Below are 72089 nucleotides of genomic sequence, written 5' to 3'. Positions count from 1 at the left end.
AGAATATATATAGAGCATGTTTCATCACTCATATTATTCTGCGTAAGGATGAAAAATGAAGACATGGTGCAAGAGTGGCCAGAGAGTAGATGGTTGCAATAGTGGAGGCGGGAGATCATGAGGGTGTGCACAAACATTTTTGCAGTTTCTTGGAATGTACGGATCCTGGAAATGTTTTTGTTTTTGAGTTGTAGTGGGCAGGAAGAGGCAAGGGCTTGGATATGTATCTTGAAAGAGAGGGCAGAGTTGAGGATCACCCCAAGGCCCCGAACATGCGGAACTATTTGTACCAGTGTGCCGTCCCAGCATTATACAGGTACGTGTCCCACAACATTACCCGTGCCCTCTACAATGCTGTTATTGGGAAAGTCCACCTAACCACAGACACGTGGACAAGTGCTTGTGGTCAGGGATGGTACATCTCACTAACGTCACACTGGGTTAACATAGTGGAAGCTGGGACCCAGTCCGACCTTGGGATGGTACACGTCCTCCTTACCCAGAGTATTGCAGGCTGTTAGGATTTGAACCTGCGACTCTTTGTTTGCTAGTCTGTTCCTTTGCTTGATGAGCTATTTGGAACTTGCTTGACTTCTGCCTGAAACCATATGAACTTCGTCTGGGATAGAGATCATCACCTGCCCTGCTGATTTGTCCCCGCCCTGACTGAGATTGATTGGTCCTGCTATATATACCTGGCCCTGTGCAGCTTCCTGTTGCTGAGTATTTTGTGTGCTCAGTCTAACTGAGTGAAGCAATCTCTGAGCTCCTGGTTGGAAGGTGTCTTGCTGGCATCTCCCTGCTTCTTATTGATATTCTGCTGCTACTACCCTGAACTCCTGCTGCTCATACGGACTTTGTGCACGTGTGTGATCCAGTCCGGCCCTTGGTCGGGCTGGTCCCTGCATCTGCGGATATATTGAACTGCCACTGCCATATATTGCATCTCCAGAGGTCTTTCCATGGTCCGGTCACTTGTATACACCTGCTTCGGCCACTGACTTTCAGTCCTGTATCGCCAGTAACGTGACACAGGCCCTACGTCAAACTGGGTTGCCCCCACAGTCTACAGCTCCTGCACCTCCTCCTCCTTCGCATCCTCTTCAGCCTCCATCTCTGAAAGTAACACATCAATCACAAGCTGGAAGCACTGCAGCACTGCCTCAGCCAAGCATAATAATAATAATAATATTTATTTATATAGCGCCAACATATTCCGCAGCACTTTACAATTAAGCGGGGACATGTACAGACAATAAATTCAGTACAAGTTAAGACAATTTAAACAGTAACATTAGGAGTGAGGTCCCTGCTCACAAGCTTACAATCTACAAGGAAATGGGGGGACACAATAGGTGAAAAGTGCTTGATATTTCAGGTCTGGCAATTATAATAAATAAGGATTTTCACATAAAGCTGCATGATCCGGTCATCAGCCCGTGTGTTTAAGTGCAATAGTCAAGTATCAAGTGCAGTTATGTGCCTGGAGGGTGTGGGGACAGATGAATAGTAGGGTGCAGATTCACATGCAGATAATATTTGGAAGGAGGGAACAGGACAAAGTAAGTTTATTGAGTAGTTGATATGGTAGGCTTGTTTGAAGAGATGGGTTTTTAAAGCGCGCTTGAATAGGTCGGGGCTAGGTATCAGTCTGATCGTCTGGGGAAGTGCATTCCAGAGAGCTGGCGCAGCACGAGAGAAGTCTTGGAGACGGAGGCTTAGGTGACAAACCACACAATGATGAAGAGTTGTGGACAACTCTGAAAGAGCAGGCAAATCTGTGGCTGAAACCGCTGAACCTACAGCCAGCCATGGTCGTGTGTGACAATGGCTGGAACCTGGTGGCTGCTCTTTGTTGAGGCGAGCTCACACACGTGCCATGCCTGGTCTATGTGCTTAACCTCATTGTTCAGCTTTTTCTGAAAAGCGACACGGAGGTGCCAGATCTGCTAGGAAAAGTATGAGTCTCTGCGTACCCATTTTAGAAAGTCAGCTAGAGCTTCATCTGCCCTTGCCGTTCTTCTGCAGCGCTTGCAGCCTCTGGCTCAACGACTGGTGTGCGATGTCCTCCCCATGAATTGGAACTCTACACTGCATATTTTGGACAGGATTTGTGAGCAGAAGAGGGCAGTTGTTGACTACCAGCATCATCAAGGCCGTCGGTATTCAGTTCTGACTTCACACATAAGATCTCAGGAGTGGACAAGAATGTCAGACATATGCACCATCCTCCAAAACTTTGAGGAATTCACCAAGATGGTGAGCGGCAATGACGCCATAATTAACATCTCCATCCTGCTTCTCTGTGTTCTAATAATAATATTTATGGTTATTTATATAGTGTCAACATATTTACAGTTTCAAACACAACAGTCCTAAGTAACAACAATAACAATAATACAATAATTAAACAGAAATAAAACTACTCTGCTCATGACAGCTTACAATCTACACTAAGTAATAACGATAACAATAATTAAACACAAAGAAAAGATCCTGCTTATGACAACTAAGGGTACGTGTCCACATTCAGGATAGCCGGCGGTTTGGACGGAGCGGCAAACCCGCTCTGCCCAAAGCTCTGCCCCTTTTGCAGACGCGATGATGCCGGATGTGTTCATTGCACACATCCGGCATCATCGCACCCCACACATAGGGCCCTGTGTTTTACCTTCCGGCGGCGCAGCGGCGCCGCAAGGTAAACAGACATGCTGCGATCTAAAAAGACGTGCCGCATGTCCGGAATCGCAGGGCCGCCGGATGTGTGTTACCATGCATAGTGGAGATGGGATTTCATAAAATCCCCTCCACTATGCTGTAACATCTGGATGCTGCATGCTTGACGCTGCGGCTCTACGCAGCGTCAAACACGCAGCATTTCCTGAACGTGGAAACATACCCTAACAATCTACAATGAGGTGGGGGAGATAAAAACTAAAGGGGAATATATTTACAAAGATGTATTTACAATTATATTACTGAGATTTGTCGAAAGTCGTGGAGGCCTGAGGACAAGGATTAGGGGGAGACCATGGTCAGTTATCCTCTTGGTGAGCACATGGAAGTAAGTCTTGCACGCATGAATGAGATTATGTTATGCTGCCTTTTCCGTCACCCTTGCGTTCTCAAAATGTTAGATGACAGGTAATACTGATTGTTGACACTTCTAGACCCACTCTGCAAGGAGAACGTTACATCTCTTATTCTAGAGGCAGACAGGTGTACTACAATGTTGGAGGACAACAGGGCCCTTCTTGCTGAATTATTAAAAAAATTCCCATCTGAAAACGCTTGCAGAAGAGGTCAGAGTTCTTTGGCCAAGCAAGGAGTAGAGGTGAGAGAGACACAACTCTAAATCAACAGAGGCAGTGGAACACTGGCAAAGTTCGGGGAGAGTTTTCTCAGACCCTCCCATCGCCCTGGCCCTGAGGAGTGGGGGACTCTCACAATGAGTGCAAAGTTTGGGAAAATGCTGAGGGAGTACATTGCTGACTGTACCAACATCCTTTGTCATTCCTCTGTGCCCTTTAACTATTGTTTAGCAAAACTGAACACTGCGCATGAACGGGCTGTCTCTACTGCGCACGTGCGCTGTACTCATGGTCATGGAGCGCATGGTGCCTCGCTCTCTGGCGGTCACTGAGCACATGGCTCTTCGCTTTCTGGCAGTACTGCTTTTGTTGGGGGGAGCAAATGGGAACAGTCCTTTGCGGCGTCAGTGCTTTAAGGATGGCACACACTGCTCAGCCTCCTATGCGCTGCTTGTCCACGCCAAAAATCTTTGCTGTCGTGCCCGCTTTCTTTTAAGCTGGCCCCCTGTCACTAGGTCACCGCGTCTGTCTGTTGCAGTTGGTCGCATCGCCGGCGCTTCAGGTGCATACTGCACTGCCCCGCTTGCTGCTCACATGCTGACATAACAGACTGTATAAATTTTTGGGGGAGTTTTGGAGAATTTTTTTTTAAAAAAAAGTGGAACAAGGCTAACAGACAGAACTATGAAAATTATGTCTGTGAAGCTCCCATTTTTCCACCACAGTTACACAAGGCCTCAGCCTGACAGAACAGACTGTAAAAATTTATTTTTTGGGGGGTGAATTTTTGAAAAAAAGGAGAAAAAGGCGAGCACACAGAACTTTGATAAGTATGCCTGTGAAACTATGATTTTCCCATCACCGATACACCAGGCCGCAGCACAGATAACAGACTGTATAATTTTTTTTCCTCTTGTATGTCAAATTTGGCAAAAAATAAAAAATGAGTACAACAAGGCTAGCAGACAGAACTATGCAACTTATGCCTGCGAAGCTATGAGTTTTCCACCACATATACAGCAGGCCTCAGCTTGACATAACAGACTATATACATTTTTTTTTAGTTTTTAATTTTTTTTTTAAACAAAGTGGAACAAGGCTAGCAGACAGAACTATGCAACTTATGCCTGCGAAGCTACAATTTTTCAAACACAGATACACCAGGCCTCAGCCTGACATAGCAGACTGTATAAAATATTTTTTTGGGGGGTGAATTTTTGAAAAAAAAGAAGAACAAGGCCAGCACACAGAACTATGATACATATGCCTGCGAAACTACGATTTTTCCACCACCGATACACCAGCCGTCAGCCTCAGATAACAGACTGATCCAAATGTGTCCTTGATTTTTGGGGTCACAAGTAAATTGTGTCAACAAGTTGGCTATGACACACAAAAAAAGATTTTTTTGGCGCACTCACATCTGGTGTCTGGGACAAAACAAAAAAAGGTAGATTTGCACGTTCTTAGATTTCAATAACATGGTTGTAGTAGGCAGCGTGAACAAGCAAATAAATGTTAAAATAAGGGGGCTATGGATTGCTTTTGAATAAAAGGAACAAGTATCAGGTGAAGAAAAAAAACACATAAAACTGCAGCTGGATACATATTAAATAAGCAGCAGCAGACAGTAATGGACCTTTTGGAGGTATGCAGTGAGAGCTATGTACTCGTATACAGTGCCTGCAGGCCTTGCACTGATGTGGATATGTGCACATAGACTCCCATGCCTACCTAGCGCTGCAATCTCGGGCCCCCCAAATTAGCCCAAAAAAGGACTGTTGGTTTCTCAGGAGTTGTGGACTGAACAGTTGCAGACCTATACTTACTATTAACAGGACGATTCTGACCTTATCTCAACAGCAGCTATCCCTACACTCGCTAAGTCCAGAGCAGAATGCGGCAAGCAGGGCGGTGCCAGGTCTCTTATACACCTGATGACGCTGTGCGGCCAGCCTATCACTGTAATACCACAACAAAGATGGCTTCAGCATTACAGTGCATGACTGACAATCCCTGCACTGTCATTGGCGCTCTAAAGAGCGCTAGAATTGCAGAGCGGAGACCCGAGCTTCCGCCGAAAAATCCCGGAAATACCCGCTGCTCGCCGAGTACACCGAGCATAGTGATACTCGGGTGAGTAATGAGTAATGGCGAGCACGTTCGCTCATCACTAGTAACAATGTTAACAATAATACAATAATTCGAGCACAATGATATGACCCTGCTCAAGAGAGTTTACAGTCCACAATGAGGTGGGAGGATAACAAAAGACAGGTGCGTATTTACAATGACAGTAATAAGTGATGAGCGAGCATGCTCGGTTATGCTCAGTGCTCGCAAAGCATTTCTGGGTTTGCTTGGTGGGTCCTTGGGTCACTGTAATGGTCGGCACCACGTGACCGCTCATACAGGAGAAGCTGTGGCGTGGAGAGGACGCTTCGAGGGAGCCAGGTGAGTATTTTCTTTCCAGCGGTCGGGCGCACAGGGGGTGGGAGGGGGGTGGAGACAAAGAGCTTTATTTCTACCACAAAAAAAAACAAAATACAATGATTTTTTCATTTCTTCTCTCCAGCGAACGCTGCTGGAGAGAAGAAATGAATGGCGGCTTCAGCGCCACGCTGGGGGGACAGCGCTTACTGTAGCGCTGTCTCCTGCATGGCACACGGACTGCACACGGACAGCATCCGTGTGCGGTACGTGTTTTACACGAACCCATTGACTTTAATGGGTCCGTGTGATCCGTGCGCTCCCACGAACACTGACCTGTCTCCGTGTTTTTTAAACGGACACACGGTCCGTGAAAACACACTGACATGTGCAGAGACACATTGATTTTAATGTGTCTACATGTGTCAGTGTCTCTGGTACGTGAGAAAACTGACACCTCACGTACCGAAATCTCACTAACATGTGAAACCGGCCTAAAACGGTCCTACTAGTTAACCCCTTTAGTGAACACCATAAAAAAAACAAGGCAAAAAAACAATGCATTATCATGATACCGCCAAACAAAAAGTGGAATAACATGTAATCAAAAGGACAGATATGAGTAATCCTGGTACCACCGAAAACATCATCTTATCCTGCAAAAAACAAGTAATAGTTGTTAGAGTAAAGGGATGCAAAAATAATTATTTTTATATAAAACAGTTTTTGTTGTATAAAAGCGCCAAAACATGAAAAAAAAATATAAATGAGGTATTGCTGTAATGTTACTAACCCAAAGAATAAAGCTGCCTTATCAATTTTACCACACATGGAACGGTATAAACGCCCCTCCCCAAATAAATTTATGAATTGCTGGTGTTTGTTCATTCTGCCTGCCAAAAATCAGAATAGAAAGCGATCAAAAAATGTCATGTGTCTGAAAATGGTAGCAATAAAAACATCAACTTGTCCCGCAAAAAACGAGACCTCATATGACTCTGCGGCCGAAATATGCTAAAATTATAGCTCTCAAAATATGGCGATGCAAAAACAATTTTTTGCAATAAAAAATGTATTTTAGTGTGTGACCGCAGCCAAACATAAAAACCCGCTATAAGGTCTCTTTCACACATCATGATATTTCCAGTACTGGAGATGTCAGTGTCCGTGTGTAATGTTGGTGGCACATGCGTGGCATGCGTGTGCAGCACTCCAGAGTCCTGGTCATTGCAGTACTGACGCTCCACCGCTAAGGGGAGTGATGGTACATCTGATGGCACTTAAGGAGTTCACCTGACCAGGTATCACAGTCACACTTTACACTTCACATTCTGGCCACCAGGGTGAGAAAAGGGTTCTATGTATTAGGCCACTCCTCACAATCTGGTACAACTGGGGGCTGGATAGGAAGTTAGTCAGAAGCTGACTGGATTGGAACCAGGCAACATCCTGTGGCAGAGGATGTTGCAGGGGAAGATTCAGGGGGGTCTCTGTCAGGGGTGGGATCCTGACAGTGGCCTAGCAAACAGAACAGAACGTTATAGAGCCGCACCTGCACTCGAATGCGGTGGCATCCTAAGAAAGGAAAAGAAGCGAGGTTTATTGTGGAGAAGTGAGAAACAAGATTGCAGCAAAAAGGAGATAAAGCCAGTAGGAGTCGTACCGTAAGATCAAGGCAACATCCTACTGAGGCGCGTAGCCAGTGGCCGGAACGCTGAGGAAGTATTAGGCTCCAAGCAATACTTCAAACAGCGGCAGGACAGTTAATTTTAGGTTGGCTGTCTCACCTAAATCACCTAAGCAGACATAGGGGGCAATTGTGGGAGAGGGGCGACGCTAGGGTCCCAGAAGAACTCCAGGCCTACCCGTCATACGGGTGCATCCTATCCATATCATCTGGGGGACAGAGAAAGAACGTCAGGACAGATACGAGTTGTGAGAGAAGAACATCAGAATCAGACACAACAGTTGTGAGGACTATCCCGTGGTGCTCAGCAGGGAGGTACTACAACACACAGGCGCTAGAAGGTAGGCACTGATTTCCACCTGCAAAGGGAACTCTGGATGTGCCTTCGGACCAGCCGGTCTCAGGCAGCCCTGTTAGCAGTACTCTGGATTGAGGATCCTGAAGCCTTCAGTAAAGAGGTAAGAGACTGCAACCCTGTGTCCTCGTTATTCATTGCGACCTGCACCACGCACCATCATCATACCTTTGATTGGACGCCCCTTAGCAGGGTCACGGACCGGGTCTAGCCACCGTGACAACCCCAGAACTGAGAAAGAGAGGCCCGGTACCGAGTACCCCACGGCCCTGCGTCTGGGGGCGCTCCATGTGTGCTGCATCGGTACCACAAGGACGGGCACCAGGGAAGAAGCGTTACAGTAAATAGATGCTTCTGCATTACTAAGCCGTGGGCTTGATGTCACCGGTGGCATCAACCCCACAACTATTACCCCACTTGCCACCGCTACAAGGCAAGTGGGAAGAGCTGGACAAAGCGCCAGAATTGGCGCATCTAATAGATGTGCCTTTTCTAGGCAGCAGCGGTCTGCTATTATTTTTAGGTTGGGGGGTCAATTTCCATGGTCCCTTACCAGCCTGAGAATACCCCCAGCTGTGAGCGTTAGCAAAACTGGTTGTCAAAAATGGGGGGACCCCACGCCATTTTTTTTTTATTATTTATTTAAATAATTAAAAAATATGGCGTGGGGATCCCTCTATTCGTGATATCCAACCTTGCTGACAGCTGAGGGTTGCAGCCCCCAGCTGTGAGTTTTGTCTGGCTGGTTATCAAAAATGGAGGGGAACCCACACCGTTTTTTTTAAATTACCATATTTATTTACAGCGCAGGAACAGCAGATGAATACTTCCATTCACTGCTCCTGCTGTCACTGTTGCTAGCAGCACCAGGGGTAGACTGATGGTAATAGTCCCATCAGCCGCAGCCTGTTGTCTCTTTTATTGTTTAAATGTAACTCTCATTATTTTCCCCTGCTCGTGCTGATCACCAGCAGAGCACGGAAGAATGAGGAAAGCCGTGTGCAGCACCTGGCGCCAGGGAACAGCGCTGACTGCAATGCTTCTTCCCCAGTGCCGATGCATGTCACATGGATGACATCCATATGTGTTATGTGTATGCACGTGTGCGGGACATTTTATGGCCCATGCTGACATTAAAAAATGGACATGTCAGCGTGTTTTCAACATGGACACACGGTCCGTGGAAACACACTGACATGTGCACAGATCTATTCACTTGAATAGGCAAATAGCGCTCCGTTCCTCCCAAGTCTCTTTGCATGGCTAAGTAGCACTGTACAGCCACATATGGGGTATTGCCACATTCAGTAGAAACTGTGTAAAAAATTTTGTTGCCATTTTTACTCACTTCTTGTGTAAAAATGTAAAATCCTTGGCTAAAACAAAATTTTGGTGGTAAAAATGTAGCTATTTTGTCCTCACTGCTCAAGGGTATAAATTTCAGTTACATATCCATGGTGTTAATATGATCACAGCCCCCCTAGATGAATTCAATGAGAGCTGTAGTTTGTTAAATGGGATCATTTATAGGGGGTTCTGCTGTTTTGGCATCTCATGGAATCTCCCAGTGAGTCATGGCACCTGCAATCCATAACAGTAAAATCTGGCGCTCCTTCCCTTCTGAGCTCTGTCATGCACCCAAACAGTGGTTTACCCCACATATGGGGCTTCAGCATACTCAGGACAAATTGCACAACAACTTTTGGGGTCAAATTTCTCCTGTTACCCTTGGGAAAATAAAAAAATTGGGGGCAAAAAGATAATTTTTGTGAAAAAAATATGATTTTTTATATTTACTGCTCTACGTTATAAACGTCTATGAAGCACTTTGGGGTTCAAAGTGCTCACCACACATCTAGATAAATTCCTTAGGGGTCTAGTTTCCAAAATGGTTTCACTTGTGGGGGTGTTCTACTGTTTAGGCACATCAGGGGCTCTCCAAACATGGCATCCGATCTTAATTCCAGCCAATTTTGTGTTGAAAAAGTAAAATGGCGCTCCTTCCTTTCTGAGCTCTGTCATGAACGCAAACAGTGGTTTACCCCACATATAGGGTATCAGCATACTCAGGACAAATTTCACAACAATGATTGGGGTCCAATTTCTCCTGTTACCCTTGGGAAAATGAAAAATTGGTGGCGAAAAATCATTTTTGTGAAAAAAATATGATTTTTTATTTTTACAGCTCTACGTTATAAACTTCTGTGAAGCACTTGGGGGTTCAACGTGCTCACCACAAATCTAGATAAGTTCCTTAGGGGGTATAGTTTCAAAAATGGTGTCACTTGTGGGAGTTTCCATTGTTTAGGCACATCAGGGGCTCTCCAAACACGACATGGCATCCGATCTCAATTCCAGCCAATTTTCCATTGAAAAGTCAAACGGCGCTCCTTCCCTCCTTCCTTCTCTTCCGAGCTCTGCCATGTGCCCAGCGTACTCAGTACAAATTGCCTAACAACTTTTGAGGTCTAATTTCTCCTATTACCCTTGGTAAAATAAAAATAAAATTGTCTGAATTACATTTTTTATGAAAAAAGTTCAATGTTCATTTTTTTAAACATTCCAAAAATTCCTGTGAAGCACCTGAAGGATTAATAAACATCTTGATGTGGTTTTGAGCACCTTGAGGGGTGAAGTTTTTAGAATTGTGTCACTTTTGGGTGTTTTCAATCATATAGACCCCTCAAAGTGACTTCAAATGTGAGGTGGTCCTTAAAAAAAGTGGTGTTGTAAAAATTAGAAATTGCTGTTTAATTTTAATATTATAACTCCCTAACAAGAAAAAATTTGGGGTCCAAAATTGTGCTGATGTAAAGTAGACATGTGGGAAAAGTTATTTTTTCACTATTTTGTGTGACATATTTCTCTGTTTTAAGGGCATAAAAATTCAAAGTTTGAAAATTTTGAAATTTTCCAAATTTGTGCCAAATTTCCGCTTTTTACACAAATAAACGCAAGTTATATCAAAGAAATTTTATGACTAACGTGAAGTACAATATATCACAAAAAAATATTCTCAGACTCGCCAAGATCCATTGAAGCGTTCCAGAGTTATTACCTTATAAAGGGACAGCGGTCAGAATTGTAAAAATTGGCTTGGTCATTAACATGCAAACCACCCTTGGGGGTAAAGGGGTTAAACTGTGTTTTTCCCGCACATGGATCAAATATAAGTTCGCTCCAAGTCAGTCATTTTTAGTGAATGTGCAAAATATTGTAGTCCTTTTAAAATGGGCAAGGCACGTGCCAAGGGATCGGGAAGTGGATGTGATGGTGATGGTCACCAGAGGGCAAGGCCGAGGATGTGGGCAAGCTGAAATTGGGCCACAACAAACACCCACATCTTCTTGCTTTACCTTCCTGTCACAATTACTAGGGGACCACAGTATCACACCCATAATGAACCCAGAGCAGTGTCAAAAGGATGTTGGGTAATGCTTCCAGTCACTTTGTTGCCACCACCACCCTGTCTTCCACATGGTCAAGTCTCAGTTGCCATGAATCTGGACAGCATATTCCTCACCCTGATCCTCCTTCCTCCCACCATGCAGAGTGCCTGGAGACAACTGATACCACACTTAGATACTCCAAAGAGCTGTTCAGTTTTCCATTTAGAGATTCGGGCCTCTTTCACAGTGCACTTGAAGCAGGGCAAGAGGAGATCACATGTAACAATGCCCAACTATTTGAGCAGCCATGTTCACATGAAGGTGACGGTGGGAATGTGTCCCAAGAGGTGGACAATGATGACACACAATTGCTAGGAGTCAGGAGGAGGACCAGGGTGTGGAAGTGAAAAAAGAGGTGGTGGATGATATAGTAACTGACCCAAGCTGGCAGAAGGACATGCAGAGCGAGGACAGCAGCACACAGCGGGAAAAATGTGTAGCACCCCAACAGGCAGGAAGAAGCAGTATGGTGGTGGCAGGCAGAAGACAGGCAACCATTCCCCGTAACACCAACACGATGGAAGTTGCCAGTACAAGTGTTAGGATTTCCCAAGTCTGGTTGTTTTTTGAAAACTCGGAAGATAACCCCAAACAGGCCATTTGCAGCACCTGTCATGCCCGCATCAGCAGGGATAGCAAAACTACCAGCCTGACCAACATCAGCATGATCAGGCACATGGTAGCAAAGCACCTGACTTTGTGGGCCGAACCCCAGAGTCCTTGAACACTGTCTGCAGGTGACACCATTGCTTCTTCCGCTGTTGTGTGTAGAAGCCAGTCCCGTGTAGATGGGTCTGCGAAGATGCCTCCTACCCTGTACTAGTCGCTGCACACACTCAACTAGCACCATAATCAAGCACGTTTACATCCTTGTCCCAGTGCAGCATTCAGATGTCCACTTCACTGTCCTTGGAACGCAAGCGAATAGATGCTGCCAACGCCCCACAGGCCACCCTACTAAATTTACACATTTCCCATCTGCTTGCACTAGAAATGTTGCCTTTTAGGCTCGTGGAGACGGAAGCTTTCGGCAACCTGATGGCCATGGCCATCTCAAGGTGCTCAATCCCCAGCTGCCACTATTTCTCCCGATGTGCCATCTCCGCATTACACAAGCGTGTGTCATATAACATTAGCTGTGCCCTCAACAATGCTGTTACAGGGAAAGTCCACCTAACCACAGACCCGTGAACAAGTGCTTGTGGGCAGGGACGGTAGATCTTGCTGACAGCACACTGGGTTAACATAGTGGAAGCCAAGACCCAGCCGGACCTTGGGATGGTGCATGTCCTCCCAATGCCAAGGATTGCAGGCCCTATGTCAACCAGGGTTGCTCCCAAAGTCTACAACCCCTGCACCTCCTCCTCATCTTCAGCCTCCATCTCCGAAAAGGCCACATCAGTCACAAGCTGGAAGCAGTGCAGCACTGCCTCAGCCAAGCGGCAACAGGATGTGCTGAAGCTAATATGCTTACGTGAAAAACTACACAATGCTTAAGAGTTGTGGACAGCTCTGAAAGAGCAGACACATCTGGGGCTGACACTGCTGAACCTACAACTAGGCATGGTTGTGTGTGACAATGGCTGGAACCTGATGGCGGCTCTGAGGCGAGGCAAGCTCACACATGCACCTTGCCTGGCACATGTGCTTAACCTCATTGTTCAATGGTTTCTCCAAAGCTACCCAGAGCTGCCAGATCTGTTTGTGAAAGTACACCGCCTGTTTGCCCATTTTAGAAAGTCAGCTACAGCTTCAGCCTCCCTTGCCGTGCTTCTGCAGCGTTTGCAGCTTCCGGCTCACTGACTAGTGTGTGATGTCCTCACGTGTTGGAACGCTACACTGCATATGTTGTAAAGTGTTTGTGAGCAGAGGAGCGCAGTCGTTGACTACCAGCATCAACAAGGCCATCGGTATTCTGTTCATACTCCACACATAAGACCTCAAGAGTGGACATAGATGTCAGACATATGTACCATCCTCCAAAACCTTGAGGAGTCCACCAAGATGGTGAGCGGCAATGACGTCATAATTAGCGTCACCATTAGTGTTGAGCGATACCTTCCGATATGCAAATACCAATGCATATCTATGGGACACAAAATATCGGAATGGTTCCCAGGGTCTGAAGGAGAGGAAACTCCTTCAGGCCCTGGGATCCATATTCATGTATAAAATAAATAGCAAACAAAAAAAAGATGATCAAAAGGCCAGAATATGAAAAATTGCCAAACTTTATTTAATAATACCCATATAAAAACATATGATCATAGTGTAAAATACAGGGAAAGCACACCTACCCATAGAATACCATCATACATAATACGCGCACCCACAGGATACATATGACAACATACAATCGTATATTGGGACAGTAAAGGCACACAGACTAACCAAATGGCACTGATATGCGTCTATAATGACATCTAGCCCGATCACAGCCCACAGGGAAACCTCACTAAATCGTGTAGAGTATATATCTGTACAACAGACCTCCTATCCATTGTATCTTGCTACCAAAAGTGTTCCCCACACCCCCATAGTTGTAGCACACACGGCTAAAAAGCCCTAAATGCCTATACAAACATAATCACCTGCTCCAAATGGTGGGGGAATGTTGTCGATCCTGCGGTAGCACGTCCGCCCCGACGCGCATTTCGGTCACCTTTCTCAAGGGGCTGCATGTTTGCTATGTAGTAATTGATGATAGGCTCTACTGTCCTATTATTTTTAGCATGGTACATGATTTGGTATTTAGTGATTTATTTTCAATTATTGTATTACCATGTTTATGTGTCATATTTATCTTCATGTATAAAATAAAGAATAAAAATAAAAAATATTTAGCGGTGCCTCCGTTCCTAAGAATGCCGAGTTAAGGACCTTCAATGACGTCGCGGCTTGTGATTGGTCGCGTGACCGCTCATGTGACCGCTCATGCGACCAATCACAAGCCGCGACGTCATCGCAGGTCCTTCACTAGCTCATTCTTAGGATTGGAGGCTGCCGGTTGCAGCGGTTACAACCAGGGCGCGTCAGAGGGTGAGTATATCCCTATTTTTTATTTTTATTCTTTATTTTACACATGAATATGGATCCCAGGGCCTGAAGGAGAGTTTCCTCTCCTCCAGACCCTGGGAACCATACACTGGGAACTTCCGATTCCGATATCACAAAAATATCGGAACTCGGTATCGGAATTCCGATACCGCAAATATCGGCCGATACCCGATACTTGCGGTATCGGAATGCTCAACACTAGTCACCATCCTACTTCTCTGTGTTTTGAAACACTCTCTGCTCACAATCAAAGAGGATGCATTGCAGGCAGAGCACGATGAGATGCAGCAAGGAACCAAACAGGATGATTACACACAGCCCAGCCTCATGTCATTCTAACGTGGATTGGTTGACGATGAGGATGAGGAGGAGGATGAAGAACAGGAGCTACTTTCATAGACGGTACTACAAGCACAACTGTCATACCGTCTGTTCAGCATGAAAGGGCTGAGGACAGGGAGGAAGAGGAGGAGAGAGCATGGTCAGTAATCCTCTTGAGGAGGACATGGAAGTTTTGCCTGTTAGCTGTCTGACATGCATGGCTGACTTTATGTTGCGCTGCCTTTCCCGTAATCCTCATATTCTCAAAATTTTGTGTGACAAGCATTACTGATTGGTGACACTTCTAGACCCACCCTACAAGTAGAACTTTCAATCTTTTCTTCCAGTGGCAGACAGGTGTACTAAAATGAGGCAGTACTAGAAGGCCCTCGTTGCGGATTGAAAAAAATTCCATCTGAAAATACTGGTGGCAGAGGTCACAGTTCGTTGGACAACGAAGGAGTACAGGCAAGAGAGACAGAACTCCAATCCAGCAGAGGCAGGGGAGCACTGTCAAAGTTCTGGGAGAGTTTCCTCAGACCCTCCCATCGCTGTGGCCCTGAGGCATGGACTCGTGGCATGAACTGGCTCTTTATGCCTTGAAGGTCCTGGTCTGCCCTGCCGCTAGCGTTTTGTCAGAGCGGGTTTTTAGTGCCGCTGGTGGAATTGTAACTGATAAGCGCATCTGCCTGTAAGCTGAAAATGCTGACAGGCTGACTCTAATAAAAATGAACAAGGGCTGGATTGGGCGACACTGCTCTACACCACCAAATGATAGCAGCGAAACATGACCTCAAATCCAGTGTCATTTTTTGGGAGGTATATTCCCATGCACCTGTTCACACCCATCCATGGGTATATGCGTCCTGATTTTGGCTATTTGCTGTTATCCTCTTCTTCCTCCTCATCCTCATCATCCACCATCACTAGATCACCATGGTGACCGTGGTCCATGATGCAACAGCCACGTTATTGTGTTAAAGGGTGTTTTTGATGCATGTAAATAAAATATTTACACAATATGTAGATGTGTACCTTCCAGGGGGAAATGTTTTTCAGCCCATACACTTAATGGGCATTACAAGTAAAAGTTAAATTGGGAAATCATTTTTAGGAGGCCATCCTCCATGTCTCTTCTGACACCACCACTAGATCACCAGGGTGAACGTGTTCCGTGATGTAACAGTCACATTAAAGTTTTCAAGGGTGTTTATGATTCCCGTAAAAAAAAAAAGTTTACACAGTATGTTGATTTTTACCCCCGGGGGGAAATATTTGTCAGCCCATACACTTAGTGTATGGGCATTACAAGTGTAGGAGACCCGCTCTTTAAATTGGGAAAATATCTTTTGGACGCCCTCCTCCACGTCGCTTCCAAGGGATATTGGAATGCATCCAATTTTTGATCAGGCCTTGCATTCACTTCATGGGCAAACATTCTGGTAGTAAAAAAAACATAGAAATGTAATTTGGTTTCATGTGGGCATACAAGGCGTCTGTTTTTTAGGTTATTGGGGTGCATCCAAATTTTGAGCAGGCCTTGCATTCACTTCAAGGGCAAACTTTCTGGGAGTCAAAAAAATCATAATAATGGGAACTTTGGTTTCATGTGTCCCTCCAGTACGTTGGTTCAAATAGTTATTGAGGTGTGTGTAAATTTGAGGCAGGGCTGGTCTTGCATTCAATGCATAGGCTAACAGTATAGCAGTACCAAATAAATAAGAATGCGGACTTTGGTTTCATGTGGCCATCCAGGACGTCTGTTCAATGGGTTATTGGGGTGCATCCAAATTTGGGCAGGCCTTGCAATCAATGCATTTGCAATAACAGCAGAGGAGACACACTGTTTAATAATGGGAACAACAAAGCATAGGCGGCTGATGGTTCTATAAGAATAGTGAGGACCAACAGTTGTCCTTTAAGATTATTAAAGTCCGCCTGATGGCCCTTCTCCGTTAAGAGTCTCTCCTTCATAAATGAATCAGGATGTGTCTGATGATGCGTAACATACCAAATGGCCAGCTAAGGTTGTAAAATATTAAAATTACATTTCCCAGTGAATGCATTTGTCTTGGTTGAAAGCAATGCTAAAGTTGAAAAATGCAACAAAAACGCTATGGGTGAACATAGCCCAAGTGTTGGAGGAACATTTTTGTTTTGGGTTATTCATTTTGCCTTACATACAAATCATTACCCTGGAAAGGATGTTCCTTAACATATATCCCAGAAAAATCAATTTTGGTTTTGTTTTTGGTATGCTTTATTGTTCGCCCTAAAAAATGGCATAAAACTCTGACAATATTGTTCACAGCAGTGACCTGGGAGTCAGAAATGCTTCCAGGGGTCTTCCCCATGATGTTTCCATGTCATTTGAGCACTGTTCCCATCGATTTCCAATGTTTTTAGTCTCTAAAAAGACCACCGGGGGGTTTCCCATAGACTTACATTGGGCTCGTTGCTCGGGTCGAGCACCCAAGCATTCCAATTTGCTCGACCCGAGGAATGAGCACCCGATTATTTTAGTGCTCGCCCATCACTAATGGTAATGGGTCTCACTAAGGTGGGGTCAAAATGGTCATGTTTATGTTGATTGTTTAGCACTTTTTTATGATTAACGCAATTGAAATGACTAATTGCTCTTTATTTTAATTATTATGCACCATATAGCCATGACCATTTTATAATACAATTTGCACAGGAGAAAATATTCAATTTTTACCATAATGATAAAATATCTCAATTCCTAGATTATCTTTTGCAGCAATAGTACAATATATATAACCATCCAGTATTTCCTTTAGTGTAATTTTTTCTAGTAGTAATACAAACTGGGATTTTGCTACCTTTTGAGCTGGCATTTGTCTGCTCCTTTAGGTAACTGTGTTAAAATATCCTATTCCAGCTGTAACACTTGTTTTACAAGAGCACTGTTTTTGTCTGACACAATATGGAACAACATTTGTCATTCGTTATCAGGGGTGATATATTTGTTAGCCTGCAGAGAAACATCTGCTGTGCTTTAATCTCCAGTGTGCAGGCCAATATTCATAGGATACAGCTGCATAAAATCAGAGTATTAGATGGGGCTGTCCACTGTGACATGAAGACTAGTTGGCAGGCTGATAGAAACAGCTTTTTATTATCTACCTTTTTACATATCTCTCCATAGTGAATATGTATGTAAAGGTGCACCATATGCTTGTCTGTCATGACTACTCAGCAATACAAGATCAATGACAATAGCAATCAGCATTGTAGAGCTACATAACTTAAAGGGTTAATCAAATGTATATCAATGTATTAGCAACATGTAAGTAATGTAAGTAGTTAAAAGATCATTAAAGTTTAATGTTCTTACAAATATGAAACAATTCATTGACCAGAAATGATAGAAAATTGAGTTTTGCAAATGCCAGATTGACAAGAGTATCCTTGCCTGAGTTTTAGGTCTTTAACAAAGTACAGCAATGCAGATTTGTGTGGTGTGATATTGCTTAGAGTGCATGTGGTTCAAAATTGCACATGAACTGTGAAAAAGAGCACTTCAGCCTACTCTACCTACATATACATTGGTTAAAAAAAGTAAATTATGTGTATGATGAATGGCACATGACCAATAGTTAGAATAGCAGATCTGTGATGATATGGTTAATAAATTATATTACCAAAATGCATACAATTGGGATTAAAAGTAATACAAAAATGGTTTCTTGGACAACCCACTATTAATAATTGTCACGCTCGGGGGAAGGGAGCTTCCTAGTGTGGACCCTAGGAGTCGTGGTACCAAACCTCCCCTGGGTGAGCTAACCAGGTGAAACCGACCCCTGTAAAGGGATCATTGAGGGCAGGCCCAGCGGACTCAAATATCTCAACAGCCGGTGCCAAGAGGACAGCTTGTAGGGACCGGAGAGGACGGAGTAAACGGAAGCACACAGAACGGAGGGAACAGGAAGAACAAAGGAAAAAGGACAAAGCTGAACACAGGGGGACTAAAATAGGAGAGGAGCACGGGCTAGGTTTGAGGACTGGGAAAACCACAAGGTGGAGTGGGTGCAGGGAACCATGAGGCGGAGTGGGTCCAAGGGTCTTCCATGTACGGAAGGAGTGGACAGACGCTGTGGGAGAGACAAGGAGAAAAGAGGGATAACCACAATGTGCACAAGAGTACAGGGAAGACATACATAAGGGGACTAAGTACAGAGGCTGAGTAGCACACAATAATCAGGCGCCTCTACTAAGAGATGGCGCCTGTTGTGAATTCCGTTCTCAGGCTCCCTCCTGTGGTCATGAGCGGTATTGTGTGAGTTTGTTCTGGGGCTCCCTCTGGTGGCCTTTAGCGATATGGTTGGTCTTGGCTGGGCTCAGCATCTTCATTTTCTGCTATGCTGAGGCCTATTTAATTCACCTGGCCCTTCATTTGTTGCCTGCTGTCGGTGTATTCAGTCCTGTTTCTGAGAGCTCCTGAATATTCCTTGTGACCAGTCTCCTGCTGGAGAAGTTAAGTTTGTTTGTTCATTTTGCTCATTATTTCCTTGAAAACGTTTCTCTGTATATTATGAGTTCAGTCCAGCTTGCTTATATGTGATCTTGCGCTTGCTGGTTAGTTCTGGGGTGCAGAGTGCGCCCCTCACATCGTGAGTCGGTGTGGGGGTTCTTGTATTCTCTGCGTGGTTTATTTTTGTTAGTTTTGTACTGACCGCACAGACTCCTATCTATTTTCAGTCTATCTAGTGTTAGCGGGCCTCATTTGCTAAACCTGTTTCATTTCTACGTTTGTCTTTTCCCCTTAACTCACCGTTAATATTTGTGGGGGCTGACTAAATCTTTGGGGTTATTTCTCTGAGGCAAGTGAGGTCTTTGCTTTCTCTCTAGGGGTAGTCAGTTTCTCAGGCTGTGAACGTGGCGTCTAGGATTTTAGGAACGCTCCACGGCTGCCTTTATTGTTTGTGGATAGGATCAGGATTGCGGTCAGTATAGCTTCCACCTCCCCAGAACTGGTCCTATATTCTGGTCACATGTGTCAGGTCATTTTTGAGATCCTACCACCGGATCATAACAGTACATCAGGCCAAAAAGTGTTAATGCAGCAGAAGAGGGAGAAGAGAAATCCTGAAGTCATTTTTTTTTTCCTCTGCACTGTGTTTTGCCTCTCCCCTCCCCTTAATCTTTGGGTGGTTCTGAATTCAGTTGCAGATATGGACATTCAGAGTCTGTCTTCTAGTGTGGATCATCTCACTGCAAGGGTGCAGGGCATTCAGGATTATGCAGTCCGCAGTCCTATGTCAGAGCCTAAAATTCCAATTCCTGAACTGTTCTCCTGAGATAGATCTAGGTTTTTGAACTTTAAGAATAATTGTAAGTTATTCCTTTCTCTGAGACCTCGCTCCTCAGGTGACTCTGTTCAGCAAGTTAAAATTATTATTTCTTTGTTACGTGGTGACCCTCAAGATTGGGCATTCTCTCTGGCGCCAGGAGATCCTGCATTGCTAAATGTGGATGCATTTTCTCTGGCGCTAGGAGTGCTTTATGAGGAACCAAATCTGGTAGACCAAGCAGAGAAGGTTTTGCTGGCTCTCTCTCAGGGTCAAGATGAAGCAGAGGCTTACTGTCAGAAGTTTAGGAAGTGGTCTGTGCTCACTCAATGGAATGAGTGCGCCCTGGCGGCGATTTTCAGAAAGGGTCTTTCTGAAGCCCTTAAAGATGTTATGGTGGGGTTCCCCACGCCTGCGGGTCTGAATGAGTCAATGTCTTTGGCCATTCAGATTGATCGGCGTTTGCGGGAACGCAAACCTGTGCACCATCTGGCGGTATTTTCTGAGCAGAGACCTGAGCCTATGCAATGCGACAGGATTCTGACCAGAGTTGAACGGCAAAACCACAGACATCAGAATGGGTTGTGCTTTTACTGTGGTGATTCAACTCATGTTATCTCAGCATGCTCTAAATGCACAAAAAGGTTCGCCAAGTCTGTCACCATTGGTACTGTACAACCTAAATTCATTTTGTCTGTTACTTTGATTTGCTCTCTGTCATCCTACTCAGTTATGGCTTTTGTGGATTCAGGTGCCGCCCTGAATTTGATGGATTTGTCATTTGCCAGGCGCTGTGGTTTTATCTTGGAGCCTTTACAATTCCCTATTCCACTAAGGGGAATTGATGCTACGCCATTGGCCAAGAATAAACCTCAGTATTGGACTCAAGTGACCATGTGCATGGCTCCTGCACATCAGGAGGTGATTCGCTTTCTTGTGCTACATAATTTGCATGATGTTGTCGTGTTGGGTCTGCCATGGCTGCAGGCTCATAATCCAGTCCTGGATTGGAAAGAAATGTCTGTGTCAAGTTGGGGTTGCCAGGGAATTCATGGCGATGCCCCTTTGGTGTCAATTGCTTCTTCTACTCCTTCTGGGGTCCCTGAATTTTGGTCGGACTACCAGGATGTATTTGATGAGCCCAAATCCAGTGCCCTACCTCCTCATAGGGATTGTGATTGTGCTATAAATTTGATTCCTGGTAGTATGTTCCCTAAGGGAACTGCCCAGAGACTCCAGTACAAAACCCTAACCATGACGTACAAAGACATCCACAACCTGTCTCCTCCTTACATCTGTGACCTCATCTCCCGGTACTTTCCTACACGCAACCTCCGATCCTCACAAGATCTCCTTCTCTACTCCCCTCTTATCTCCTCTTCCCACAATCGTATACAAGATTTCTCTCGCGTATCACCCCTACTCTGGAACCCTCTACCACAACACATCAGACTCTCGCCCACCATCGAAACCTTCAAAAAGAATCTGAAGACCCACCTCTTCCGACAAGCCTACAACCTGCAGTAACCACCGATCAACCAACCGCTGCACGATCAGCTCTATCCTCACCTACTGTATTCTCACCCATCCCTTGTAGATTGTGAGCCCTCGCGGGCAGGGTCCTCACTCCTCCTGTACCAGTTATGACTTGTATTGTTCAAGATTATTGTACTTGTTTTTATTATGTATACCCCTCCTCACTTGTAAAGCACCATGGAATAAATGGCGCTATAACAATAAATAATAATAATAATAATAATAATAATAATAATAATAAGGGACGACTTTTTAATTTATCTGTGCCAGAACATGCCGCTATGCGGAGTTATATAAAGGAGTCCTTGGAGAAGGGGCATATTCACCCGTCCTCGTCCCCTTTGGGTGCGGGGTTCTTTTTTGTGGCCAAGAAGGATGGTTCTCTGAGACCCTGTATAGATTATCACCTTCTGAATAACATCACGGTCAAATTTCAGTACCCCTTGCCACTGTTGTCCGATCTGCTTGCCCGGATTAGGGGGGCCAGTTGGTTCACCAAGATAGATCTCCGAGGAGCGTATAATCTTGTGCGCATAAAGCAGGGCGATGAATGGAAAACAGCATTTAATACGCCCGAAGGCCATTTTGAGTACTTGGTGATGCCTTTTGGGCTTTCTAATGCCCCCTCTGTGTTTCAGTCCTTCATGCACAACATCTTCCGAGAGTATATGGATAGATTTATGATTGTGTACCTGGATGATATTTTGGTCTTTTCTGATGATTGGGAGTCTCATGTGAAGCAGGTCAGGATGGTATTTCAGGTCCTGCGTGCCAATGCCTTGTTTGTGAAGGGCTCTAAATGTCTCTTCGGAGTCCAGAAAATTTCCTTTTTGGGCTTTATTTTTTCTCCTTCTACTATTGAGATGGATCCAGTCAAGGTCCAGGCTATTCATGACTGGACTCAACCCTGTGTCATTTCGTTTGGACCTCCCAACATCATTTGCCATTCATAATGTATCCCATAGATCTTTGTTGTGGAGATACGTGGTGCCTGTGGTCCCTTCTGTTGATCCTCCTGCTCCGGTCTTGGTTGAGGGAGAGTTGGAGTATGTGGTGGAGAAGATCTTGGATTCTCGTATTTTGAGATGGAAGCTTCAGTACTTAGTTAAATGGAAGGGCTATGGTCAGGAGGATAATTCCTGGGTTGTCGCCTCCGATGTCCATGCGGCCGATTTGGTTCGTGCCTTTCATTCGGCTCATCCTGATCGGCCTGGGAGCTCTGGTGAGGGTTTGGTGACCCCTTCTCAAGGGGGGGTACTGTTGTGAATTCCGTTCTCGGGCTCCCTCCTGTGGTCATGAGCGGTATTGTGTGAGTTTGTTCTGGGGCTCCCTCTGGTGGCCTTTAGCGATATGGTTGGTCTTGGCTGGGCTCAGCGTCTTCATTTTCTGCTATGCTGAGGCCTATTTAATTCACCTGGCCCTTCATTTGTTGCCTGCTGTCGGTGTATTCAGTTCAGTCCTGTTTCTGAGAGCTCCTGAATATTCCTTGTGACCAGTCTCCTGCTGGAGAAGTTAAGTTTGTTTGTTCATTTTGCTCATTATTTCCTTGAAAACGTTTCTCTGTATATTATGAGTTCAGTCCAGCTTGCTTATATATGATCTTGCGCTTGCTGGTTAGTTCTGGGGTGCAGAGTGCGCCCCTCACATCATGAGTCGGTGTGGGGGTTCTTGTATTCTCTGCGTGGTTTATTTTTGTTAGTTTTTGTACTGACCGCACAGACTCCTATCTATTTTCAGTCTATCTAGTGTTAGCGGGCCTCATTTGCTAAACCTGTTTCATTTCTACGTTTGTCTTTTCCCCTTAACTCACCATTATTATTTGTGGGGGGCTGACTAAATCTTTGGGGTTATTTCTCTGAGGCAAGTGAGGTCTTTGCTTTCTCTCTAGGGGTAGTCAGTTTCTCAGGCTGTGAACGTGGCGTCTAGGATTTTAGGAACGCTCCACGGCTGCCTTTAGTGTTTGTGGATAGGATCAGGATTGCGGTCAGTATAGCTTCCACCTCCCCAGAACTGGTCCTATATTCTAGTCACATGTGTCAGGTCAGTTTTGAGATCCTACCACCGGATCATAACAGGCGCCCTGATATTCCCGATACCTTGGTCCCATTGTAAAGCAGAACATCCTGGTCAGGACACCACAGGAGTAGAAAATCCAGGCGATGCGCGCACCACAAAGTCCCACTGCCGATCATGGGACCGGCAGTGCAGAGGAGACATGCCACAACCCCCGTCCCACAGCAAGCTGCAATGCAAGAGCAGGGAGGGAATGATGAGTAGCAGGGCGTTGGGGGCCGAAGCCTTAGCTATAACTCCTCCTTTACACCCCACTTTCTTGAGATTAGACAAAAATCATTTTAGAATACAGGGTGCATCAATGTTCTCCTGTGGCTCCCAAGATCTCTCCTTAGGACCAAAACCCCTCCAATCAATTAAGAAGAATGTTTTCCCCCTAGACTTTTCATGGCCAGAATATCCTTTACCTCAAAGACATTGTCGGTACCAACCGGTGGCAGGGCAGAGATGGGTGTGGAATGGAAATGATTAAATACCAAGTGCTTAAGGAGAGAGACATGGAAGGTGTTAGGAATACAGAGCGAGGCAGGCAACTTCACATTATAAGCAACATCGTTGATGCGTTTTAAAACCTCGAAGGGACCAATGTAATGGGGACCCAATTTGTAGGAGGGAATCTTCAGTCTGACATATCTGGATGAAAGCCAAACCTTATTGCCAGGGAGGTAAGGAGATGAATCCAGACGTCTTTTATCCACGTGCCTTTTCATCCAACCACTAGCCTTGTCAATACCTCCCTTGGTCTCACTCCAGATCTTAGAAAATTCCAAAGATAGAGAGTTGGCTGCAGGCACACCTGAGGCAGGGGATACTGGAAGAGGTATACCCGGATGTTGCCCAAAGACAATGAAAAAAGGAGATTTGGAAGAAGATTCGCTTGGGTGGTTATTAAAAGCGAATTCCACCCAGGGAAGAAGGCTGACCCTGTTCTCCAGTTGAGCATTGGAGAAATGTTGCAGGTAGGAAGTTAGAACTTGGTTGGTTCACTCCACTTGACCGTTTGTCTGAGGGTGGTAAGCTTAGGAAAAATCCAAGGACTCATCCATTAGCCTACAAAGAGCTCTTTAAAACCGGGAAGTGAACTGAACTCCTCGGTCGAATACGATGTGACAAGGGAATCCATGGAGTCTAAAGATGTGAAGAATACAATTTTTTGCTAACACAGGAGCTAAAGGCAATCCAGGTAATGGGACAAAATGAGCTATCTTAGAGAAACAGTCCACCAAAATAACAGTACAACCAAAGGAGCGAGGTAGGTCGGTGATAAAGTCCATGGCTATATGCTGCCATGGAGCTGAAGGAACTGCAAGAGGAAGCAAAAGACCAGTGGGAAAACATCTTAGGACCTTATTCTTGGCACAAGAAGGACAAGAAGCAGTGAATTCCTCCACATCTTGCCGAAGAGAGGGCCACCAGTAGTAGCGAGAGATTAAGGAGAGAGTCTTCTTAATCCCGGCATGACCAGTGATTTTAGAGGAATGTCCCCAACAATGCACTCTTCCTCTGTCATCCTCAGACATGAAATTCTTATCTGGCAGTAGATTAGCAAGACTCAAGGGAGACACAGTGATGATTTTGGTGGGATCAATAATGTGCAACGGCTCTTTAACCACATCGGATGGCTGATGGAATCTAGACAGCGCATCAGCCTTGATTTTTTTTTTGCCAGGCCGGAAATGCAGCTCAATGTCAAAATGGGCAAAAACAAGGACCATCTTGCTTGCTGAGGATTTAGCCTCTGAGTGGACTGGATATAAGCCAGATTATTATGGTGGGTAAAAATTACAAAGGGATGAACAGCTCCCTCGAGAAGGTATCGCCACTCTTCCAGGGCCAAATTAATGGCTGGTAGCTCACGATCTCCAATTCAAGAGTTGCATTCTGATATAGTAAATGCTTTGAAGAAAAATCCACAAGTGACCAACTGACCAGAAGAAGATTTCTGGGAAAGTATCACACCGGCTCCTGCGGAGGAAGCATCCTCCTCGAGAGTGAACGGTCTGCTGGCTTCTGGGCGATGTAGCACAGGAGCTGCCTCAAAGGATTCTTTCAGGGTCTGAAAGGTGTTCTCGGCCTCCGAAGTCCAGACATTGGGATTAGACCCCTTTTGGATGAGAACAGAGATAGACTTGGATATTGAGGAAATATGAGGAATAAACTGCCTGTAATAATTTGCAAAACCAAGGAACCGTTGGATGGACCTGACTCCAATGGGGCGAGGCCATGTGAGAATGGTGGACAGTTTCTCGGGATCCATTTTTAATTAAGTCTGTTCAAAAATGCACTTCTCGATCTTGGCATATAGGCGATTCTCCTGCAGATGCTGCAATACTAGACACACACTTCTATGGGAAGAGAGATCAGAAGAAAAGACGAGAATGTCATCCAGGTACACCACGACATAAGAATATTGTAGATCCCGGAAGATATCGTTAACAAACTCCTGAAACACCACTGGAGCATTGCAAAGACCGAAAGGCATGACTAAATATTCGTAATGTCCATCCCGCGTATTAAAGGCAGTCTTCCACACATCCCTGGAGCGAATACAGATTAGATTGTATGAGCCACGAAGATCCAGTTTGGAAAAGATTTGGGCTCCTCTTAAATGGTCAAAAAGTTCCGGAATCAGCGGCAAGGGATACTTGTTCTTAACTGTGATGTCATTCAGACCTCTGTAGTCAATACACAGTCGGAGAGATCCATCCTTCTTCTTGACAAAGAAGAGTAGAGGGAGGTTGGGCGGCCGAAGCCCTAGCAATAATAATAATAATACGTAGGTGGTGGACAGTGTAATGCTGAAAAAGAATTAAGCCATATATTGTAGCGGTTCCAATCTGATCAGAGTCAGACAATGGGATCACCAGTAAGGCCTAATTCAGGGAGGTTGGCTTTGTTTCAATACAAGCTCAGAGAAATACTGATGAAAGTAAGCAGGCACCTTAAACCACTTACAAAGTGATACTTCATGCTAAATTTCTATGGGAGATTTCACCAAACCCCATGCTCTCAGGAGTTTGTTCTCATAGCAATCAGTTCTCACACCTCCTGGCATACTCTCTATGTCCCATAGTTTCTCAAAACTTTGCATATTAGATAAGTGCATTTAAGACAAAATATAAACTCCACTTTCTCTTTTTTTTAAAATGGTATAATCTTCGCCATGGGGTTAGTTATTATCGCACAGGGGCATCTGTCTCATTAGTCAAGTATTCATAATAAGACTTCCTACATGCCTCTTCCATCCAACCTTGATGTAGACCCCATTAGTAGTGTTCATCCATCATCCTGGGCCTATAATACACCTATAATACACCACAGAAGAAGGAACTCATGAAACATATGCTATTCAATGTCTTGTGCAATACACATATCAGTAATGAACATGTATTATAGCTACATGGAGCAATATATGAAGTAATTATATCTGCTTGCAAGTCAGTATTTTGCCAAAAACCCAGGTATATTTAACTGGAGCCAGGGGTCAGGCACTCCCCTGGCTAACGTCAATGTGGCAGAAAAGTCACAAGGCACATATTTTACCCAAAACCTGTATTTAATCCAGGTTGCACTGTGTATGCAGTGTGGTGTCAATACCTTCTGTGTTACCAAGAGTAAGGCTAAAAACAGCATTGTAATGGACAATATCGGACTGTGTGTGCAGATCCAATAGTTCTGTGTCTTTTCTCCTCTCTGAAAGAAGTATGATCTTCAATGTCCTCTATGAAAGATGCATTGTGCCATGGAAGTTTATTAGAATAGAAAAAGCTAGTCATCTTACCACACTGCGAGATGATTCTGTTCCAGGACTGGATGAACCCACACAAATGGTGTCTGATCAACAACTTCATGTATACAAAGGAGGAGGAATCCACTGGTGAGATATTGGTCCATGTAATTGTATAAAACAGTTCGGTATTTTTCGCGTTTTTTTCACGTTTTTTCGCTATAAAAACGTTATAAAAACGCGATAAAAACGCTTACATATGCCTCCTATCATTTACAGTGTATTCCGCATTTCTTGTGCAAATGTTGCATTTTTTTCCTTGAAAAAATCAAATTGCGGAAAAAAAAGCAACATGTTCATTACATTTGCGGAATTGCGAGGATTCCGCACACCTAGGAATGCATTGATCTACTTACTTTCCGCATGTGGCTGTGCACACCATGCGGGAAGTAAGGAGATCATGTGCGGTTGGTACCCAGGGTGGAGGAGAGGAGACTCTCCTCCATGGACTGGGCACCATATAATTGGTAGAAAAAAAAGAATTAAAATAAAAAATAGTCATATACTCACCTTCAATGGCCCCCGGAGTCTTCCCGCCTCTCAGGTGCATGCTGCCGCTTCCGTTCCTATAGATGGTGTGTGTGAAGGACCTGCGATGACGTCGCGGTCTTGTGATTGGTCGCGAGACCGGTCATGTGACATCTCACGTGACTGCGACGTCATCGAAGGTCCTGCACACACACACCATCTATAGGAATGGATGCCGCTGAGGAGATCGGCTGTCTGCAGGTGAGTATAACCATTTTTTTTATTTTTTTTATTATTTTTAAACATTCTATCTTTTACTATTGATGCTGCATAGGCAGCATCTATAGTAAAAAGTTAGTCACACTTGTCAAACACTATATTTGACAAGTGTGACCAACCTGTCAGTCAGTTTTCCAAGCGATGCTACAGATCGCTTGGAAAACTTTAGCATTTTGCAAGCTAATTTTGCTTGCAAAATGCTAAAAAAAACCGCGAAAAAATGGGAAAAAAAACGCAAAAAAAAATGCGGATTTCTTGCAGAAAATTTCCGGTTTTCTTCAGGAAATTTCTGCAAGAAATCCTGACATGTGCACATACCCTTAGTGTGCTTTCACTTTGATTGTGTCTCCATTAATTGCTTTATCAGTTCTGCATGTTTAATGGACTTACTAAGTGATGTAATGAAAGTTATCCTTCTCCAGATAAGGCCATAGTCATGGACAATACATATAGTGTAAAGGTACCGTCACACTAGGCGATATCGCCAGCGATCCGTGACGTTGCAGCGACCTGGATAGCGATATCGCTGTATTTGACACGCAGCAGCGATCTGGATCCCGCTGTGAAATTGCTGGTCGCTGCTAGAAGGTCTGCACTTTATTTGGTCGCTAGGTCGCCGTGTATCGCCGTGTTTGACAGCAAAAGCAAGGATACCAGCGATATTTTACACTGGTTACCAGGGTAAACATCGGGTTACTAAGCGCAGGGCCGCGCTTAGTAACCCGATGTTTACCCTGGTTACCAGCGTAAAAGTTAAAAAAACAAACAGCACATACTCACCAGCGCGTCCCCCAGCCTCTGCTTCCTGACACTGACTGAGCGCCGGCCCTAAACTGAAAGTGAAAGCACAGCGGTGACGTCACCGCTGTGCTGTTAGGGCCAGAGCTCAGTCAGTGTCAGGAAGCAGAGGCTGGGGGACGCGCTGGTGAGTATGTGCTGTTTTTTTTTTTTAACTTTTACGCTGGTAACCAGGGTAAACATCGGGTTACTAAGCGCGGCCCTGCGCTTAGCAACCCGATGCTTACCCTGGTTACCCGGGGACCTCGGCATCGTTGGTCGCTGGAGAGCGGTCTGTGTGACAGCTCTCCAGCGACCAAACAGCGACGCTGCAGCGATCGGCATCGCTGTCGCTATCGCTGCAGCGTCGCTTAATGTGACGGTACCTTAACACGTGTCTGTGTAAACACTGGCTGTTTAACCTTTGCCTGTCTACATGCTTTCCTGAGTGCCTTCTGACTGACATGTGAGGAGTGAGGAGTTCAGTTTGTATTACTTCATGTGAGGATACTACCACATGTCCAGTGAAGAATTCACAATCTAGGTGTTATCTGGAGACATCCACAAAAAAACTCATAATCTGCATTAGGTTTATTTTGAATTTATGAAAAACCTGCTGTCCATTTGCTCATCAGTTCTATGCAGTTATATTCATGGATCATGTCAAAATACTCCTCCTCACATGTTAACACTATCACCAATTCATTCTTTTCTGAATGCACAGGCAACAGGGTGGCTGGATTCAGAACATTACATATTGTGACATTTTTAAGAATCATTAGAGAACATTCAAGTCTGAGTTGCTTTGCCATAGACAGGTATTTTGGCTGGACCTACAGTATGTGAGTATGTTGTATGTATGATGTGGGGTTTAAATTATCAGTGTAAAGGTTAGGCCGGGGACACACTTAACGTATAAAAAAACGGTCCGTTTTTCACGGCCGAGAATCGCACAAATGTTTCAAAAACAGTGATCCGTGTGCAGTGCGAGGATGCGATTTCCTCGCATCAAATGATCCGTGTGACATCCGTGTGACATCCGTATGGCATCCGTATGCCGAGATTTTCTCGCAAGCTTGCAAAACCGACATCTAATGGATTTATGTGCTCAAATGTTCGGGAAAACATATATACAGTATATATATATATATATATATATATATGTATATATATATATATATATATATATATATATGTCATTGAGACACATATATATATATATATATTCTATATTTATATTTCATTCAGCGCGATATCTGTGAAAAGCCGGTAATTCAATTGCCGGCTTTGCATTTCTCCTTCACAAACCCGACATGATATGAGACATGGTTTACATACAGTAAACCATCTCATATCCCCTTTTTTTTTGCATATTCCACACTACTAATGTTAATAGTGTGTATGTGCAAAATTTGGCCGCTGTAGCTGCTCAAATAAAGGGTTAAATGGCGGAAAAAATTGGCGTGGGCTCCCGTGCAATTTTCTCCGCCAGAATGGTAAAGCCAGTGACTGAGGGCAGATATTAATAGCCAGGAGAGGGTCCATGGTTATTGGCCCCCCCGTGGCTAAAAACATCTGCCCCCAGCCACCCCAGAAAAGGCACATCTGGAAGATGCGCCTATTCTGGCACTTGGCCACTCTCTTCCCACTCCCTGTAGCAGTGGGATATGGGGTAATGAAGGGTTAATGCCACCTTGCTATTGTAAGGTGACATTAAGCCAGATTAATAATGGAGAGGCGTCAATTATGACACCTATCCATTATTAATCCAATTGTATGAAAGGGTTAAAAAACACACACACACATGATTTAAAAGTATTTTAATGCAATAAACACAGCGGTTGTTTTAATAATTTATTGATCTCTCAATCCATTTTCAGACCCTCGCTTGGCAAAACAATAAATACACAATATACATACCCTCTCTGATGTCCTATCACGTCCCACGAGGTAATCCATCTGGAGGGGTTAACTAATATTACAGGCACGAGCTGCGATAAACCACTCGCTCGTGCCTGTAATCCCCGGGTGCTGAAAGGAAAGCAGTGATCTATACTTACATTCAGTCGCGGTGATGCGCCCCTGCTGGATGTTCTCATGAACTGCAGCCTGGGAACTTTTTCCCACGCTCCAGGTCATATGAGGACATCCACCAGGGGGCGCATCACCGCGACTGAAGGTAACTATAGGTCATTGACCTACATTTCCTTCAGTCGCGGTGATGCGCCCCCTGGTGGATGTCCTCATATGACCTGGAGCGTGGGAAAAAGTTCCCAGGCTGCAGTTCATGAGAACATCCAGCAGGGGCGCATCACCGCGACTGAATGTAAGTATAGATCACTGCTTTCCTTTCAGCACCCGGGGATTACAGGCACGAGCGAGTTGTTTATCGCAGCTCGTGCCTGTAATATTAGTTAACCCCTCCAGATGGATTACCTCGTGGGACGTGACGGGTCAGCAGAAGGTATGTATATTGTGTGTTTATTGTTTTGCCAAGCGAGGGTCTGAAAATGGATTGAGAGATCAATAAATTATTAAAACAACCGCTGTGTTTATTGCATTAAAATACTTTTAAATCATGTGTGTGTGTGTTTTTTAACCCTTTCATACAATTGGATTAATAATGGACAGGTGTCATAATTGACGCCTCTCCATTATTAATCTGGCTTAATGTCACCTTACAATAGCAAGGTGACATTAACCCTTCATTACCACATATCCCACCGCTACAGGGAGTGGGAAGAGAGTGGCCAAGTGCCAGAATAGGCGCATCTTCCAGATGTGCCTTTTCTGGGGTGGCTGGGGGCAGATGTTTGTAGCCAGGGGGGGCCAATAACCATGGACCCTCTCCTGGCTATTAATATCTGCCCTCAGTCACTGGCTTTACCACTCTGGCGGAGAAAATTGCGCGGGAGCCCACGCCATTTTTTTCCGCCATTTAACCCTTTATTTTAGCAGCTACAGCGGCCAAATTTTGCACATACACACTACTAACATTAGTAGTGTGGAATATGCAAAAAAAATGGGGATATGAGATGGTTTACTGTATGTAAACCATGTCTCATATCCTGTCGGGTTTGTGAAGGAGAAATGCAAAGCCGGCAATTGAATTACCGGCTTTTCTATAGAACACCGCTGCGTATTTCTCGCAATGCACACGCATGGTCCGTGTGTAATCCGATTTTTTCTCGCACCCATAGACTTGCATTGGCGAGTCTCGGCCGAGATACGCTGACAATCGCAGCATGCTGCGAGTTCCCTCGGATCCGAAATATGGTGGAGAAAATATCGGATGATGGGAGCTGCACCATAGATTAACATTGGGCTGAGTGCTATGTGATTTTTTATTGCATAGCACTCATCCGTATTACGGTCTAGTGTGACCCCGGCCTTAGTGTGATCTCACATGCTATCCCTAAGGCTATATCCACACATTGAGTATTTGCTTGCAGAAATTTCTGCAAGGTTTCTGCATCTCTTGGCAGGAAAAATGCTGCAGAAAAAATGTGCATTTTTGTATGCATTTTTTTTGCGATTTTGCATACTTTTTTACAGCAATGAATGCTTTTTTGAGCTAAATAAAGATATTTAAAAATAAGTTTTGCTATGTGATTTCTTGGTTCAATACCAACTTTTTCATGCTGATGCAGTAGCATCAGGGTAATGGGATTAGTGCTTGGTGTCAGCAGCTATCATTGACACCTCGCTCTAGGCTTAGTAATGAAAAGATGTCAGCCCGACACCTTCTTACTAAGCCGATAAGTAAACACAAACACACTAACACAAACACACACTTTGTCACCAGCCTATGTAGGAGCATTAACAGAACAAACTTACATAGGCTGTAAGCAGACTGCAACTGTTAATTTTAAAGAAAAAAAATGAAAAAAAAAATATTGTGTGGGCTCCCGTGTAATTTTAATAACCAGCAGGGTAAGGGTAAGCCTACGGCTGAGAGCTGTTGTTAATATTCTGGGAAGGAGCCAATAGCCATAAAGTTTTCCAGGCTTTTAATATCAGCTCACAGCTATTTGCTTAGACTTTACTGGCTAGTTTACAGGGGGACCCCAGAAAAAAGTTGACATAGGGTCCCCCTATAAAATCTAACCAGCAAAGGCTAGGCAGACAACTGCGGGCTGATATTAATAGCCTAGGAAGGGACCACGAAAATTTTCCCCTCCCAGACTAAAAACATCATCTCTCATCCACCCCAGAAAAGGCACATCTATAAATGCACCAAATATAGTTCTTAGCCTCGCTCTTCCCATTTGCCTTGTAGCCGTGGCAAGTGGGGTTCATATTTGTGGGGTTGATGTCACCTATGTATTGTGAGGGGACATCAAGCCCACATATCAGTAATGGAGAGGGGTCTATAAGACACCTATCCATTACTTACCCCACCGTGATATTGTATAAAAACACTGACACCCAGAATAAAGTCCTTTATTTGAAAAAATGACTCAGACTCCATTAATAATCTTAGTTATTCCATACTCACTGAACGCCTAATCTACTGAAGCCAGTATCTCCTGCAGAAAAAATAAAATAATAAACCACAATATTCCTCACCTGTCTGCAGAGAAGGTAATCCATAATGTCCCACGACGATCCTGATCACTTTGAGAGCAGTCACAGACGACAGCAAGGGAAACACCAAAGGAAGCCGGTAAAACGGAAAACAAAAACTCAGCAAATCCGCAAACATTTTTATACCTTCTTTTTTGATGCGGATTTGACTGACACAATTGAAGTCAATGGATGAAAAACGCTGCAGAAACGCATAAAGAATTGACATGCTGCAGAAAAAAAACACAAAGCAAATACTCAAGGAAATTTACTGATCATGTGCACAACAATTAGAAGTGTCATTGAATTAGCTTACATAAGGATTCCAAAGCTTTTTGGACCATTTCCACATGGAAAAAATGCTGCAAAAAAGCATCCAAAATACACTTTGTACACCGCCTAAAAGTACTGCAGCAGCTGCTACAATAGCAGCAGCTGAAGCATACAGTACAGACCAAAAGTATGGACACACCTCATTTAAAGATTTTTCTGTATTTTCATGACTATGAAAATTGTAAATTCACACTGAAGGCATCAAAACTATGAATTAACACATGTGGAATTATATACTTAACAAAAAAGTGTGAAAGAACTGAAAATATGTCTTATATTCTAGGTTCTTCAAAGTAGCCACTTTTTGCTTTGATGACTGCTTTGCACACTCTTGGCATTCTCTTGATGAGCTTCAAGAGGTAGTCACCGGAAATGGTTTTCACTTCACAGGTGTGCCCTGTCAGGTTTAATAAGTAGGATTTCTTGCCTTATAAATAGGGTTGGGACCATCAATTGTGTTGACAGACGTCTGATGGATACACAGCTGATAGTACTACTGAATAGACTGTTAGAATTTGTATTGTGGCAAGAAAAAAGCAGCTAAGTAAAGAAAAACGAGTGGCCATCATTACAAGAAATGAAGGTCAGTCAGTCCGAAAAATTGGGAAAACTTTGTAAGTGTCCCCAAGTGCAGTCGCAAAAACCATCAAGCGCTACAAAGAAACTGGCTCACATGAGAACCGCCCCAGGAAAGGAAGACCAAGAGTCACCTCTGCTTCTCAGGATAAGTTTATCTGAGTCACCAGCCTCAGAAATTGCAGGTTAACAGCAGCTCAGATTAAAGACCAGGTCAATGCCACACAGAGTTCTAGCAGCAGACACATCTCTACAGCAACTGTTAAGAGGAGACTTTGTGCAGCAGGCCTGCATAGTAAAATTGTTGCTAGGAAACCACTGCTAAGGACAGGCAACAAGCAGAAGAGACTTGTTTGGGCTAAAGAACACAAGGAATGGACATTAGACCAGTGGAAATCTGTGCTTTGGTCTGATGAGTCAAAATTTGAGATCTTTGGTTCCAACTACCGTGTCTTTGTGCGACGCAGAAAAGGTGAACGGATGGACTCTACATGCCTGGTTCCCACCGTGAAGCATAGAGGAGGAGGTGTGATGATGCAGGGGTGCTTTGCTGGTGACACTGTTGGGGATTTATTCAAAATTGAAGGCATACTGAACCAGCATGGCTACAACAGCATCTTGCAGCGGCATGCTATTCTATTCGGTTTGCGTTTAGTTGGACCATCATTTATTTTCCAACAGGACAATGACCCCAAACACACCTCCAGGCTGTGTAAGGGCTATTTGACCAAGGAGAGTGATGGGGTGCTAAGCCAGATGACCTGGCCTCCACAGTCATCAGACCTGAACCCAATCGAGATGGTTTGGGGTGAGCTGGACTGCAGAGTGAAGGCAAAAGGGCCAACAAGTGGTTTGGCTGAAACCCACTCCTGTAGCCATTGTTGCTAGACCTCTGAAGCCATTGTTGCTATATCCGAATTTATCCCCTGATGAGCCCCTAAACTGGGAAGGGGTGAAACGCGTAGGGATGGCGAGATGGGACTGAATATGTCACCTACTCAGATAAGTTTTTTTCTTTATGTTTCTTTGTCAAGACAGACCAAGTACAGTACTTGCTTATAGGATAGCAATGAGGGATTGGCCTCAGACATTTTGGGCTTGTAGATGCACTAATCTAATGTTATTGAGAGACAATTTATGTGACACCAATTTGTTTTGTGTTTTTTCCTTTTTTCTGATTTTGTTGAATATTTTGTTAATTTTTTCTTTGCTATAAGATGCGGAACTCGTATGGCATCTAGAGTGCAGACTAATGTGTCACTGACAGCAATAAAAGTGTATCAGATTATCCATTATAGAGAGGGTAATGAGAGATGGTTCTCAGTTGTTTCTGTACTCTGATGTGCATTAGCCCCTAAACCAAATGAGAAATACTATATGCGATATCCTATAAGGGATTGGTCTCAGACATTTTGGGCTTGTAGATGCACTAATCTAACGTTATTGAGAGACACTTTATGTGATACCTATTTGTTTTGTGTTTCTTTCTTTTTTCTGACTTTGTTTAATATTTTGCTAAGTTTTTCTATGGTATAAGATGCGGAACTCGTATGGCATCTAGAGTGCAGACTAATGTGTCACTGACAGCAATAAAAGTGTATCAGACTATCTATTATAGAGAGAGTAATGAGAGATGGTTCTCAGCTGTTTCTGTATTCTGATGTGCATTAGCCCCTAAACCAAATGAGAAATACTATATGCGATATCCTATAAGGGATTGGCCTCAGATATTTTGGGCTTATAGATGCACTAATCCAACGCAACTGAGAGACACTTTGTGTGATACCAATTTGTTTTGTGTTTCTATGGTATAAGATGCGGAACTCGTATGGCATCTAGAGTGCAGACTAATGTGTTACTGACAGCAATAAAAGTGTATCAGACTATCTATTATAGAGAGGGTAATGAGAGATGGTTCTAAGCTGTTTCTGTACTCTGATGTGCATTAGCCCTTAAACTAAATGAGAAATACTATATGCGATATCCTATAAGGGATTGGCCTCAGATATTTTGGGCTTATAGATGCACTAATCTAACGTAATTGAGAGACACTATATGTGATACCAATTTGTGTTGTGTTTCTTTCTTTCTTTTGATTTTGTTTAATGTTTTGCTGATTTTTTCTATGTTATAAGATGCGGAACTCGTATGGCATCTAGAGTGCAGACAAATATGCTACTTATAGCAATATGAGCTTATCAGATCATCTAATATAGAGCGAGTAATGAGGGATGGTTCTCAGTCATCTCTGTATTCTGGTGTGCATTAGCCCTTAAACTAAATGAGAAATACTATATGTGATACCCTATAAGGCAGATAATTTTTTCATTTGGGTCTATTTTTTTTTTTTTTTGTTGAATATTTTGTTTTATTTTTTGGACAATTTAGGGTGTAATATCTATATCACCCAACAAAATACTTACATCCATTGAGTGTACTCATATATCTGCTAACCTTTTCGGAGGGGTGCTATCTTGCCTAGGGATCCACTCTGTACATTAGTCTTATTGGTCTGTCTATGATTTTCAGGTCATCAACCACTAACTAAGACAGTGACCTACTGTTACATCTATTAGAGGCTTCACTACTCATGACCTCTGAATATTTAACTAAGCACACTCCAACTGTGCCCCGCTGTACCCCATAACTCTGCACTATCCAAAAAAAAAAAAAAAATTTTTTTCTTTTTTTCTCAAAAAACTTTTTTGAGGTAACTGTGGGGTACATGCTATTTAGTGTAATTATGCAGCAATGTCTGCAGTGTTTTTAGAATTTTTCGTTCACTTTTTTCTTTTTTCACTTTTTCACGTTTTTTGGTTAGTGTGACCTATTGGTCAATTTGTGTGTGTATGTCTGTGGGTACCTGGGTGTGGGTAGCAAGTAGGACCCTACTAGGGTGAGAAGGGACAGTCGACGGTGAGCGGGGGCGCCATATCGAATTCTAGGGTGCCAACCTCCGCTGGTAGGTAGGTTTAAGACACTTTAGGGCCACCTACAGGGACTGTGTCAGGCATATTTGCTAATTTCTCCCTATTTTTCTAGCTTACCCAACCCAGTTGGCTGATGTTGATTGCATACAATTGAGTTTTATTTATTGGAATTTTAGATAAGTTAATAGTAATAAAATATCGTTTTAAAGGATAGTACGTTTTTTCTGGTTATTCAATTTAATATATCCTTTCAATATTCTAGCTGGTTTTCTATATGAAGGCAAAAGGGCCAACAAGTGGTAAGCATCTCTGGGAATGCCTTCAAGATTGTTGGAATGCCAAGAGTGTGCAAAGCAGTCATCAAAGCAAAAGGTGGCTACTTTGAAGAACCTAGAATATAAGACATATTTTCAGTTGTTTCCCACTTTTTTGTTAAGTATATAATTCTACATGTGTTAATTCATAGTTTTGATGCCTTCAGTGTGAATTTACAATTTTCATAGTCATGAAAATACCGAAAAATCTTTAAATGAGAAGGTGTGTCCCAACTTTTGGTCTATACTGTAGATACACACATGAGTCAGTTAAATTAAGAAAATAAACCATTATCTTGGACAACCCACTTTAAATATAATATTATTATTATTTATTATTATAGCGCCATTTATTACATGGCACTTTACATGTGCGGAGGGGTATACATAATAAAAACAAGTACAACAATCTTGAACAATACAAGTCACAACTGGTACAGGAGGAGAGAGGACCCTGCCAGCGGTGGCTCACAATCTACAAGGGATGGGTGAGGATACAGTAGGTGAGGGTAGTGCTGGTCGTGCAGCGGTTTGGTTGATCGGTGGTTACTGCAGGTTGTAGGCTAATATGTAAGTGCAGTATAATTCTGAAGATGAAGAAATCCATTTGTTATGATGTACAAAAAATAATGAAGTGCTGAAGTTATTTGCAGCATTAGAAAGCGCAATGTTTCAAGTTCTGTCCTCGAAGAAATAATCAACCTATGTAATTACTGACGATTAGCAACAAAAGCATAACCATTATTAAAAATGCTTAACCTATCCATTATATTTCTATAGTATTTATGCGGTGGATGGTAAGTGAAATGCATATTCAAAATTTACTATATAGCAAATGTAAGGTCACTCATATCTCTGTAATTGCCATACTTCCTACCAACCAATCAAAATATGATACTATGGACTGTTTATTAATATCACAGTTTGGATCATCAGTAACAAACAACTTAAGCCATGGTCATTAAAATGTTATATTTTAGATGACTCATGTGTTGCCCTTGATTTTATCCATCTGATTCACATCTCATTCAGCTAGGAGAAGGTCAAGAGGAATACAAACACTGACAGTATCACAAATCTCATATACAGGAATATAAATAAACAAACAAAATATTTGGGAAACGTAAAGATTCAGAAGTGCCTATATAATAGATATGAAAACAAGGTAGCTCTTCTGTTTTTTATGGCTATGCGGAACAATCAGGCACAATATTAGCTAGGCCATTATCCTAGAGTAGACATTTGTACAATTTGAACTTGTTTTCCTCTTGGGGCATCACATTGGGTGCAAGTGTAGGCCAATATCAGATGCAGGGGTTTGGAGTTAAAGCAATCTTGTGTAAAATGTTGTTGGGAAATCATGCAAGGGTCTGATAGAACGTTGGGTATACAAGAGATCTGTAGGAGGTGCAACTTTTATAGATTACTTCTTGAAATAAGCTTAAAAGAATTTAAATCAATTTCTTCACCCTACTTCCAAGTATTTGCACTTGAAAAACCCAAACACAATTGTTAGTGATACTAATAAATCTTGCTTTTGACCTATGCTACATGAAAATGAGGAATATAAGTCTAAGGGAGACCAACTAGTCTCGGTCAAGAGATTTGATTCTAAAACATTTAAAAGGGCTCAAAAGTTTCCTTTAATTTTGCACTAAAATTAGAAAAGGACCCGATGGGGATAGAGATAGAAGAAACAAGAATTAAAAAATTGGCTAAGGTTTGATTCCTGTTTGTTTTGTTAAAGGAATTGTCCAATGGCCAAATTACATTTTCATCAACATATTTTGGAATAGTAATAAATTTCACAATTGGACGTGGAAAAAAAGTTCCTGTGCTGAGATAATTTTATGAATATGACTGTAATAATATGTTGTGTTTGACCATGCAGTGCTGCTCCAATTAATGTTTGGCACATACCACAACTCCTGGCTAGAAGGTGAAGCAGAAATCACTTATACAGTCGAAATAACAGGCACTTGCAGCTTCAGCTTTCTGTGGTAATGCATTTTGCTATCTGAGGTAATACATTTCACTGCCTGAGGTAACATAGGAGTGAGTGTTTTGCTATGACTACAGCCCTCTATGCTCATGATAAATAAAGTCAGTGATGCAAGAACTTCAATGGCCACTGAGCTTCTATGTCACTGACTTGATTTATGAGGAGCTTTTCGGGACTGGTGAGGTAGCAAAAACACACTCATATGATAAAACAGACAGGAAAGCAGCAGCTGCAAGCAAGCCCCTGCTGTTCATCTGTATACTCACTTATCATAAATACTTATGCTCTCCTGTCATGATCTCTGCAGGCAGAGATCATAGCAAGCCTATAGAGGGACAAGCTCTCGGAAGATGGAACTATACTGACCATGAACTAAGCCTGCCGCGCAACTAGAAATAGCCAGGTAGCATTTCCTATTTATCGCTAGATGCCCAGCTCTGGCCTAAGACCTAAATAGCTAGCAGAGGGAAATATAAGACCTGGCTCACCTCTAGAGAAATATTCCAAAGAAGACAGTAGCCCCCCACATATAATGACGGTGAGTTCAGATGAAACAACAAACGCAGCAGGAAAATAGTCTTAGCAAATTTGAGGTCCGCTTACTAGATAGCAGAAGACAGATAGTATACTTTCATGGTCAGCAGAAAAACACTAACAAAACACCATCCAGAGATTACCTTAAACTCTGGCATTAACTCATAACGCCAGAGTAGCAATCCCTGATCAACGAGAGCTTTCCAGACACAGTAACAAAACTTCAGCTGTGAACTGGAACAAATAAGCAAAACAAAACATGGACAAAAGTCCAACTTATCTAGAAGTTGTCTAGAAGCAGGAACAAGCACTGAGAGGCATCAGATAACATTGTTGACCGGCAAGAAACCACCAGAGAAATGAGCTTAAATAGCGACACCCACTACTGATGGAACCAGGTGAAACAGGAAAGAGGATGACAAGTCCAATTCCACAAGCGGCCACCGGGGGAGCCCAGAATCCAAATTCACAACAGTACCCCCCCCTCAAGGAGGGGGCACCGAACCCTCACCAGATCCACCAGGGCGACCAGGATGAGCCCTATGGAAGGCACGAACAAGATCAGAAGCATGAACATCAGATGCATTGACCCAAGAATTATCCTCCTGGCCGTAACCCTTCCAGTTGACCAGATACTGGAGTTTCCGTCTGGAAACACGAGAGTCCAAAATTTTCTCCACAACGTACTCCAACTCACCCTCAACCAACACCGGAGCAGGAGGCTCAACTGAAGGTACAACAGGTACCTCATACCTGCGCAATAACGACCGATGAAAAACGTTATGAATGGAAAAGGACGCAGGGAGGTCCAAACGGAAAGAAACAGGATTAAGAATCTCCAATATTCTATAAGGGCCGATGAACCGAGGTTTAAACTTAGGAGAAGAGACCCTCATAGGGACAAAACGAGAAGACAACCACACCAAATCTCCAACACAAAGCCGAGAACCAACACGACGATGACGGTTGGCAAAACGCTGAGTCTTCTCCTGGGACAACTTCAAATTGTCCATAACCTGCCCCCAGATGTGATGCAATCTCTCCACCACCGCATCCACTCCAGGACAATCCGAGGATTCCACCTGACCGGAGGAAAATCGAGGGTGAAACCCCGAATTACAGAAAAACGGGGACACCAAGGTGGAAGAACTGGCCCGATTATTGAGGGCGAACTCTGCCAATGGCAAAAAAGCAACCCAATCATCCTGGTCAGCAGAGACAAAACACCTCAGATATGTCTCAAGGGTCTGATTAGTCCGCTCGGTCTGGCCATTAGTCTGAGGGTGAAAAGCAGATGAAAAAGACAAATCTATGCCCATCCTAGCACAGAATGCCCGCCAAAATCTAGACACAAATTGGGTACCTCTGTCAGAAACAATATTCTCAGGAATACCGTGCAATCGGACAACATTCTGAAAAAACAGAGGAACCAACTCAGAAGAAGAAGGCAACTTGGGCAGAGGAACCAAATGGACCATTTTAGAGAAACGGTCACAGACCACCCAGATGACAGACATCTTCTGGGAAACAGGCAGATCTGAAATAAAATCCATCGAGATGTGTGTCCAAGGCCTCTTAGGAATAGGCAAGGGCAACAGCAGTCCGCTAGCCCGAGAACTACAAGACTTGGCCCGAGCACAAACGTCACATGACTGCACAAAGACTCGCACATCTCGTGACAGGGAAGGCCACCAGAAGGATCTTGCCACCAAATCCCTGGTACCAAAAATTCCGGGATGACCTGCCAATGCAGAAGAATGTACCTCAGAGATGACTCTGCTGGTCCAATCATCCGGAACAAACAGTCTATCAGGCGGACAACGATCCGGTCTATCCGCCTGAAACTCTTGCAAGGACCGCCGCAGATCAGGAGAAACGGCCGACAAAATTACTCCCTCCCTAAGGATACCTGTGGGTTCAGAATTACCAGGAGAGTCCGGGTCAAAACTCCTAGAAAGGGCATCTGCCTTAACATTCTTAGAACCCGGTAGGTATGACACCACAAAATTAAAGCGAGAAAAAAATAAAGACCAGCGCGCCTGTCTAGGATTCAGGCGTCTGGCAGTCTCAAGATAAATCAAATTTTTGTGGTCAGTCAATACCACCACCTGATGCCTAGCCCCCTCGAGCCAATGGCGCCACTCCTCAAAAGCCCACTTCATGGCCAAAAGCTCCCGATTCCCAACATCATAATTCCGCTCTGCGGGCGAAAATTTGCGAGAAAAGAAGGCACAAGGCCTAATGACGGAGCAGTCGGAACCTTTCTGCGACAACACTGCCCCAGCTCCGATCTCCGAAGCGTCAACCTCAACCTGAAAAGGCAGATTCACATCAGGCTGACGCAACACAGGGGCAGAGGCAAAACGGCGCTTAAGCTCCTGAAAGGCCTCTACAGCATGAGGGGACCAATTAGCAACATCAGCGCCTTGTCTGGTCAAATCAGTCAGTGGTTTAACGACATCCGAAAAACCAGCAATAAATCGGCGGTAAAAGTTGGCAAAGCCCAAAAATCTCTGAAGACCCTTAAGAGAGGAGGGCTGAGTCCAGTCACAAATAGCTTGCACCTTGACGGGATCCATCTCAATGGAAGAGGGAGAAAAAATATACCCCAAAAAGGAAATTTTCTGGACCCCAAAAACGCACTTAGACCCCTTCACACATAAAGAATTAGACCGCAGAACCTGAAAAACTCTCCTGACCTGCTGGACATGAGAGTCCCAGTCATCAGAAAAAATCAGAATATCATCCAGATATATTATCATAAATTTATCCAGAAAATCGCGGAAAATATCATGCATAAAAGACTGGAAAACTGAAGGGGCATTAGAAAGACCAAAAGGCATGACCAAATACTCAAAGTGGCCCTCGGGCGTATTAAATGCGGTCTTACACTCATCCCCCTGCCTGATCCGCACCAAATTATACGCCCCACGAAGATCAATTTTAGAGAACCACTTAGCACCCTCTATACGAGCAAACAAATCAGTAAGCAATGGCAATGGGTATTGATACTTAACAGTGATCTTATTCAGAAGCCGATAATCAATACATGGTCTCAAAGAGCCGTCTTTTTTTGAGACAAAGAAAAACCCAGCTCCCAAGGGAGAAGAAGATGGACGAATATGTCCCTTTTCCAAAGACTCCTTTATATATTCCCGCATAGCAGCATGTTCCGGCACAGACAAATTAAACAAACGACCCTTTGGATATTTACAACCCGGTATCAAATCTATGGCACAATCGCACTCACGGTGCGGAGGTAACGACCCAAGCTTGGGTTCGTCAAAGACGTCTTGATAATCAGAGAGGAACTCAGGGACTTCAGAGGGAATGGACGACGAAATAGAAACCAAAGGTACGTCCCCATGAATACCCTTACATCCCCAGCTCAACACAGACATTGCTCTCCAGTCCAAGACTGGGTTGTGAGACTGCAACCATGGCAATCCCAGTACCAAATCGTCATGTAAATTATACAGCACCAGGAAACGAATAATCTCCTGGTGATCCGGATCGATACGCATGGTTACTTGTGTCCAGTATTGTGGTTTATTATTAGCCAATGGGGTGGAGTCAATCCCCTTCAGAGGAATAAGAGTCTCCAAAGGCTCTAAATCAAAACCACAACGATTGGCAAAGGACCAATCCATAAGACTCAGAGCGGCGCCAGAGTCAACATAGGCGTCCGTGGCAATGGATGACAAAGAACAAATCAGGGTTACAGACAAAATAAACTTAGACTGAATGGTGCCAATGGAAACAGACTTATCAAGCTTCTTTGTACGCCTAGAGCATGCTGATATAACATGAGTAGAATCCCCACAATAGAAACACAATCCATTCTTCCGTCTAAAATTCTGTCGCTCGCTCCTGGACAGAATTCTATCACACTGCATACTTTCTGGCGTCTTTTCCATAGACACCGCCAGATGGTGCACCGGTTTGCGCTCCCGCAGACGCCTATCAATCTGAATAGCCATTGTCATGGACTCATTCAGACCTGCAGGCAAAGGGAACCCCACCATAACATCCTTAACGGCATCAGAGAGACCTTCTCTGAAAGTTGCCGCCAAGGCGCACTCATTCCACTGAGTAAGCACAGACCATTTACGGAATTTTTGGCAGAAAACTTCAGCTTCGTCTTGCCCCTGAGATAGTGCCATCAAAGTTTTTTCTGCCTGAAGTTCCAAATGAGGTTCCTCATAAAGCAAGCCCAAGGCCAGAAAAAACGCATCCACATCGCGTAACGCAGGATCCCCTGCTGGCAATGAGAAGGCCCAATCTTGAGGGTCACCCCTGAGCAAGGAAATCACAATCCTAACCTGCTGAGCAGGGTCTCCAGCTGAACGAGACTTCAGGGACAAATAAAGCTTACAATTATTTCGGAAATTCTGGAAGCTAGCTCTATTCCCTGTGAAGAACTCCGGCAAAGGAATTCTCGGCTCAGATACCGGAGCATGTACCACAAAATCTTGTAAATTTTGTACTTTCGTGATGAGATTATTCAAACCCGCAGTTACACTCTGGAGATCCATTATTGTCAGGTGCACACAGAGCATACAGAGATTAGGAGGAGAGAGAGAAAAAAGACTGCAGCAAGGCAGACTGGAGGAAAAAAAAAAAAAAAAAAATTCCAGCAGACTTCTTATAACTCTCCTTTCTCAACCTGGGTCTTTAACACCTTATGGGCCGGTCAAACTGTCATGATCTCTGCAGGCAGAGATCATAGCAAGCCTATAGAGGGACAAGCTCTCGGAAGATGGAACTATACTGACCATGAACTAAGCCTGCCGCGCAACTAGAAATAGCCAGGTAGCATTTCCTATTTATCGCTAGATGCCCAGCTCTGGCCTAAGACCTAAATAGCTAGCAGAGGGAAATATAAGACCTGGCTCACCTCTAGAGAAATATTCCAAAGAAGACAGTAGCCCCCCACATATAATGACGGTGAGTTCAGATGAAACAACAAACGCAGCAGGAAAATAGTCTTAGCAAATTTGAGGTCCGCTTACTAGATAGCAGAAGACAGATAGTATACTTTCATGGTCAGCAGAAAAACACTAACAAAACACCATCCAGAGATTACCTTAAACTCTGGCATTAACTCATAACGCCAGAGTAGCAATCCCTGATCAACGAGAGCTTTCCAGACACAGTAACAAAACTTCAGCTGTGAACTGGAACAAATAAGCAAAACAAAACATGGACAAAAGTCCAACTTATCTAGAAGTTGTCTAGAAGCAGGAACAAGCACTGAGAGGCATCAGATAACATTGTTGACCGGCAAGAAACCACCAGAGAAATGAGCTTAAATAGCGACACCCACTACTGATGGAACCAGGTGAAACAGGAAAGAGGATGACAAGTCCAATTCCACAAGCGGCCACCGGGGGAGCCCAGAATCCAAATTCACAACACTCTCCCCTAAGATGGCCAGATGTGTAATATGTGCTGACAAGAACATGGAGAGGCTCTGCATAGACAGACTCCACATATATCACAGTACATAGCAGGAGCACATATATAAGATTATCTCAACATAGAAACTTATTTTTTCACATGTTCAGTTCTGGCAGTTATTAAAATTCTAAGATCTATTAACTGAAACATGATTTGTTCATGAGACAGCCCGTCTAATGAAAGATGGCATATAGTTTTCACAGTATATAGATTACATGGTAGCATGTTTTCTTTCATACTTCAGACAGTAATTTGTTTTACAACTGTAGTAGTGAAGAAGATTGTAGTGTAGCAGTCTGAATAATACAGATATGTAATTGATAGAGGATAGAGAAATAGCAGAGGTGCCCACAATAATATATGGACTATTTACTTTTTTTGTCAGTTTTTTTTCAGTCTGTGCAGGAAAAGGCTGTCTTTTTATTTGCTTATGCTGAACAGTTTAAGAAGTTGTGATAAACCTGCCTGATGAATGAAACCTCTTCCTGTGCCTCAACTGCAACTGAAATCCCTAAAATAACTACATGCATGGTCGAAATTGTTGATATCCCTCATTTAATGACAGAAAAACCAACAATGGTCACAGAAGTAACTTGAATCTGACAAAAGTAATAATAAATCTATGAAAATGAACAAATGAAAGTCAGACATTGATTTTCAACCACGCTTCCAGAGAATAAAAAAAAAATAAAACTCATGAAATAGGCCTGGAAAGAAATGATGGTACCCTTAACTTAATATTGTGTTGCACAACCTTTTGAGGCAATCACTGCAATCAAACGATTCCTGTAACTGTCAATGAGCCTTCTGCACCTCTCAACAGGTATTTGGGCCCACTCCTCAAGAGCAAACTGCTCCAGTTGTCTTGTGTTTGAAGGTTGCCTTTTCCACACAGCATGTTTCAGCTCTTTCCAAAGGTGCTCAATAGGATTTAGGTCAGGGATCATAGAAGGCCACTTCAGAATAGTCCAATGTTTTCCTCTTAGCCATTCTTGTGTGATTTTAGCTGTGTTTTGGATCATTATCCTGCTGCAAGACCCATGAGCTGCGACTGAGACCAAGCTTTCTGACACTGGGCACCACATTTCTCTCTAGAATCCCTTGACAGTCTTGAGATTTCATTGTATCCTGCAAAGATTTTAGACACCCTGTGCCAGATGCAGCAAAGCAGCCCCAGAAAATAGCAGAGCCTCCTCCATGTTTTACATTAGGGACAGTGTTATTTTCTTCATATGCATAATTTTTCCGTCTCTGAACATAGAGCTGATGTGCCTTGCCAAAAAGTTCCATTATTGTCTCATGTTTACATAGGACATTCTCCCAGAATCTTTGTGGCTTTTCAACATGTAGTTTGGGAAATTATAGTCTGGCTTTTTTATGATTATTTTTTCAACAATGGTGTCCTCCTTGGTCATCTGCCATGTCACAGAATAAAAAAGATAGAGAAAACATGGGTATCAGTCATGTTTATAGTGATCGTATGCGTGTATCTAGATCTTTTTTGGCGTTATAGGAGTTCACCTTCATAGACATCATGTTTCTTAGATTTATTTAACACAATATAGATTGCAGTTGATTGCAAAAAACATTTTAAATTGATACATCTGTTTAGACATCTGTTATAATGCCTCTTTGTTATTATCAGCTATTGCAATACTTTTTATTTTACAGATATATCTACGTTTGAGAACTTTTTGAAGAATCCTTTGTGTAAAAGAAAAAATGGTTCTAGTGATAAAACAAAACAAAAAAACATTTTGGCCAATGATATGTCAATGATGCTTCCAGTTTTGTGTATTAAATACTAATTACTTATTTTATTGTTTGAAGAGATTAAACGTTAATAGGAGAGACTAAATAAACAACGCTTTTCTGCACAAACTATATAAGCTAGTAATTAATTTGTGGCCTCCTCTGAGCTAATTAACTCATATAAAGAAATGAAGTTAATGAACCATATTTCTAGTCATACAAGTGTAGATACAAGCAGTTTGACTTAATGAATTAATACGATATTTTGTTTCTTATAGGTTTTTCAATTGAATTCTCAGTCTGTAGGCTTCATGATGGTTATATGCTGTTAAAAAAAATCATAAATGTCCTTGTTGTTTGGTGATGCACGGAAATGTTAACAATGGTGATTTTGAATATTCCTTATCCTTAGCACATACTGTAAGGTATTGTTTACACTGAAGAGGTGATTAGAGGATTCTAGGTTCTATTAAAGCCATCTAGATAGAGCAAGATGGTAAAAGCTATTCTTTTTATCCTTTAGTTTCATTGATCCATTCTACATGTGTTAGGCAAGGCACATAATGGCATATTTAAAACTAACCTTGTAACACTGTTGTATGTTAAAGTATATTAAAATGTAGGTTACGCTCCGATGTGGTGGACATGTTGCAGATTTTCCATGTAGATTTGCAATAAAGTGGATGAGATTTTCCAAGTCTCAATATTTTGCAGCACAAAAAAAATTGCTGTGTAAAATAGTCTGTAGCTTTTCACCACTTTTACCTTTTTGAATGTGAATTTCCTCCTATTTATATTGCATTGGACGAAATCCAAAATAAAACCCACCATGTAAATTGTTCTGCAACAAATCTGCAGAGAAGAATCCAAGCTGAAAAATTTGTAAATGTACATATACCTTGACAAAACTACTTGGGTTTCGTTTATCAAAATTATAAAAACTTATAAAAGAAAACTGTCTTGGTTGAAAGCTACCAATCAGAACTCAAAGTTAATCTCCTAAACTGGTCTTGTAAACTGAAAGTTACACTGCTTTCAATGGACAGCAAAGACAATGCATTTTTTTAGACCGTTTTAGTAAAATCCTGATACAGGACAGGATGGAGAGCAGTGTAGTGAGAAACTGCCGTCATCCACATTGAGTTCCATTCATTCCTTCCACTATGTTTTAAACTTTTTTTTAATAAAATTACATTTTAAGGGACAGTGAGTGCCACATTTTTCTGTCCCATCATAATATGCATTTTGCCTATTTTTGAATATTAGAATAGCAACCGGATAAAATATAACCTTTAATTAGGTATCTATTTAAAAAGCCAATTTATTGGCAAACAACAAATAATATTGAAAAAAACACAAATACACAAAAACCTCAGTGCTCTGTGCCCTATTACCTACACAGAAAAAAGGGGGGAACAATACATACAGATACCAAATAAAACATTGACAGTGTTAAGTTGGCCTCCAATCAATATTATTTTCGGTAGGCTCAATGTCTATAGGCCAATAAATATGTGTGCACCTCAAGGATGCAGTGAATTAGACTCCAGTAGCTCTACTGTACTGCGGTGCTGTCTATACCTATACCAGCCTACCTAAGCAGGGTAATACTACTTTAACTCTAGTATACTATTAAATGGCCTGTAGAGCCGTACCATACATAGAGCTTTTGTACAATTTATTGGCTCAGCAATATATATAAAATTCTGCTTTTCGCTCCCTGAGCTGTATCAAACATTCAGCTCTGTATTTCGTACAGTTTCCCAAACATAGTATATTAGCTCTAGGAATGAAGTAAAGCCATACATGTTATATTACCATACATGTTGTATTCAAGATTGGAACCCTGTCAATGAGAAAATAGCAGCACATATATCCAACTTAAAGGAATACCATATATAAATATAAATAATAACCCATCTATAACTTCTGGGATACAATTATTTCACATTGCATTTTATATGTGTGTTCCCAAATGGGTTTTTCTATGGCGCCTTAAAAAAACCCATTTGGGAACACACATATAAAATGCAATGTGAAATAATTGTATCCCAGAAGTTATAGATGGGTTATTATTTATATTTATATATGGTATTCCTTTAAGTTGGATATATGTGCTGCTATTTTCTCATTGACAGGGTTCCAATCTTGAGTACAACATGTATGGTAATATAACATGTATGGCTTTACTTCATTCCTAGAGCTAATATACTATGTTTGGGAAACTGTACGAAATACAGAGCTGAATGTTTGATACAGCTCAGGGAGCGAAAAGCAGAATTTTATATATATTGCTGAGCCAATAAATTGTACAAAAGCTCTATGTATGGTACGGCTCTACAGGCCATTTAATAGTATACTAGAGTTAAAGTAGTATTACCCTGCTTAGGTAGGCTGGTATAGGTATAGACAGCACCGCAGTACAGTAGAGCTACTGGAGTCTAATTCACTGCATCCTTGAGGTGCACACATATTTATTGGCCTATAGACATTGAGCCTACCGAAAATAATATTGATTGGAGGCCAACTTAACACTGTCAATGTTTTATTTGGTATCTGTATGTATTGTTCCCCCCTTTTTTCTGTGTAGGTAATAGGGCACAGAGCACTGAGGTTTTTGTGTATTTGGGTTTTTTTCAATATTATTTGTTGTTTGCCAATAAATTGGCTTTTTAAATAGATACCTAATTAAAGGTTATATTTTATCCGGTTGCTATTCTAATATTGATAAAATTTATTGGATAAATACACCACGCTTATAATATATTGCCTATTTTTGAGTAGCAACCAAGATACCTGCTGTTTGGAAGTTTTCACCGATTGAATATCGCTGGGAAATCAAGGCAAGCACATGGTACCAGATCTCCTCACCTCAAGCAGTTTTAATAAAATAGTAATAAACATTTATAAAATTAGTCGGTGTGCGCTGCCATTTTCATATTAGTTATATACCAGTATTTAATTTATTGCTCAAATTACTTTGTTTAGCTCATATTTTACTGGGAATTGACATTGTTCATCTATCTACCCAATAGGGTTGTAGTTTGACACATTTTTTAAACACCATTTCCTACTCATTAAGAAGTGGGAGTCTTTCATCCCATTAAGAAAAAATAATTCATGTGCCATTTCCTTTTAACAGATGTTTTTCATTTAACCCCTTAACCCCTGGAGCTTTTTTCGGTTTCGTTTTTCACTCCCCTTTTTCACAACTTTTTAATTTTTCCATCAATATCGCAATGAGAGGGCTTGTTTTTTGCAGGACGAGTTGTATTTTTTAAAGACACCATTGGTTTTACCATGTCATATACTAAAAAAAGGGAAAAAAATTCCAAGTGCGTTGAAATTGAAAAAAGTGCAACCCCACACTTGTTTTTTGTTTAGTTTTTTAGTAGGTTGACTAAATGCTAAAACTGACCTGCTATTATGATTATCCACAGGTCATTATGAGTTAATAGACACCAAACATGTCTAGGTTCTTTTTTTATCTACGTGGTGAAAAACAATTCTAAATTTTGTAAAAAAAAAATGTGCCATTTTCCGATACTCGTAGCGTCTCCATTTTTCGTGATCTCGGGTTGGGTGAGGGCTTATTTTTTGCGTGCTGAGCTGATGCTTTTAATGATACCATTTTGGTGCAGATAGGATTGCCCATTATTGCATTTTAATGCAATGTCGTGGTGACCAAAAAAACGTAATTCTGTCATTTTGACTTTTTTCCTTCCTATGCCGTTTAGTGATCAGGTTAATCCTTTTTTTATTGATAGATCTGGTGATTCTTAATGCGGCAATACCAAATATGTGTATGTTTGATTTTATTTTTATTGTTTTATTTTGAATGGGGCGAAAGGGGGGTGATTTGAACTTTTATATATTTTTTATTTTTTAATATTTTTAAAAACATTTTTTTAACTTTTGGCATGATTCAATAGTATTTATAGGGGACTAGAAGTTGCCACAGCCCGATTGGCTCTGCTTCATAGAGGCAATGTTCAGATCACCTCTATATTGCAGATTTACTCACTTGCTATGAGCGCCGACCACTGGGTGGCGCTCACAGCAAGCCTGCACTGACAACCAGGAGACCTTAGATTGTCCAGGAGACCTCAGGCTGTCTTGCCAACACATTGGTGACCCGCAATCATGTGATAAGAGAGGATGAAGAGGTAATAAAAACATTTGCAATAGGGACCAACCATATTTAGGTACATTTTGACGTGATTGGATGTTTTTTGCATTCTTTGATCAAAAACTGCCAAGTACCTTACATTTTCAATGTTTATAGCAGAGTTCACGCATTCACTAGTTGCAGTGTGCTGATACATCTTATACAGTATGTATAGGTTTGCATATTAGCAACATAGCATATTTGTATACCTGTACATTAATTTAATACGGTGTGTGGGTCCTATTTTTTCTTTGTTCTTCTGTTTTGTAGCACCTGTAAAAAGGTAACAATATCATTAGTTAACCTACTTTTTAGAAAAAACAAGTCTCTTGGTGGATATCTGATAATATTATTTAATGGACTACAGAAGGAAACATATGGTTTGTGCAGTAGTGAATATTTAGTGGGGAAAAGTCAGATATTAAGCTTTTCTTTTAATTTTTTCTCTCAAAAAAAGTTGGATCTCGAAGCCTAGAAGTACATTTCAACAATAACAATAAAATCATGAGTTAAACCATCGCAATGTCAGGTATTAAGAAACAGCTAAATTAGGATCTCTCTTAATTACTGCTTACAGAAACAGATGCTGAGGTTGCAGAAGGAATTCTCAACAAGCCAGCATTAGAGTTAATTATTTACGGCACCAAGTTTTACTTGTAGTGAGTTAATAAAATGCCTTGGTACTTTAAGTATTTTCTCGCAATAAAGTAGCTAAAAAATAAACACATTGATACTGGTTTGTTATGTTTCTGCAATGCTGGATAATGATAGAACATGACAAGAATAATGTACACATGGGGGATATATATCTTATCCTTGGCCGTTTTGCATGTGCAATGCGAGAAACTCACACAATTCTCTCGCATCAATACCCGGCACTGCCGCCTGCACTCGGGACCGGAGTGTGCGGCTGCATGTATTTCTATGCAGCTGAACGCTTCGGTCCTGCGTGCCGGCGGCAGTGCCGGGTATTGATGCGAGAGATTTGTGCGAGTTTCTCGCATTGCACACGCAAGTGTGATACCGGCCTTATAATTATATCTGGCCAGTCAACTGAAAGTGAGCAGTAGCATAAAAAACAAATAGCTCTCACCATAGATGAACCATACAAACTATGCAAAAATCTGTTAAAAACCCAACATACAAGTATATTAAATTGTGGTTCTTTTAAGATTTTAAATAAAATAGTAATAACTCATTAATCAGTAAATAATGACTTTCTCTTTTCTATTCTATCTGATTTAGCATTTTTTAGCAAAGTTATTTCAATTTCTCAACCATCCAAGCCTTTACGGTGAATAAAGCAAGTTCTTGACTTCTAGTGATTTGCCACAAGCCAACCAGTGAATGATGATTGAGCACTACATGGTTCTATGTACAAATACCCATTAATTTTAAATCTCGCTTACTCTCCACTGCTAAAGAGAGCACAAGTGTTAACAGCTGTGTTTAAGCGCATAGAAGCATGTGATGCTGGCATTACCACTGAGAGGATTTTTACTGAAAAGCTAGTTCAAGCATGTCTATGGCAACAATCGTGGAACATATGCTCATCAACAAGGGACTCATTAACTATTTATCATAAATACACTAATTATCATATCACTATTTATTGCATCTACATATGCCCTTTAGCTGTAGGAACATGAAATACCCTTGTATCCAATTTAGAGTTTATGATTATTCCTTTAGCAAAAGTATATCTACAAAAAAGTAACCATTTAAGCAGCATGGAAACAGAAAATATGACAGTATCGTACAATGTATCTAGCTAGCTTTACAGCAAATTATTTTTTTATGATGCAGAATCTCTACATTTTAATTGCATTAAAGCTATACAAATTGTCATAATACCAAGTCAAGACAATCTTGTGATGTCCATGAAATAATGTTCACAAGATATACTTTTTTTTAAAAACATGGGATCCTATTGGTTCACGGATTATTGACAGATGTTACCCATTAGAAGTATTGCTCACAGAAAGTAAAAAAAGTATATGTTAACTTGTTAACTTGTGTTTATTTAAACATTTTCATGTATGGGTAGTGGATAACTGATGGATAGTATAGCAAAAAGAAAAAAAAAGGGGAAAAAAAGACAAAAGATGAGGGAAAAAAGGCAATGCTCGCTGTCCCCAGCTGATGCAAATGTGGCACCCCAGGAGCCTGGAAGCCACAATGGTAATGTCTTCCTCACCTTAATCAGGTAACACTGACATGCAACACCGTCCTGACTCCAGACAAGAAGGGTAAGCTCTCAACCCGGTTTCAGGGGAACTTCCCTATAAATTCTGGCCTGGGGAAGGGTTAAAGAGTCTGTTAGGGAGAGTGAGAGGAGAAGAGGCAAAGGAGTGGAGTCTGGGTTCTGGAGCTGTGAGTGGGCTAAACCCAGAGGAAAGCGCCAAGAGACTGGACACCGGGGTCTGTGGTGGTGTGTGAATTGCATACCCAACCACTGAACCCGGAGGGCAGGAGATTGCAAGTCTCCTGTCCCATCTAACACCTGCAGGTACCACAGTAAGTGAGGATTCTGGGGCTGCCAGAGAGAGAGAGGACAGTGCCCATGAAAGGTTTAGGCTGTGAGCCATATAGGAGGAGAATACAGACACTAAGAGGACTCATGCAGAGCATCAGGCAGAAAGGGTCAGATATACAACGCAGAGGGAAGGCCTCCGAACCCACCTGGATAAGTGGATCCTGAGCTGTTACCAGGCTGCCCGGACCCCACCATCACCTGTTACCTGTACCCTGGAGTGTACCTAAATTCTACCAGTTAAAGGAAAATGAAACTGCTATCCCTGTGTACTGCAATTATTTCCTGCAACCTCAGTCCTGCACCCCACCGTCAATCATCCCTCTTACCAACTAAACCAGGAGCCCTGGGGAACAAGCTCCATCTGTGGGAAGCTATACCATCTAAGCATTAAAATGAGGTACTGGCCTGTACCCCCAGCTCACTCTCAATGTGCCAAAGATATGTTATGGGAGATGAGGGAGGCTTGGGTGATCAGAGATAGTTGTAGCCCCTGGGCAGCTCCGTTAGTCATCGTTAGAATGAAAGATGATACCATGAGAATGTGTGTTGACTACAGGCAAATTAACAGCATTACACACAAGGATGCCTACCCATTACCTAGAATTGAGGAGTCACTAGCTGCACTGAAATCCGCTCACTATTTCTCCACCTTAGATCTCACTAGTGGGTATCAGCAAGTTACCTGTTGAGTTCGACATGGGAGTCTTAGCAGCTGACCCAACATCACCAGATGTAGACTGGGATACAGAGCAGCAGCAGCAATACCGCAAAGTACAGGAATGCATGGAAAGAAGTTTGTCCCAAGCAAGACAGAGGCAGGAGAGAAACTACAATCAGCACGCCCCTGCAGTTTCCTTGTCACCTGGAGAACAAGTTCTAAAGAGAAAAAGAAGAATGCACAAACTAGATGATCAGTGGGAGGCTGAACCATACATTGTCATGCCCTCAAACTTTGATAACACCAAGGTGTGTCTCATCAGTAAAGATGGAGAAGAAACCTCAACAGCAGTATGAAGAGATCATCTAAACGTATGCCCTGACCAACTGAGAGACAGAGAGAAAGACCAAGATACCCCTCAACCCATAGAAGAGAAGGAAAAGAAAATCCATACCATCCTTGGAGATTTTCCTCACTCATGGACACAGGTAAATCAAGCCATCGCAGTACCTGTTCTGCTCTTTCCTCAACCTGCAGCACCTTAAGCAGCAGAGACTCAAGATCAATCTGAAGACCAGCGAGCTCAAGCAGCAGAGGCCACACCAGCAGCAGAGCAAGAGAATCCACCCTCTGCTATCGGTGAATCTGTCATACCCACAGTAATCAGGAGTAGTGTTGAGCATTCCGATACTGCAAGTATCGGGTATCGGCCGATACTTGCTGTATCGGAATTCCGATACCGAGATCCGATATTTTTGTGATATCGGGTATCGGTATCGAAACAACATTAATGTAAAAATGTGTAAAAGAGAGAATTAAAATAAAAAATATTGCTATACTCACCTCTCCGACGCAGCCTGCACCTTACCGAGGGAAGCGGCAGCGTTCTTTGTTTAAAATTTGTGCTTTTCTTTCCTTTACGTGAGTCCCGGCTTGTGATTGGTTGCGTGCCGCCCATGTGACCGGGACGCAACCAATCACAGCAAGCCGTGACGTAATTTCAGGTCCTTCAGGATTTTAAAATTACGTTCCGGCGTTGTGATTGGTTGCGTCGCAGTCACATGGGCGACGCAACCAATCACAGCAAGCCGTGACGTAATTTCAGGTCCTTAAGGATTTTAAAATTACGTCCCGGCTTTGTGATTGGTTGCGTCGCAGTCACATGGGAGACGCAACCAATCACAAGCCGTAACGTCACGGGAGGCTGGACACGCGCGCATTTTAAAATGGGCGCGTGTCCAGCCTCCCGTGACGTCCCGGCTTGTGATTGGTTGCGCCGCGATCAACCAATCACAAGCCGGGAGGCTGGACACGCGCCCATTTTAAAATTTTAAAATGCGCGCGTGTCCAGCCTCCCGGCTTGTGATTGGTTGACCGCGGCGCAACCAATCACAAGCCGGGACGTCACGGGAGGCTGGACACGCGCCCATTTTAAAAAGCGCGCGTGTCCAGCCTCCCGTGACATCACGGCTTGTGATTGGTTAATGGCGGCCATGTTGCCGGGACGCGGACCAATCACAGCAAGCCGTGACGTAATTTCGTCACGGCTTGCTGTGATTGGTCCGCGTCCCGGCAACATGGCGCCGTGACCAATCATAAGCCGGGACGTCACTGGAGGCTGGACACGCGCGCTTTTTAAAATGGGCGCGTGTCCAGCCTCCCGTGACGTCCCGGCTTGTGATTGGTTAATGGCGGCCATGTTGCCGGGACGCGGACCAATCACAGCAAGCCGTGACGTAATTTCGTCACGGCTTGCTGTGATTGGTCCGCGTCCCGGCAACATGGCCGCCCTGACCAATCACAAGCCGGGACTTCACGTAACCAAGTAAAAGCGCGAATTTTAAACAAACAACGCTGCCGGTTCCCTCGCTGAGGTCCAGGCTGCGTCGGAGAGGTGAGTATAGCAATATTTTTTATTTTAATTCTTTATTTTACACATTAATATGGTTCCCAGGGCCTGAAGGAGAGTTTCCTCTCCTTCAGACCCTGGGAACCATCAGGGATACCGTCCGATACATGAGTCCCATTGACTTGTATTGGTATCGGGTATCGGTATCGGATTGGATCCGATACTTTGCCGGTATCGGCCGATACTTTCCGATACCGATACTTTCAAGTATCGGACGGTATCGCTCAACACTAATCAGGAGTAATCTCAGAAATTCAGGTATACCTGTGCTACGTAGAATCACCAGTAGCATAGTTAATTGTAAGCACACTACACCAGTGATAGCAAGAATAGTGAATCCAGTCAGGACACTATCAATACCTGTACTGCGCACATCTACCCCTAGTACCAGAGGTCAGATCCCAGCCCTGTATAGGGACTAAAATGTGACTAAAATGTGTAAATAAGTTATAATTGCAACCACGAAGCATGAGTACCTACAGAGACTACTGTATGAACTTTCAAAAATGCATAATAACCTGTTAAAGGACAATTGGGCCACAGGACTATGTGTGGTCAGGACCCCTTTGTTTGTACATAGTAACCCTGGTTTGGCCTTGAAAATAAACTGCCAGTGTGGCCAAAGATTCGGCCCATCAACAGAGAGTCCCATAGCCATGCTCGGGAACGAAGCAAAGGTGGGTTGGGGCAGTTCCCACCTAGGCAACTCAAAAGTCCAGAGGGTAACAGAAATGGACCATTGTTGCCCCCAGGAACAAAATTGGTCAATCCTGACTGTTTGTTTGGTTTTAGTAATTTTTTACACTTTTGAAATTCTGTAACCCTTTTACCATTGTTCACCTGTTTACATGTTTTATTTTGTTTCCTCAGTCCGGGAGTACTGAATTGTACTAGGGGGGAATGTGGCACCCCAGAGTCCGGATGCCACAATGGTATTGTCTTCCTCACGGGGGAGTTGATGTCATGCCTGGAAGCAAGGAGGGATCCCTTAATCAGGTAACACTGACATGAAACACCGTCCTGACTCCAAACCAGAAGGGTGAGCTCTAAACCCGGTTTCAGGGGAACTTCCCTATAAATTCTGGCCTGGGGGAGAGGTTAGACAGTCTGTTAGGGACAGTGAGAGGAGAAGAGGGAAAGGAGAGGAGCCTGGGGTCTGGAGCTGTGAGTGGGCTCACCCCAGGGGAAAGCACCAAGAGATCGAACACTGGGGTCCGTGGTGGTGTGGGAATTGCCTACCCAGCCACTGAACCTGGAGGGCAGGAGATTGCAAGTCTCCTGTCCCATCTAACACCTGCAGGTACCACAGCAAGTGAGGAGTCTAGGGCTGCCAGAGAGAGAGGACAGTGCCCATGAAAGGTTCAGGCTGTCAGCCATACAGGTTGAGAATACGGACACTGAGAGGACTCATGCAGAGTATCAGGCAGCAAGGGTCAGATATACAGCGCAGAGGGAAGGCCTCCGAACCCACCTGGATAAGTGTATACTGAGCTGTTTCCAGGCTGCCCGGACCCCACCATCACCTGTTACCTGTACCCTGGACTGTACCTAAATTCTACCAGTAAAAAGAAAATGAAACTGCTATCCCTGTGTCCTGCAATTATTTCCTGCAACCTCAGTCCTGCACCCCACCGTCAACAATCCCTCTTACCAACTACACCGGGAGCCCTGGGGACCAAGCTCTACCTGTGGAGAGCTATACCTTCTAAGCTGCAAAACAATCAGCCCCAGAGGACCCCTTTAAGCAGCATCGCCCACCCCTGGCCGAATACCAGAGGTGGCGTCACGAACATAACTACATTAGACTTTATTTCCATTTCCATTAACCCCCTTTTACTGGATGCCCAGGGTCACGGATCGGGTCACTGCCACTGTGGCAACCCCTTTAAGAGCAGAACTGGCCCGGTACCGAATACCCCATCGTGTTAGCGGGTGCTCCACAAACGTTACCCTCTGAGGTTTCATTGTTATTCTTTATAGCTCGGTGCACTTTAATCACTTTTGTTTTTAAAAGTTTAATTAAAAGTTAAGTATGAAAAACTTTAAATACTGTAATTTTCTTTAGGTTCTGTTCTGGCAGCCTGAACCAAGAATAATATTATACAGATATGTCCTCCCTATGCGGTGAAAGGAAATTTATCAGCAGTTTTTTTTCAATGTAATCTGAGGGCAACATGTGGTAAGAGCTGAGACACAGGTTTCAGGTATGTGTCACTCAATAGGCTGTGTCCTGTTGCTTCACTACAATGAATGTTTTATCACCAGGAGATTATCACTGCCTGAACTACAGCTTACTTGAGCCCTGGTCTGACCACATCCCCTTTTCTGATAATCAGATTACTGTCAATAGACCATTTACACAGAAAACTGCTAATCTGTGGTCTTGATGGGGTTAGCTTTCTGAGCTCTGTTACATCTAAAAACTCTAATTGTACCACAACTGCTGCACCCAGCAAACTACTTTTTTTTTTTTGCAAAATGCTTAATTTTATTTCAGAACTTAAATAGAAAAAACAAAACAAAATAGGCAAGTCTGTTAAGGTTGAGATTGCATTGACCTGGAGAATCATGTGTCCGGGTCATTTTTAGCCACACAATGAATAACGTAAAAGCAAAACATAAAAATAATGGAAGAATTGCATTTTTTTCACCATTTTATCCCTTTCTTTATTTTTTACTTTTCTCTGTACATTATATGGAAAAATAAATGGTGTCATTCAAAACGACAGTTAATCTTACAAAAAACAAGCCATCATATGTCTATGTTGATAAAAAAATTAAAAGTTATGTCTCGGAAGGTGAGGATAAGACAAAAGAAATAAACAGAAATAAAAATACCCTGGTCCTTATAAAGTTAATGGCAGATGGATAGCTGACAGATGCAATCAAGTCATCCATCAGAAATATACATTTTTACTTTCGTTTAACGTTTGGCAGCATACATGTTATTAGCGATATATTGGTTTTACAAACAAATTATGGAAGTATTATCATTTAGAAGATATTTTGCACCCTAAGTGGTAATATCAGAAATTTGCCAAATTATTTTTTCCGGTGTTTTGGAATTTGTGTCATCTTGGCAGGATTAAGCATAGATTTTTATGCTGTCTGAGGGGTAAAATTGAAGTGGTACACCTCCCTACAGTCCAATCTAAACCAGCAGTGAATGTATGCAATTCGGTCTTTATTTTGGGGTTTTGTTTTAAGGTATTCAAAAATTAAGCTATGCTGTTATTGGTTGCCAATAAAAACTATAACTGCTTTTCTTCCCGGAGTACTCATGAACTGTTAAACACACAACAGTTCATGAGAGAATACATGTTATGACTAGCTGATCAGCATCACCAAATAAATGAGCCAGAATATATGTTGGTGCAGTGTGTAGGTGCACATTCACACTGTGCCATTTAACCGCTGAAAGACCTCCTTTACACCTTTTAACAGTGACAGTTAAGGGTACTTCCTCAGTGCTGCTATTTAACAGTGGTGAGAAATAAGGATATAGTGTCCCTCCAGTGCTGGAAAGTCTCCGGGGGGTAGCTGAGACCCTGGAGAACATGATCAGGGCTGGTTTTTATGGTCCCTTGTCACGAGATCAAAAAAAACCTCTGATTTAGAATTAATTTCTCTATCTTCTAAATGATCTAACATATCATAGAAGATCATCCCCAGGGCCCATCTGCTCCATCCCCTGGCCCTCCGTGTCATCTTCATGGAGACCCTATCACAGTGATCAAAATAAAAAATAGTAGATCAAATCCCAATTAGTCACCCTCTTAATTAGATAAAAATTATAAAATAAAAAAATAGTTTATTCCATTCTTTCCTGTTAGGGTATGTTTCCACGGTCAGTAAACGCTGCTTGTTTGACGCTGCAGCGTCAAACAAGCAGCGTCCAGATGTTCCAGCATAGTGGAAGGGATTTTATGAAATCCCGTCTCCACTATGCGTGGAAACCCGCACGCGGCGGCCCTGCGACTCCGGACATGCTGCGCGTCTTTTCAGAACGCAGCATGTCCGTACACCTTGCGGGGATGCAGCGTCCCCGCAAGGCATATCACAGGGCCCTACGGCGAGGGGTGCGATGATCCCGAATGTGTACTGTACACATCCGGCATCATCGCGTCCCAGAAAGGGGGCGGGGCTTAGCGCCGAGCGGCTTCGCCGCTGCGGCGAACCCGCCGGCAAGCCGTACCGTGGAGCCATACCCTTAGGGTTGGGGCTGGGGTTAGGGTTGTAGTTAGGGTTGTGGATAAGTTTTATGTTAGGGTTATTGTTGTGTTAGGGTTAGAGTTGTGTTAGGGTTGGAGTTAGAATTGCGTTTTTCAACAGTAAAAAAATTACGATGATATGTGTGTTGAACGCAAGTGCTTTCTACTCGAGTTTGCATCAGGTGCTCGGGTATGCAGAACTCCTCATTTTCTTATGGGTGTCTAACAGCCATAAAAAATGCTGGACATGGACTTGAACATGTCACTCGAGCACCAAGGATATTTGGTGCATACACGTGCACCCAATAAAAACTGGAGTAGCGAGCATTTAGGTTCACCAATAATGATGACATATTCAATATGAGGATCTAATGTTATCAAATTCTGTGTCATGTATGTGGGTTCAAAATGCGCACTATGCCTCTGGATAAAATTCTTGGGTGGTGAGGTTTCTAAAATGGGGTCACTTTTGGGGGTTTCCACTGTTTAGGCACATCAGGGGCTCTCCAAATGTGGCATGGCATTCAATCTCGATTCCTGCCAATTTTGTGCTCAAAAAGTCAAACAGGGCACAACACATTTTTCAGTCTATTTTTTCTTGTCCAATATGTGAAAATAAAAACGTTTGGGTCTAAAGTCAATTTTTGTGAAAAAACTTAAATGTTCGTTTTTTCCTTCAACATTGCTTCAGTTCTTGTGAAGCAACTGAAGAGTTAATAAACTTCTTGAATGATGTTTTGAAAACCTTGAGGGGTGCAGTTTTTAGAATGATGTCACTTTTGGGTGCTTTCTGTCATATAGACCCTTCAAAGTGACCTCAAATGTGATATGGTCCCTAAAAAAATGGTTTTGTAAATGTTGCTGGAAAAATTAGGAATTGCTAAACAACTTTTAACCCTTATAACTTCCTAGCAAGAAAAAATTATCTTTCCAAAATTGTGCTGATGTAAAGTAGACATGTGGGAAATGTTATTTATTAACTATTTTGTGTGACACAACTCTCTGATTTAAGGGCACAAAAACTAAAATTTTCAAAATGTTTGCTATATTTCCATTATTTTATTAAATAAAAGCAAGTCATATCGAAGAAATGTTACCACTATCATGAAATACACTATGTCTTGAAAAAAACATTCTCAGAATAAGTGGGATACAAAGTTATTACCACATAAATTTACACTCGTCAGAATTGTAAAATTTGGCTTGGTCATAAAGGTCAAAATTGGCTCTGTCACTAAAGGGTTAGCAGTAGTGTTGAGCATTCCGATACTGCAAGTATCGGGTATCGGCCGATATTTGCGGTATCGGAATTCCGATACCGAGATCCGATACTTTTGTGATATCGGGAATCGGTATCGGGATCGATATTAATGTGTAAAATAAAGAATAAAAATAAAAAATATTGATATACTCACCTCTCCGACGCAGCCTGGACCTTACCGATGTAACCAGCAGCTTCCGTTCCTAAGAATGAGCGCTTGAAAGACCTTAGATGACGTCGCGGCTTGTGATTGGTCGCGTGAACGGTCACGTGACCGCCACGCGACCAATCACAAGCCGCGACGTCATCTAAGGTCTTTCAAGCGCTTGAAAGAGCTAAGATGACGTCGCGGCTTGTGATTGGTCATGTGGCGGTCACGTGACCGCTCACGCGACCAATCACAAGTCGCGTCGTCATCTAAGGTCTTTCAAGCGCTCATTCTTAGGAACGGAAGCTGCCGGTTACATCGGTAAGGTCCAGGCTGCGTCGGAGAGGTGAGTATATCAATATTTTTTATTTTTATTCTTTATTTTACACATTAATATGGATCCCAGGGCCTGAAGGAGAGTTTCCTCTCCTTCAGACCCTTGGAACCATACAGGATACCTTCCGATACTTGGTGTCCCATTGACTTGTATTGGTATCGGGTATCGGTATCGGCGATATCCGATACTTTTCGGGTATCGGCCGATACTATCCGATACCGATACTTTCAAGTATTGGACGGTATCGCTCAACACTAGTTAGCAGATAAAATCTAGAATAGAGACAAAATGAGCAAATACCCAGTAGTAACTAAATAGTAACAATACAGGTAAACAACATAGGGTCCTTAGATAACGATATTTTGATCAAAAAAGTGTAAAAGCCAAACAAAAAGGTGTACCCAATCAGAACTTTGCTATGTCTGGCATTAAACCTCTTTATGGGTCAGCACTAGTATTGAGCGATACCTTCCGATATGCATTGGTATCGGTATCGGATAGTATCGGCCGATACCGGCAAAATATCGGATACCGATACCCGATACCCGATACCCGATACCAATGCATTTCAATGGGACGCAAAGTATCGGAATGGTTCCCAGGGTCTGAAGGAGAGGAAACTTTCCTTCAGGCCCTGGGATCCATATTCATGTGTAAAATAAAGAATTAAAATAAAAAATATGGATTTACTCACCTCTCCGGCGGCCCCTGGACTTTACCGATGTAACCGGGAGCCTCCGTTCCTAAGAATGAGCGCGTGAAGGGCCTTCAATGATGTCGCGGCTTGTGATTGGTTGCGTGAGCGCTCATGTGACCACTCACGCGACCAATCACAAGCCGTGACGTCATCGCAGGTCCTTCACACGCTCATTCTTAGGAACGGAGGCTCCCAGTTACGGCGGTAAGGTCCAGGGGCCGCGGGAGAGGTGAGTATATCTATATATATATCCATATACTCACCTCTCTGGCGGCCCCTGGACCTTACCGCCGTAACTGGGAGCCTCCATTCCTAAGAATGAGCGCGTGAAGGACCTGCGATGACGTTGCGGCTTGTGATTGGTCACGTGAGCGGTCACATGAGCGCTCACGCGACCAATCAGAAGCTGCGACGTCATCAAAGGCCCTTCACGCGCTCATTCTTAGGAACGGAGGCTGCCGTTTACAGCGGTAAGATCCAGGGGCCGCCGGAGAGGTGAGTATATCCATATTTTTTATTTTAATTCTTTATTTTACACATGAATATGGTTCCGATACCGATTCCCGATATCACAAAAGTATCGGAACTCGGTATCGGAATTCCGATACCGCAAGTATCGGCCGATACCCGATACTTGCGGTATCAGAATGCTCAACGCTAGTCAGTAGGGTTGAGCGACTTTTATTTTTATAGGATCGGGTCGGGTTTCACGAAACCCGACTTTCTCAAAAGTCGGGTCGAGTGAAATCGGCCGATCCTATAAAAAAGTCGGGGTCGGGGTCAGCCGAAACACGAAACCCAATGCAATGCAATGGGATACTATGGTTCCCAGGGTCTGAAGGAGAGGAAACTCTCCTTCAGGCCCTGGGATCCATATTAATGTGTAAAATAAAGAATCAAAATAAAAAATATTGATATACTCACCCTCGGATGCGCCCTGGTACTAACCGGCAGCCTTCCTTCCTAAGAATGAGCGCGTGAATGACCTGCGGTGACATCGCGGCTTGTGATTGGCCGCGTGAGCGGTCACATGGGCGGTCACGCGACCAATCACAAGCCGCGACGTCATCTAAGGTCCTTCACGCGCTCATTCTTAGGAAGGAAGGCTGCCGGAAAGAAGCAGGGCACGTCCGAGGGTGAGTATATTCCTATTAGGAGTGAAATCAGCCGATCTTCTTGAAAAGTCGGGGCCGGGGGATCGGCCGAAACACGAAACCCAATGCAAGTCAATGGGAAATGTATATATTTTTATATTTACTTCAGCGCGATATAGCAGAAAAGCCGGTAATTCAATTGAATGCTTTTCATTTCTCCTGCCTAAACCCATGTTATATCCCCTTTTTTTTGCATATTCCACACTACTAATGTTAGTAGTGTGTATGTGCAAAATTTCGGCGCTGTAGCTATTAAATTTAAGGGTTTAATCGTGGAAAAAATTGGCGTGGGCTCCCGCTCAATTTTCTCCGCCAGAGTGGTAAAGCCAGTGACTGAGGGCAGATATTAATAGCCTAGAGAGGGTCCATGGTTATTGGCCCCCCCTGGCTACAAACATCTGCCCCCAGCCACCCCAGAAAAGGCACATCTGGAAGATGTGCCTATTCTGGCACTTGGCCACTCTCTTCCCACTCCCGTGTAGCGGTGGGATATGGGGTAATGAAGGGTTAATGTCACCTTGCTATTGTAAGGTGACATTAAGCCAGATTAATAATGGAGAGGCGTCAATTATGACACCCATCCATTATTAATCCAATTGTATGAAATGGTTAAAAAAAACACACACAATATTGCAAAGTATTTTAATGAAATAAACACACAGGTTGTTTTAATATTTTATTGCTCTCTCAATCCACCTGAAGACCCTCGCTCTGTAACAAAGGAAAAATAATAAACCAACAATATACATACCTTCCGATGATCTGTCACGTCCCACGATGTAAATCCATCTGAAGGGGTTAAAATATTTTACAGGCAGGAGCTCTGCTAATGCAGCTGTACTCGTGCCTGTCAAACCCCGGTGAATGAAGGTAATGTAGGTCAATGACCTGTAGTTACCTCCATTCGCGGTGATGCGCCCCCTGCTGGATGTCCCTTGAACATGGGAAAATATTCAGAAAAGTTACCAGGCTCGAGGTCATATGAGAACATCCAGCAGAGGGCGCATCACCGCGAATGAAGGTAATGTAGGTCGGCGACTTTTGAAATTGGCCGATCTGTTTCGCTCAACCCTAGTTAGGATCCCTAGGGTTAGGGGTAGGGTTAGGGGTAGGGGTAGGGTTAGGATCCCTAGGGTTAGGGGTAGGGTTAGGGTTAGGGGTAGGGTTAGTGTTAGGGTTTGGGTCCTTTTATCACCTTGATGGTGGGGGGTGGCTTATGGGTTAGGGTTAGGGTTTGGATCCCTTTATCACCTTGATGGTAGGGGGTGGCTTATGGATTAGGGTTAGGGTTAGGGTTTGGATCCCTTTATCACCTGGATGGTGGGGGGTGGCTTATCAGTGTGTATTCTTGTTTTTTTCTATTAAAACGCATGCGTTTAAAACACAAGCAAACGCATGTGCTTAAAAACGCATGCATTTACATAGACAGCAATATGTTTTTTTGCCGCAAAAAAACGCCTCTAGAAATTACTACATGTTGCATTTCTGCAACCAAACGCAAGCATAGAAACGACGCATGCGTCGTCAAACGCGGCAAAATGCATACAATAAATGCATGCGTTTTTAATGTTAAATATAGGAAAAAAAACGCATGCGTTTTTGTGCTAAAACGCAGCGGCAAAAAATGCAAATGTGAAACCAGCCTAACTAGGACACATGGCAGCTGATCCCAAAAGGGGTAGAAATCTGCGATGACCAGGAATGGATGGCACAGCAGGCACAGGCAAGCGATGGACAGGTACTGACAAAATCGACTGGCATATAGGTGGACACGGCTGTTACTGGCAGGCACGGCTGGTATACAAGTGGACATGACAGCAGATACAGCTGGTATACACACAGGCATGAGTGGAATAAGGGCAGGTGCTGGCAGACACAGCTGGAATACAAGAAAGTATAGCTGGTATTGGTGGGCACGGCTGGTAAACAGGCACACACGGCAGGTGCTGGCAGACATGGCTATTATACAGGCATACAAGAACAGTGTACCTGTCAGCAGGCGAGCGTGCAGGCAAAGTGAAAGAACACATTGCTCAGGCACCTCCTAACAGTTTTAAATAATAAGTGTCTCCCACTGGCTAAGGAAACTTTAGGATAGTGTGCTGTCTCTCTAACCATTCCGGGGGTCCACGTGTGAATGCCCCTAAATGCAGGACCCAGGGATCAACCAGATGTGTGCAGACACCGGGAGGCCACAGCAGCAGGAGGATGAGTGGGCCGAGGACCGAGGCGTTGAGTCAGCATCCCTGCCAAGGGAGAGGAGGATGTGAATCACGCAGGGACCCCAGCTCTACAGTACCCCCCTTTACTCCCCCTCTTCTTTAAGCACATAAGAAATCTCTCTAGTAGTAGCTGGGCATGGATGTTCTCCTTGGGCTCACATAACCTCTCTTCAGGACTGAACTTATTCCAATCCACTAGAAAGAAAAGTTTTTTCTCTTACCCTTTTAGTAGCCAGAATATTTTCTACCTTGAAGACATCATCAGAGCTGTCTGGAGCAGGAGTAGTCCTTAAAGCAGTACAAAGTTAAAATGTCAGGCATGAGGAGAGATACGTGGATACATAAAGAGGCTGGGAGATTGAGCTTGTAGGATACGGCATTTATCTGTTTGAGGTCCTCAAAAGGCCCGATAAAGCGAGGACTTAACTTGCAAGAAGGTAGCTTAAGACCAGCTAACTTTGAAGAAAGCCAAACCTTGACTCCATGACGAAACACAGGCGGGTTCATGTGCTTCCTGTTCATGTGTCTCTTTATCCTTTCTGAAGACTTTATTAATGTGGCCTTGGCGTCTTCCCAAATTCTAGAGAAGTACTTGGTGAGAGCTTTGACCGCAGGAATGTAGAAGATAGTAACTACCAGGAATTGAATATTAGAGTGTTGACCACACAGAATAAAAAGCGACGACTTAGCAAAGGACTCACCTATATGGTTACTGTAAGAGAATTTGGCCCAATGCAGGAGTTTGATCCAATAACTATGGTGAACATTGATGAAATGCTGCAGTGAATTCATAAAGCTCTGCTTGATCTACTCTACCTCGCCATTGGATTAAGGATGGTAGGCTGAAGAGACGTCCAGGGCTACATTCATTAGCTTACAGAAAGCCCTTCAGAACCGTGATGTCAACTGGATGCCTCTATCAAACACAATATGGAAGGTAACCCATGAAGATGAAAGATTTGCTAAATGATCTTAGCAAGCACAGAAGCAGAAAACAGACTGGACAAAGAAGTAAAGTGGGTCATCTTAGGGAAGCGATCCATAACTACCAAGATGACAGTACAGTCAGTGGAGGCTGCAAGATCGGTAATGAAGTCCATTGTGATGTGCTGCCAGGGAGCTGACGGTACGGTAAGGGGACGTAACCAGCTGGGCGGAACCTGTTGTGGAGTATTCTGGTCACAGGAAAGACAGACCGTGCCGAAATCAATAATTTCTTTGTGCAGGGAAGGCCACCATTAGTGCTGTGAAATGAGACAAGCCATTTCCTTCTGACTGACATGACCAGAAAATTTAGATGATTGACCCCACTGAACAACCCGATTCCGGTCTTATTCCATGACAGAGATTCTCCCGGGTGGAACCTGAGACAAATCCACTGGAACAACAGTATGCATCTTGGAGGACTCAGTGATGTGTTGAGGCTCCTCCTACTGGTCGAAAGACAGAAATGACCTTAAAAAAGCATTCATCTTGATGTTATTGTCCGTCTGTCAGAAATGGAGAACAAAATCAAGGCAGGCGAGGAACAATGACCAACTTGGTTTTGGGTTGGATTTAGCCTTTGTGCAGACTGCAGATACACAAAGTTCTTGTGGGCAGAGTAAATAATTACTTTATGCACTGCTCCTGCAAGTAGAAGATTCAGTTCCTCCAAAGCCAATCCAATCGCCAACAGTTCTTGTTCGCCAATTGAGTAGTTGCGTTGAGGAGTCAAGAAGGTTTAAGAAAATAAACTGCAGGTCACCATACATCCAGTAGGAGACTTCTTAGTAAAAATATCACCCGAGGAATAAGCATTCATTTCCAAGAAGAATTGCTTATTACTGTCAGGACTGTGAAGCACTGGAACTGAAGAGAAGGCCTGCTTCAAGGAGACAAAGGCATTTTCAACCTTCGGAGTCCATACTCTAGGACTAGCAACTTTGTTTATCAGGGAAGAAATTCAGGAGGTCCAAGAGGAGAAATGTGGTATGAACTGGTGGTAGTAATTAGCAAATTCCAGAAATCACTGTGTTGCTTTCTTGCCATCAGCACAGGGCCTCTTCAGAACAGCAGACACCTTCTGAGTTAATGTGTCCCAGGAATGGAAGAGAGGTTTGCTCGAAGATGCATTTCTCAAACTTGGCGTAGGGACAGGTTTTCCTCAACATCTGCAGAACCTGGCAAATCTCCCTTCTGCGTGTGGGCAGATTGGGAGGCAACATAAATACTCATAATAGCCATCCTGGGTGTTGTTTTTTATAAGTAGCTGTCTAGCACTCTGAAAATAAAAATGGTGGAGGCACACAAGGCAGGAGAAGGCTATAAGAAGATAGCAAAGCATTTTCAAGTTGTCCTTTCCTCAGTTTAAAATTAAATTAAGAAATGGCAGTTAATAGGAGCAGTGGAAGGTAAGATAAGGTCTGGAAGACCAAGCGATATTTCAACATTGACACATGGTAATGTTTTAAATATTAGACAGTGTAGGACTGTCCTGATCAGAGTTACCTTGTCGTGGGTTTTATGCTATTTTTGATCAAAAGAGTACTAATAAAAACTCTTTGTTAATTAGATGCACTTTTTGCTTTTTACTTAGTTACAGCAGGGTTTTTGCTCATTTTTTCTCTTGTAGGTTTTATATGTTTTATGGACAATTTGAACATGCGTATATGTGCTGCATGTGTACCAACTCAAGTCAAGCTCAATATTTGTGTTTTTTCTTTGTATCAATGCATTCTGTGCAACCCTGGGTGTGGCCTCCCTTTTCTGAGCTGGAGATTGTATATAAGGCTCCCCCAGACTGGTGTTCCACTGGTTGGGTCCAGTCCTTTTGTCTGCCCTTATTCATACACTGAGGTCAACATTGAAACATAGTAAGGTTTTTAATATTAGACAGTATAGGACTGTCCCGATCAGAGTTACCTTGTCGTGGAGAGATGGCTTTTATGCTATTTTTGATCAAAAACAGTATTACTCTGTATTATTTAGATGCATTTTTTGCTTCTCACTTAGTTACAGCAGGTTTTTTGCTCATTTTATCTCTTGCAGGTTTTATATGTTTTAAGGCCAATGTAAACATACATTTATGTGCTGCATGTGTACCAACTCAAGTCAAGCTCAATTTTTGTGTTTTTTTAAATTTCAATGAAAGCTGCTCATAGGATTGTTGGAGAGGCATATCAGAAATGTGTAAAATCTTATTCAGCACTTCACAAAATTCAGCACCACCATCTGATAGGGTCCATATTATCAGTAGGCAGCATTTACATTATGCCTGTGTAGCAACTCACTGAGGATTAAAAAGTTAGACACTAAACAACTGAGTCTGTACAGACTAGATTTCCTTACACCGCAGTCCCTAGTATTGCCTGTAGGTACAGAGATAGCCAGAGCCAATGAACTATTAGATAGCAACTCGGACCTTAACCCCTTTACCCCCAAGGGTGGTTTGCACGTTAATGACCAGGCCAATTTTCACAATTCTGACCACTGTCAATTCATGAGGTTATAACTCTGGAACGCTTCAACGGATCCTGATGATTCTGACTCTGTTTTCTCACTACTTATTGTACTTCATGATAGTGGTAAAATTTCTTTGAAATTACCTGAGTTTAATTGTGAAAAAAATGGAAATTTGGCGAAAATTTTGAGAATTTCGCAATTTTCCAACTTTGAATTTTTATGGAATTAAATCACAGAGATATGTCACACAAAATACTTAATAAGTAACATTTCCCACATGTCTACTTTACATATGCACAATTTTGGAACAAAATTTTTTTTTGTTAGGGAGTTATAAGGGTTAAAATTTGACCAGCAATTTCTCATTTTTACAACACCATTTTTTTTTAGGGACCACATCTCATTTAAAGTCATTTTGAGGGGTCTATATGATAGAAAATAACCAAGTGTGACACAATTCTAAAAACTGCACCCCTCAAGGTTCTCAAAACCACATTCAAGAAGTTTATTAACCCTTCAGGTGTTTCACAGGAATTTTTGGAATGTTTAAATAAAAATGAACATTTAACTTTTTTTCACAAAAAAATTACTTCAGCTCCAATTTGTTTTATTTTACCAAGGGTAACAGGAGAACATGAACCCCAAAACTTGTTGTACAATTTGTCCTGAGTACGCCGATACCCGATATGTGGGAGTAAACCACTGTTTGGGCGCATGGCAGAGCTCGGAAGCAAAGGAGCGCCATTTGACTTTTCAATACAAAATTGACTGGAATTGAGATGGGATGCCATGTTGGGTTTGGAGAGCCCCTGATGTGCGTAAACATTGAAACCCCCCACAAGTGACACCATTTTGGAAAGTAGACCCCCTAAGGAACTTATCTAGATGTGTGGCGAGCACTTTGACCCATTAAGTGATTCACAGAAATTTATAATGCAGAGCCGTAAAAATAAAAAATCATATTTTTTCACAAAAATTATATTTTCGCCCCCAATTTTTTATTTTACCAAGGGTAAGAGAAGAAATTGGACCCCAAAAGTTGTTGTCCAATTTGTCCTGAGTACGCTGATACCCCATAGGTGGGGGGAACCACCGTTTGAGTGCGTGGCAGAGCTCAGAAGGGAAGGAGCATCATTTGGAATGCAGACTTAGATGGATTGGTCTGCAGGCGTCACATTGCGTTTGCAGAGCCCCTAATGTACCTAAACAGTAGAAACCCCCCACAAGTGACCCCATATTCGAAACTAGACCCCGAAAGGAACTTTTCTAGATGTGTTGTGAGAACTTTGAACCCCCAAGTGTTTCACTACAGTTTATAATGCAGAGCCGTGAAAATAAAAAATCTTTTTTTTCCACAAAAATTATTTTTTAGCCCCCAGTTTTGTATTTTTCCAAGGGTAACAGAAGAAATTGGACCCCAGAAGTTGTTGTCCAATGTGTCCTGAGTATGTTGATACCCCATATGTTGGGGTAAACCCCTGTTTGGGTGCACGGGAGAGCTCGGAATGGAAGGAACACTGTTTTACTTTTTCAACGCAGAATTGGCTGGAATTGAGATCGGACGCCATGTCGCGTTTGGAGAGCCCCTTATGTGCCTAAAGAGTGGAAACCCCCCAATTATAACTGAAACCCTAATCCAAACACATCCATAACCCTAATCCCAACGGTAACCCTAACCACACCCCTAACCCTGACACACCCCTAACCCTAATCCCAACCCTATTCCCAACCGTAAATGTAATCCAAACCCTAACCCTAACTTTAGCTCCAACCCTAACCCTAACTTTAGCCCCAACCCTAACTGTAGCCTTAACCCTAGCCCCAACCCTAACCCCAGCCCTAACCCTAGCCCTAACCCTAGTCCTAACCCTAGTCCTAACCCTAACCCTAGCCCTAGCCCTAACCCTAACCCTAACCCTAACCCTAGCCCTAACCCTAGCCCTAACCCTAGCCCTAACCTTAGCCCTAGCCCTAGCCCTAACCCTAGCCTTAACCCTAGCCCTAACCCTAGCCCTAACCCTAGCCCTAACCA

Source organism: Ranitomeya variabilis, chromosome 6 (assembly GCF_051348905.1).
Source record: "Ranitomeya variabilis isolate aRanVar5 chromosome 6, aRanVar5.hap1, whole genome shotgun sequence".
Classification (NCBI taxonomy): Eukaryota; Metazoa; Chordata; class Amphibia; order Anura; family Dendrobatidae; genus Ranitomeya; species Ranitomeya variabilis.
The sequence above is the reverse complement of the archived record's forward strand: the minus strand, read 5'-3'. Positions refer to the sequence as shown.